The sequence below is a fragment of the Loxodonta africana genome, chromosome 4 (genome assembly GCF_030014295.1).
Source record: "Loxodonta africana isolate mLoxAfr1 chromosome 4, mLoxAfr1.hap2, whole genome shotgun sequence".
Lineage (NCBI taxonomy): Eukaryota > Metazoa > Chordata > Mammalia > Proboscidea > Elephantidae > Loxodonta > Loxodonta africana.
Window position 1 is genome coordinate 93,783,399 of NC_087345.1, and position 72,089 is coordinate 93,855,487.

The 72,089-nt window shown below is 38.1% G+C and overlaps 3 protein-coding genes and 2 pseudogenes across 3 annotated transcripts; all 5 read right to left on the bottom strand.

Annotated features, from left to right (window-relative positions):
- Window positions 1-13,890: 13,890 nt before the first annotated feature.
- Window positions 13,891-16,035, bottom strand: LOC100662917 (olfactory receptor 8S1-like). Its single transcript, XM_003405406.3, has one exon. The coding sequence runs from the start codon at window positions 15,831-15,833 to the stop codon at window positions 14,877-14,879; it is 957 nt and encodes a 318-aa protein (XP_003405454.2). The 5' UTR covers window positions 15,834-16,035; the 3' UTR covers window positions 13,891-14,876.
- Window positions 16,036-23,786: 7,751 nt separating this feature from the next.
- On the bottom strand, window positions 23,787-24,811 carry LOC100662638 (olfactory receptor 8S1-like). Its single transcript, XM_003405405.3, has one exon. The coding sequence runs from the start codon at window positions 24,755-24,757 to the stop codon at window positions 23,801-23,803; it is 957 nt and encodes a 318-aa protein (XP_003405453.2). The 5' UTR covers window positions 24,758-24,811; the 3' UTR covers window positions 23,787-23,800.
- A 7,056-nt stretch (window positions 24,812-31,867) lies between these two features.
- On the bottom strand, window positions 31,868-33,885 carry LOC100662355 (olfactory receptor 8S1-like). The gene has a single exon (XM_003405404.3). It carries the CDS (start codon window positions 33,785-33,787, stop codon window positions 32,831-32,833), a length of 957 nt encoding a protein of 318 aa, XP_003405452.2. The 5' UTR covers window positions 33,788-33,885; the 3' UTR covers window positions 31,868-32,830.
- Window positions 33,886-45,197: 11,312 nt separating this feature from the next.
- Window positions 45,198-46,720, bottom strand: LOC100662075 (olfactory receptor 8S1-like; annotated as a pseudogene).
- A 9,932-nt stretch (window positions 46,721-56,652) lies between these two features.
- On the bottom strand, window positions 56,653-58,509 carry LOC100661508 (olfactory receptor 8S1-like; annotated as a pseudogene).
- Window positions 58,510-72,089: the final 13,580 nt, after the last annotated feature.

Below are 72,089 nucleotides of genomic sequence, written 5' to 3' on the forward strand. Positions count from 1 at the left end.
CTGAAAAGACCTAAATCGTTATCAGAAGAGACTTTGAAACTTGCTAGAGCAAAAGGAAAAAAAATGGAATAAAGACCTAAATTAAAAATAAAAACTGTAAAGATCATAGAAGAAAAAATAGGGTTAATACTAGAGGCTCCAATATAACTGTTGGTGTTGTTAGGTGTTGCTGAGTCAGTTCCAACTCATATCAACCCTACATATAAAAGAATGAAACTCTGGCCAGTCCTGCGCCATGCTCACCATTCTTGTCGTGCTTGAGCTCATTGTTGCAGCAACTGTGTCAATCCATTTCGTTGAGATGGTCTTCCTTTTTTTCACTGACCTTCTACTTTACCAAACATGATGTCCTTCTCCAGGGACTGATCCCTCTTGATAACATGTCCATAGTACGTGAGACATAGTCTTGCAATCTTTGCTTCTAAGGAACATTCTGGTTGTACTTTTTCCAGGATGGATTTGTTCTTTCTTTTGGCAGTCTATAGTATATTCAATATTCTTCTCAAACACCACAATTTAAAGCGGTCAATTCTTCGGCCTTCCTTATTCCTTGTCCAGCTTTTGCATGCAAGTGAGGTGTTAGAAAACCTTGCTATATACTCCTAATTGCTCTCCGCCTAATGAGACAGCACACTTCTTCCCTTCACTTTCTCTTTTGGTGTCCATTCAGTCAGCTTCTGATCCCCTCTACCCTCTCATCTCCCCTTCAGACGGGGAATACCAAAATAGTCTCATGTGTCTATTTGATCCAAGAAGCTCATTATTCCCCAGTATCATTTTCTATCCCATAGTCCAGTCCAATCCTTGTCTGAAGAGTTGGCTTTGGGAATGGTTCCTGTCTTGGGCTAACAGAAGGTCTGGGAACCATGACCTCTGGGGCCCTTCTAGTCTTAGACTATTAAGTCTGGTCTTTTTACTAGAATTTGGGGTCTGCATCCCACGGCTCTCCTTCTCCCTCAGGGGTTCTCTGTTGTGTTCCCTGCCAGGGTAGTCTTCGGTTGTAGCTGGGCACCATTTAGTTCTTCTGGTCTCAGGCTAATATAGTCTCTACTTTATGTGGCCCTTTCTGCCTCTTGGGCTCATAATTACCTTGCGTCTTTGGTGTTCTTCATTCTCCTTTGCTTCAGGTGGGTTGAGACCAATTGATACATCTTAGATGGCCACTTGCTAGTGTTTAAGACCCCAGACGCTACTCTCCAAAGTGGGATGCAGAATGTTTTCTTAAAAAGATTTTATTATGCCAGTTGACTTAGATGTCCCCTGAAACCATGGTCCCCAAATCCCCACCCGTGCTACGCTGGACTTCGAAGTGTTTGTTTTATTCAGGAAACTTCTTTGCTTTTGTTATAGTCCAGTTTTGCTGACCTCTCCTGTATTGCGTGCTCTTTCCTTTCACCTAAAATAGTTATTATCTACTATCTAATTAGTGAAAATCCTCTCCCTCCCTCCCTCACTCCCCCCTCTTGTAACCATCAAAGAATATTTTCATCTCTGTTTAAACTATTTCTCGAGTTCTTATAATAGTGGTCTTATACAATATTTGTCCTTTTGCAACTGGCTAATTTCACTCAGCGTAATGCCTTCCACATTCTTCCATGTTAGGAAATGTTGCACGGATTCATCATTGTTCTTTATCCATGTGTAGTATTCCATTGTGTGACTATGCCAGAATTTATTTATCCATTCATCCGTTGATGGGCACCTTGGTTGCTTCCATCTTTTTGCTATTGTAAACAGTGCTGCTATGAACATGGGTGTGCATATATCTGTTCGTGTAAAGGCTCTTATGTCTCTAGGGTATATCCCAAGGAGTGAGATTGCTGGATCATGTGGTAGTTCTATTTCTAGCTTTTTAAAGAAGCGCCAAATTGATTTCCAAAGTGGTTGTACCATTTTACATTCCCCCCAGCAGTGTACAAGTGTTCCAGTCTCTCCACAACCTCTCCAACATTTATAGTTTGTGTTTTTTGGATTAATGCCAGCCTTGTTGGAGTGAGATGGAATCTCATTGTAGTTTTGACTTGCATTTCTCTAATGGCTAATGATCGCGAACATTCCTTCATGTATCTGTTAGCTACCTGAATGTCTTCTTTAGTGAAGTGTCTGTTCATATCTTTTGCCCATTTTTAAATTGGGTTATTTGTCTTTTTGCAGTTGAGTTTTTGCAATATAATGTAGATTTTAGAGATCAGGCGCTGATCGGAAGGAAATGTCATAGTTGAAAACTTTTTCCCAATCTGTAGGTAATCTTTTTACTCTTTTGGTGAAGTCTTTGGATGAGTGTAGATGTTTGATTTTTAGGAGCTCCCAGTTATCTGGTTTCTCTTCTGCACTGTTAGTAATGTTTTTTATACTGTTTATGCCATGTATTAGTGCTCCTAACATTGTCATTATTTTTTCTTCCATGAAGTTTATCGTTTTAGATTTTATTTTAGGTCTTTGATCCATTTTGACTTCATTTTTGTTCATGATATGAGGTATGGGTCTTGTTTCATTTTTTTTTGCAGATGGATATCCAGTTATGCCAGCGTGATTTGTTAAAAAGACTGTCTCTTACCCATTTAACTGACATTGGGCCTTTGTCAAATATCAGCTTTATATGTGGATAGATTTATGTTTGGATTCCCAATTCTGTTCCATTGGTCTATGTATTTGTTCTTGTACCAATACCAGGCTGTTTTAACTACTGTGGCAGTATAATGGGTTCTAAAACCAGGTAGAGTGAGGCCTCTCACTTTGTTCTTCTTTTTCAGTAATGCTTTACTTATCCGGGGCCTTTTTCCCTTTCATATGGAGTTGGTGATTTGTTTTTCCATCTCATTAAAAAATGCCAGTGGAATTTGGATCAGAAATGCATTGTATCTATAGATGGCTTTTGGAAAAATAGACATTTTTACAATGTTAAGTCTTCCTATCCATGAGCAAGGTATGTTTTTCCACTTATGTAGGTCTCTTTTGGTTTCTTGTAGTAGTGTCTTGTAGTTTTCCATGTATAGGTTTTTGCATCTCTGGTAAGGTTTATTCCTAAGTAATTTAACTTCTTGGGGGCTACTGTAAATGGTTTTTATTTGGTGATTTCCTCTTCAATGTTCTTTTTGTTGGTATAGAGGAATCCAACTGATTTTTGTGTGTTTATCTTGTATCCCGATACTCTGCGGAACTCTTCTATTACTTCCAGGAGTTTTCTTGAGGATTCTATAGGGTTTTCTGTGTGTAAGATCATATTATCTGCAAATAGAGATACTTTTACTTCTTCCTTGCCAATCTGGGTGCCCTTTATTTCTTTACCTAGGCTAACTGCTCTGGCTAGGACCTCTAGAACAGTGTTGAATAAGAGTGGTGATAAAGTGCATCATTGTCTTGTTCCCCATCTCAGGGGGAATGTTTTTGGGCTCTCCGTTTAGGATGATGTTGGCTTTGTATAAATGCCCTTTATCCTGTCGAGGAATTTCCCTTTTCTCCTATTTCGTTGAGAGTTTTTATCATGAATGCATGTTGAATTTTGTCAAATGCCTTTTCTGCATCAATTGATAAAATCATGTGGTTCTTTTGTTTTATTTATATGATGGATTACATTAATTGTTTTTCTAATGTTGAACCATCCCTGCATACCTGGTATGAATCCCACTTGGTCATGGTGAATTTTTTTTTTTTGATATGTTGTTGAATTCTATTGGCTAGAATTTTGTTGAGGATTTTTACATTTGAGTTCATGAGAGACATAGGTCTGTAATTTTCTTTTTTTGTGGTGTCTTTACCTGGTTTTGGTATCAGGCATATGCTGGCTTCATAGAATGAGTTTGGGAGTATTCCTTCCTTTTCTATGTGCTGAAATACCTTTAGTAGTAGTGGTGTTAATTCTTCTCTGAAAGTCTGGTAGAACACTGCTGTCAAGCCGTCTGGGCCAGGGCTTCTTTTTGTTCGGAATTTTTTGATTACCTTTTCAATCTCTTCTTTTGCAATAGGTCTATTTAGTTGTTCTATCTCTGTTTGTGTTAGTTTAGGTAGGCTGTGTGGTTCTAGAAATTCATCCATTTCTTCTAGGTTTTCAAATTTGATAGAGTACAGTTTTTCTTAGTAATCTGGTATGATTCTTTTAATTTCATTTGGGTCTATTGTAATATCTCCTATCTCATTTCTTATTCAGGTTATTTGCTTCCTCTTCTGTCTTTTTCTTTTGTCAGTTTGGCCAATGGTTTATCAGTTTTGTTACTTTTTCAAAGAACCAGCTTTTGGTCTTGTTAACTCTTTCAATTGTATTTCTGTTTTCTGTTTCGTTTAGTTCTGCTCTAATTTTCACTGTTTCCTTTCTTCTAGTGCTTGAGGGTTTCTTTCTTTTTTTTTTTAAAATAATTTTTATTGTGCTTTAAGTGAAAGTTTACAAATCAAGTCAGTCTCTCACGCAAAAACCCATATACACCTTGCTACATACTCCCAATTACTCTCCCCTAATGAGACAGCCTGCTCTCTCCCTCCACTCTCTCTTTTTGTGTCCTTTTCACCAGCTTCTAACCCCCTCCACCCTCTCATCTCCCCTCCAGGCAGGAGATGCCAACATAGTCTCAAGGGTCCACCTGATCCAAGAAGCTCACTCCTCACCAGCATCCGTCTCCAACTCATTGTCCAGTCCAATCCGTGTCTGAAGAGTTGGCTTCAGGAATGGTTCCTGTCCTGGGCCAACAGAAGGCATGGGGGCCATGACCACCGGGGTCCTTCCAGTCTCAGTCAGACCATTAAGTCTGGTCTTATGAGAATTTGGGGTTTGCATCCCACTGGTATCCTGGTCCCTCATGGGTTCTCTGTTGTGTTCCCTGTCAGGGCAGTCATCGGTTGTAGCCAGGCACCATCTAGTTCTTCTGGTCTCAGGATGATGTAGGCTCTGGTTCATGTGGCCCTTTCTCTCTCTTGGGCTTGTAATCACCTTGTGTCCTTGGTGTTCTTCATTCTTCTTTGATTCAGGTGGGTTGAGACCAATTTATGCATCTTAGATGGCTGCTTCCTAGCGTTTAAGACCCCAGACACCACTCTTCAAAGTGGGATGCAGAATGTTTTCTTAATAGATTTTATTATGCCGATTGACTTAGATGTCCCCTGAAACCATGGTCCCCAGACCCCTGCCCCTGCTATGCTGGCCTTCGAAGCATTCTGTTTATTCAGGAAACTTCTTTGCTTTTGGTTTAGTGCAATTGTGTTGACCCCCCAGTACTGTGTGCTGTCTTTCCCTTCACCTAAAGTAGTTCTTATCTACTATCTAATTAGTGAATACCCCTCTCCCACCCTCCCTCTCTCCCCTCCTCGTAACCACAAAAGAATGTTTTCTTCTCAGTTTAAACTATTTCTCAAGTTCTTATACTACTGGTCTTGTACAATATTTGTCCTTTTGCAACTGACTAATTTCACTCAGCATAATGCCTTCCAGGTTCCTCCATGTTATGAAATGTTTCACAGATTTCTCACTGTCCTTTATCAATGCGTAGTATTCCATTGTGTGAATATACCATAATTTATTTATCCATTCATCTGTTGATGGGCACCTTGGTTGCTTCCATGTTTTTGCTATTGTAAACAGAGCTGCAATAAACATGGGTGTGCATATATCTGTTCGTGTAAAGGCTCTGATTTCTCTAGGATATATTCCAAGGAGTGGGATTGGTGGATCGCATGGTAGCTCTATTTCTAGCTTTTTAAGGAAGTGCCAAATCGATTTCCAAAGTGGTTGTACCATTTGACATTCCCACCAGCAGTGTATAAGTGTTCCAATCTCTCCACAGCCTCTCCAACATTTATTATTTTGTGTTTTTTGGATTAATGCCAGCCTTGTTGGAGTGAGAGGAAATCTCATTGTAGTTTTGATCTGCATTTCTCTAATGGCTAATGATTGTGAACATTTCCTCATATATCTGTTAGCTACCTGAATGTCTTCTTTAGTGAAGTGTCTATTTATATCTTTTGTCCATTTTTTAATTGGGTTATTTGTCTTTTTGCAGTTGAGTTTTTGCACTATTATGTAGATTTTAGAGATCAGCAGCTGATCAGAAATGTCATAGCTGAAAACTTTTTCCCAATCTGTAGGTAATCTTTTTACTCTTTTGGTGAAGTCTTTGGATGAGCATAAGTGTTTGATTTTTAGGAGCTCCCAGTTATCTAGTTTTTCTTCTACATTCTTTATAATGTTTCGTATACTGTTTATGCCATGTATTAGGGCTCCTAACATTGTCCCTATTTTTTCTTCCATGATCTTTATCGTTTTAGATTTTATATTTAGGTCTTTGATCCATTTTGAGTTAGTTTTTGTGCATAGAGTGAGGTATGGGTCTTGTTTCATTTTTCTGCAGATAGATATCCAGTTATGCCAGCACCATTTGTTACAAAGACTGTCTTTTCCCCATTTAACTGTTTTGGGGCCTTTGTCAAATATCAGCTGCTCATATGTGGATGGATTTATGCCTGGATTCTCAATTCCGTTCCATTGGTCCACGCATTTATTGTTGTACCAGTACCAGGCTGTTTTGACTACTGTGGCAGTATAATAGGTTCTAACTTGAGGGTTTCTTTTATCGCTCTCTATTTGTTCAAGTTGTAGGGATAATTCTTTGATTTCGCCCCTTTCTTCTTTTTGTATGTGCGCATTTATGAAATAAATTGACCTCTGAGCACTGGTTTAGCTGTGTCTCAAAGGTTCTGATAGGAAGTTTTTTCATTCTCATTGGATTCTATCAATTTCTTTATTCAATCCTTAATGTCTTCTATAGCCCAGTCTTTTCTGAGCAGGGTATTATTGCTCAGTTTGATTTACTTTCCCTGCTTTTTCTGTTATTGATTTCCACCTTTATGGCCTTATGGTGAGAGAAGATGCTTTGTAATATTTCGATGTTTTGGATTCTGCTAAGGCTTGCTTTATGACCTAAAATGTGATCTATTCTACAGACTATTCCATGTGCACTGGAAAAGAAAGTATACTTGGCTGGCGTTGGGTGGAGTTTTCTGTGTATGTCTATAAGGTCATGTTGGTTGAATGTGCTATTTAGATCTTCCTTGTCTTTATTGAGCTTCTTTCTGTATGTCCTGTCCTTCACTGAAAATGATGTGTTGAAACCTACTATTATTGTGGAGCTGTCTATCTCACTTTTCAATGCTGTTAGAGTTTGTTTCATGTATCTTGCAGCCTTGTCATTGGTGCGTAAATATTTAATATGGCTGTATCTTCCTGGTTTTTTGTCCCTTTAATCGTTACATAGTGTCCTTCCTTATCCTTCTGGTGTATTTAACTTTAAAGTCTATTTTGTCAGATATTAATATTGCCACTCCTGCTTTTTTTTGATTGTTGTTTGCTTGATGTATTTTTTTCAACCTTTGAGTTTTAGTTTGTTTGTGTCTCTGAGTCTAAGGTGTGTCTCTTGCAGGCAGCATATAGATGGATCGTGTTTTTAAATTTATTCTGCCACTCTTTGTCCCTTTATTGGTGCATTTAGTCCATTTACATTCAGCATAATTATGGATAGGTATGAGTGACGTAGTGATTAAGTGCTATGGCTGCTATCCAAAAGGCCGGCAGTTTGAATGCTCCAGGTGCTCTTTGGAAACTCTATGGAGCAGTTCTACTCTGTCTTATAGGGGTGCTATGAGTCTGAATCAACTTGACGGCAGTGGGTTTGGTTTTGGTTTGGTTTGGTTATGAGTTTAGTGCTGTCATTTTGATGTCTTTTTTTGTGTATTGTTAACAGTTTCCTTTTCCCACTTAATTTTTTGTGCTGAGTAGTTTATCCTTTTATATTGTCTTTTCCTCTTATTCGTTGTTGTTTATTACGTTTCTACTCAGTCTCTACTTTTCTCTTGTATTTTATTTTGATGAGTAGGATAGTAAGTCTCCTTTGTGGTTACCTTAGTATTTACCCCTATATTTCTAAGTTTAAATCTAACTTTTGTTTCTTTACATCACCTTGTCCTCTTCATATGAAAGATCTATGACTACATTTCTTAGTCCCTCTTTTTTGTTTTAATGTTGTCTTCTTTTACATAACAGCATCCCTGTTTCCCTGTTTTGAGTGTTTTTTTTATCTTGATTTATTTTTGTGGTTTCCCTGTCTGGGTTAACATCTGATTGCACTGTCCAGTGATCTAGTCTTGCGTTGATACCTGATATTATTGATTTTCTAACCAAAGAACTCCCTTTAGTATTTCTTGTAGTTTTGGTTTGGTTTTTACGAATTCTCTAAACTTCTGTTTATCTGGCAATGTTCTAATTTCACCTTCATATTTGAGAGATGGTTTTGCTGGATATATGATTCTTGGCTAGCAATTTTTTTCCTTCAATGGTTTATATAAGTCATCCCTTTGCCTTCTTGCTTGCATGGTTTCTGCCAAGTAGTCCAAGTTTATTCTTATGGACTCTCACTTCATGTGACTTCTTTTATCCCTAGCTGCTCTTATAATTTTCTCTTTACCTTTGATTTTGGCAAGTTTGATTGTAACATGTCTTGGTGACTTTCTTTTAAAATCTGCCTTACGTGGAGTTCAATGAGCATCTTGGATAGATATCTTCTCATCTTTCACGGTATCAGGGAAGTTTTCTGCCAACAAATCTTCAACAATTCTCTCTGTATTTTCTGTTTTCCCTCCCTGCTCTAGTATTCCAATCACTTGTAGGTTATTTCACTTGATAGAATTCCACATGATTCTTCAGATTTCTTCATTTTTTTAAGTTCTTTTATCTGATTTTTCTTCAAATATATTAATGCCAAGTGCTTTATCTTCAGCATCACTAACTCTGCCTTCCACTTGCTAGCAGCAGCCCACTGCACCTGCTCCCAGGAATGGTGCCTGAGGGATCCCAGTGATTCAGGTTTGGCAACTCCTCTCTGCTTCAGAACCACCTCTGTCTCCCCTTGCCGCTCAGTCTGTTTTCTAACTTTGCCTTTGGTGTTAAGGACTCCTGGCTTGTCATAAATATAATCGTTTCACTTGATTTTTCTGGTCTTTGGTGTAAGAGGGATAGCCAGAAGCATCTGATATTCTGTGATCTTAGCCCCGCATCCTGGATTTACTTCTGGGCTCTCAGTACTGTTCTATTGGTTTACATGCCTGTCTGTCATTGCACCAGTACCAGGCTGTTCTGACTATCATGGCTGTATGCTATGTTCTGAGACAGGGTATTATGAGGCCTCCTACTTTGTTCTGCTTCTTCAGTATTGCTTTACTTATCTGGGGCCTCTTTCCTTTCCATATGAAGTTGGTGATTGGTTTTTCTATCTCAGAAAAGAATGTTACTGGAATTGGATGGGATTGCATTATATCTGCAGGATGGGGGACTGACCCAAGCTGGTGCAGCCTTCCTGTGCTCAGCCAGGCCTGTAGGCAGGAAGGGCAGATCTGGCAGTCTATTTGCATCTGAGCAGCCTACCAGCACTCAGCAGGGTTGGGAGGGTGGGGGGAGATGTGGGACATGGCTGAAGCCATACAAAAGCTACCTGCTGGTTCTCCAGTTCCTCGGCGGGGGGGGGGGGGGGGGGAGGGGTTGGGGAGTGGAGCAGAGCTGATGTTTCTCAGAGCCACGCCAGAGCTGCCTGCTGGTGCTTGGCTTGCTCAGGCAGGGGGCAGGGTGGTGTAGCTGGCCAAGTTTGGTGGGGGGAAGAGAAAGAAAAAAAAGGAGGGGATTTGTACGGTGTAAACCAGCAGACTGGGCTGCAGGTATAGGGGGGCTTGTGCCACTCTTCACCTTGTTTCAATTTTGGTGTGACTTCTCAGTTTCTCTGCGTCCCAATGAAAATTTTATGAAGTTGCCTCCTGTGCTCCTCATCTGGGATCACAGCTGTCTCTCTCAAGATGGCCCATTGTGCCAGGCTAGGCACCTTCAATCTGTTTTTTGCTGTTCTTTTTGTCAGTTTCTTCTTGTATTCAGTATTTGATCTAGTTCTTTATGCTTTCATTTGATGGTCAGAGTTCCAGGACTGACATCTGTATTTGTTTTACTTGATTTTTCAGGTTTTTGCTGGACAGGGACAGTGTATTGTATCTGACTAGTCTGCCATCTTGGCCTAGGATCTAAATACTTTTCTAAATGTGATTTCTGAATAAGGATTATAGTATTCATTAGCATGGGCTTACCTATACAGTTTTCCTTACTACTATGAATAATTCTCTGAAAAGTAATCTTGTACCTAAAATTTGATGGACTATCTGGTTACCATTTTGAATCTAGTAATGTTGGAGTAAAGAATATGAATTTTGTGAAAGCTTTTGAAACGTATTATGACATAATTTCCAGAAATGTTGAAACAGTTACACTTTTGTATAAAGCTTATGAATGTGCTTATCTTGTTAGATTCTCACCAACATTGACTACTACTGGTATACTTACTGTTTAAAATTTATTGACAAAAAATTATATTACATTTTGCATTCCCTAGAGTGAATACTTTTTTGTATATTTACCAGACAATTCTGTTTCTCCTTTTGTGAATTGTGTATTGTATCTCTTGCAAACGTTTGATTGGCATTCTATATTTCAAAGTAAATTATTATAATGACATGTGCAAAGAACTGGAGATAGAAAACCAAGGGGGAAGAACACACAAGCTGAAAGGATTGAAGAAAAAACTCAGGCCTTGAATTGCAATATTGAATGATTCTATGGGAAAAATATTAAATGACGCAGGAAACATCAAAGAAGTTGAAGGAATGTACAGAGTCACAACAGCAAAATCAATTGGTCAACATTCATCCATATCAGGAAATAGCATATAATCAGGTATCAATGGTACTAAAGGAAGAATTCCAAGCTGCACTGAAGGCCTTAGAGAAAAACAAGGTTCCAGGAAATGACGGGATACCAATTGAGATGTTCCAACAAACAGATACAGTGCTGGACGTGCTCACTCATCTATGCCAAGAAATTTGGAAGATTGCTACAAGGCCAGCTGACTGGAAGAGATCCATATTTACGCTTATTTCAAAGAAAGGTGATCCAACTGAATGCAGAAATCATCGAATAATATTGTTAATATCACTCTCCAATAAAATTTTGTTGAAGATCATTCGAAAGCAGCTAGAGAAGTGTATCAACAGAGAACTGCCAGAAATTCAAGCCAGATTTAGAAGAAGACATGGCACCAGGGGTATCGTTGCTGATGTAAGGTAGATCCTGGCTGAAAGCAGAGAATACCAGAAAGATGTTTACCTGTGTTTTACTGACTATGTTAAGGCATTCGACTGTGTGGATCATAACAAATTATGGATAACATTGCGAGGAATAGGAATTCCAGAACACAGAATAATACTCATGTGGAACCTGTACAGAGATTAAGAGGCAGTCATTCAAATAGAACAAAGGAATGCTGTGTAATTTAAAGTCAGGAAAGGTGTACATCATGGTTGTATCTTTTCACCATACTTATTCAATCTGTATGCTGAGCAAATAATCTGTGAAACTGGACTATATGAAGAAGAACACAGCATCAGGATTGGATGAAGACTCATTAACAACCTGCGTTATACAGATGACACAACGTTGCTTGCTGAAAGTGAAGAGGACGTGAAGCACTTACTAATGAAAATCAAAGACCACAGCCTTCAGTATAGATTACACCTCAACATAAAGGAAACAAAAATCCTCACAAATGGACCAATAAACAGCATTATGGTAAACAGAGAAAAGATTGAAGTTGTCAAGGATTTCATTTCACTTAGATCTGCAGTCAACACCCATGGAAGCAGCGGTCAAGAAACCAAAAGACACACAACATTCTTTAAAATGTTGAAAAGCAAAGATTTCACCTTGAAGACTAAGGTATGCCTTATGCAAGCCATGGTGTTTTCCATTGCCTCATATGCATGTGAGAGTTGTACAATGAATAAGGAAGACTGAAGAAGAATTGATGCCTTCGAATTGTGGTGTTGGCGAAGAATAATGAATATACCATGGACTGCTAGAAGTATGAAAAAATCTGTCTTGGAAGAAGTACAACCAGAATGCTCCTTAGAAGCAAGGATGGCGAGACTATGTCTCCCATACTTTGGACTTATCAGGAGGGACCAGTCTCTGGAGAAGGACATTATGCTTCACAGAAGGTCATTGACAATGAGGAAGACCCTCAACGAGATGGATTGACACAGTGGCTGCAACAGTGGGCTCAAGCATAACAATGATTGTGATGGTGGCGCAGGGCCAGGCAGTGTTTCATTCTGTTGTACCTAGGGTCGCTATGAGTGGGAACTGACTCGACAGCACCTAACAACAACAGCAACATGTTTTGAATGGAGTGGGAAGACTGAGAATTCACATACGTTGTTGTCATCACAGTACAGTGATAAAACTCTTTGCAAAATGATCTGTCAGTACTTGTCAAGATGCTCAACTAACATTATATGTCCTAATCCAGTAATTCCAATTCTTACTCTAATTATAAATACCAGAAAAACCTCTTTGCACTGAGATATTTTATGTATTATTTAAAAGAAATTTAAAAATGCTTCCTTGAACTGTATTCTAAAATATTTGAGGAAATAAACTTCAGCAGTAAACTATTAAAATATTTACAATAACAGAAAATTGCTAAGTACACTTTGGAATATATGCTCAATAGGTTATTAAAATAATTAAAACTGGTGTTTACAAAGGGTTTTCACTATCATAAAAAGTACTAACAATATAATTTAAGTAAAAAGCCTGCATATTAAATTGTACATGTTGTATGATTTTATCGGGCATAAAAAAGCAGAATAATATGTCAGTGGGAATCTTCCTGTTGGGCTGGAATTGGTAATAGGTCTCACAGTGAAATACATGCTAATTTCCCCATTTTAAGTAGAGCTGCCAAGAACTCTGGCCAGACACTTACCCCCTTGGCTTACTCCCAGGTGGTATAATAGATCTACTACTGGAATCACTACCCTGACACAAGCTTAACAGTAGCTGTGAGTCAGGATCTACTTGAAGGCAACAGGTTTAGGCCAAGAGAGGGAAAAGGGAGTCTGGATGCCCTCCTTGTGGGGGAGAGATGCGTGACTTCCCTCTCTGAAGTCAAGCGAAGGAGGCACAAAGAAAATTACTCATAAATATAAGATTTTTTGAAAGCAGAGAAGATTGTCATGTCATTTCTGTGTATGCAAACTTTTGAAAATTTAAATTCAATTTCTTTAAAATTGGAAAATACTGGCTACCATTAGTGCATACTACATGACCTAGTTTTGAATATAGTGGAGCATTAACTAAAAGGGAACAAAAAATGCCATATTGTATTGTACTGTATCCATCTCATACTGTCACACTTGCTGAAGACAGAGCAATAACTTATTCAAAATTGAATACTGAGCAGGAACTAAAATGATGCACAGTTTTTATGTGGTAAATGTATACAAATATGAATCAAAGTAGGAAAAGGGAGCAATAATTATTAAACACATATGCTTTGCAAATCTTATATTAAAGATAGTCTAGTGCTAAGCATTTAAAAATTATGATAGCAATGTGAAATGCTTTTGAATCAATTGACTAATAATATTCCAAATTCTCCAAAAAGAAAGAGAAATCTATCTCAAAATATAAAAAGGTAACAAACATTTCTCTCCTGTATGAAATTTGGAAACATTTTCATGACAGTCTAGATAAAGGTAATACTACAGAAATGTATAATTAGGATAAAGGACATTTAGGAAAATTCAGCTTCAGCAAATTGTTATTGGACAACTGAGCCCTAAGAAAGCAGCGCTCGTGGTACAGTGGTTAAGTGCTTCGTTGTTAACTGTAAGTCTGATGGTTTGAAACCACCAGCCGCTCCTCAGGAGGAAGACGTGGCAGTCAGCTTCTACAAAGATTACAGCCTTGGAAACCGTATGGGGCCATTCTGTCCTGTCTTATAGGGTTGCTATGAGTCAGAATTGAATTGATGGCAAAGGGTTTGGCTTTTTCATTTGGGCATATAAGGAAATGGAAGACTCCTACAAGAAAATAGTGTTGCCCTGGGCACTTAGGAGCAGGAGCATCAAAGATTGGGAAGGATTCAAAAAGGGAAGGCAGAGGCCACCAAACATTTCCTATTGGGCAAATCTGCGCAGAATCTAACCTGTATCTACTTACTTCAAAAATATTCCTACACATTCTTTTCAACCCAAGTCCCACCTTTAAGCCTTATCTAAGAGTTCTGAAAAGAAATTCAGCTGTTCAGCTGAAGACCCATAAAGTCACTGGTGGAGTGATTACCTGAGATGCTCTCAGGTCCTGCATTGTCCTGGTACTTCTGTTCTTTTTGGTCCTGTATTCCTAAGAGTGTCCTTCTTCCTGAGGCTGTGGGCCTGCTTAAAACAGGGAAATGAGTACAACCAGGTCAGCTATGCTAAAAAAAAAAAAGCTAGCAATGGTTTTCTCTAGATTAAGCTCCAAGTATCAGCAAACATCTGGGAGGGTTTCATTCCTGTTAGGGCGACTCATTACTTTCTCTTCCTGCAACTATAACCAGAACTCATCACCCTATGCCCCTGTGAACTCATTATGACCTTTCTCCTCAAAAGATTCAGGTACTTTTCTATTTAGAAAAAGTATAGCTTTCAGCGCCTTTCCCAAACTTAACTACAAATAATGCCATAGTTTACACCAAGCCAACCACCATATACGTACACACACATGCATACTCAAACACACACACAGGCGCACAACACACACGTATAAAACAATTATTGGTGAACTTTCTCATAACAAAATTTTGACATGACTATTTAATCCATTCTTTTGCATCTGAGTAGGATTGAACTCAATGATCCACTCTATAATAGGTCTGTGTTTCTTTCTTAGGTATTTCTGATTTAGTTTGCCAAATATGATATGAACAGTCAGGAAGTTGTCTTTAATGTCTTGTTACAAGTATTTCTATCCGAACTCCCCATCACCCTTTCTCTTTATTCTGCCACTGAACACATTGTAAATACTTTCCCAAAGTTCTTCTCACAGCTGCCTTCACCTCCTTGTTCTTCAGGCTGTAGATGAGGGGATTCAGCATGGGAGTGATCAGACCATACTGCACAGAGAAGATCAACTCAAGGGCTGAGCCTGAGGTTGGCATGAAATAGCGGAGAAAACCTGACCCATAGAAGAAGATCACTGCTGTGAGGTGGGAGGAGCACGTGGAGAATGCCTTGTTTCTGCCGGTAGTGGAAGTAATGCTAAGGATGGTGAAGATGATGTGAATGTAGGAGAAAAAGATTGAAAGGAAAGTTGTAAGTGCATGTGGGATGGTGGAACAGAGCATGACAAGGAAGTTGGTGGAGACATCAGAGCAAGACAGAAGGAAGATAGAAGGCAACTCACAGCTGTAGTGTGGGATGATGTAGGTATCACAGAAGTCCATTTTCATTGCCAGAGGGACATTGATGAGCCTGTTCAGAAAGCCCAGGGCCCATGAGCCACACACAAGTTGCACACACCGCTGTTTACTCATCACCTGGCCATAGAGCAGAGGGTGGCAGATGGCAGCATAATGGTCATAGGCCGTCACTGAGAGAAGACAGATTTCAGTCCCTCCAGTGATAAGCACAAAGAATATCTGAGCCGGGCAGCCCTTTACTGAGATGGTTTTCTTCTGAGACAGGAGGTTCTCCAGCATCTTGGGCACTGTGACTGAAGAAAAGCAGAGATCAACGAAAGAAAGGTGATTCAGGAAGAAGTACATGGGTGTGTGGAGATGAGAATCAGTCCTGATGACCAGCAGCATCATCAGGTTCCCCAGCATGGTCAGGAGGTAAACCCCCAGGAAGAGCACAAAGAGTAGAGCCTGCATCTTGGGGTCAGCAGACAGTCCAAGGAGGATGAACTCAGTGATGGTGCTGTGGTTCCTTGAGGCCATTTACAGTGTTTTATCCCTAAAAATGATACAGAAAAACATAGCAGTGAAATTTCTTTTGTCCTCCAAGCAATTTTCTAATATCACAGTCATCCAGAAAACATGGGCCAGGCTTTGTGGCAGTCACTCAGAACATAAAGATGGATAAGATAAAAACACAAAAATAAAAACAAGCAATTAAATCAAAGTGCGATTAACTGTAATGGGAGTTCTAAGTGTGACTTAGAAAAGTAAGTAATGTCACACATTGAAGGTAGCTGAGCAAGTATTTTAAGGATCATCGACTCGAAGGCAAGGTGTTTGGATGATGCCTCAAAGAAGTCAGGGAATGAAAGAATTTCTATTGATCAGTAGTCTAGTCAAGGGATCAGAATTGAGAAATAGCAAGCCACGTTTGATAAAACATGGATTTTTTAAATAACTGGAGCCTAAAACGTGGGTAGACAATGTGGTGTAATGACTAAGGATGTAGGCTCTTGGGTCTTTGTTTACATTCTGCAAATTGGAATAATGTACCACCCTGTTAGGATTTTATGAGAACATACATAATGCATATTTTAAAAACCTCTATAATGTTGCTTAGTGTAAATCATCATTATTATTATCATAATTATTGATAAATCTTCATGTAGGATAATTCCCTATCGAAAGCTAAAGCAGTTCTTGCTTCTGTTGCTCCTTTTTAGGTAAACGGGTAAAATAAAGCACTTGAAATCACTGCTGTATTTTTCCACCCTCCCCATTTGAAAGGTAAGTTGGCATTTGGAATCACAATGGCGCTTTCTTTTTAGAAGGAGTAAATACCTTGAAGTTACGGAGGCTAATTTCACTCAGAAGTAGAGGGCAGCTAGTCTCAAGAGAAGACAAGAGAAAGAGAAGATGGACCCCCCTAACCCCAGCACTGAAATCATTTCCTGGTTTGGATGTGCACCTTGTAAAGGGTCAGACCCCTAGGCAAGTAAGGAGGAGGGGATTGTAGTGCCATGCCAGGTCTATGACCTGGACAACTCACCCAGGCTGAGCAGGAAAGAGGGAAAGGAGGAGCAGACTTTCAGGAAAATTTGCGCCTAGAACTTTGAGAGCTTACCAGGACACCTAAATTATTATGGAATCACCAGCAGCTACTTCTTCCTACCCCAACAGAAAAAGGTTCTTGATAAATTATTTATTTATTAGTTTTATTACAGATTCTAAGACACTTTCTTAAAATAGAGGGATAAAACATTCAGTCCTGTATATCTCAGTTGTGCAGATATTTGCATCCACCCATAGATCCTTATCCTAAGATCCTTTTCTCAGGATTCAAGTACTGGACTCTTGTATGTCTCTTGACTTTGGTTTTGCCCAAACTGTCAGGTTTGGTTTATAAAATGCCCTGCCTTTTTTAACACTAAATGAGAGCCATCAGTTACAGCTGTGATCTGTCATGCAAGAAATAGACGTTTTGGTCACCAGTAGGATTTATTGGGGTAGCCAAGTCCATTTCCTGGTCCTGGCCATTCCTTTGGTGCCCTGTTCTCTATAACCCCAAAACCCAGCCAAGGGGAAATTCGAGTCCCTAATTTTCAACCGTTCAGCCAGCAACACATTCCTATTCCCTTCCTGTAACTCAAATACATACTACCTGCACATCTTCTCCAAAAGACAATCTACTCCCCGATGTGGCTGCTTGGTCTTGTATTTGATTCAATTACTAGAATAAAAATTACAGAGGATGTGTTTTCTACACTTGGCTTTGAGATTGAGGTAATAAAATTTTGTTGATAATGAAATATTTTCTTGGATTCTTCATTATTGCAGTGAAATGGCCACATGGGAGCTCTTTCTATCAAATGGTCTCAAACACCATCACCCTGGTATCTCTTCATTTGTTCCTCTGCTTTTCTTGTCTCTGCCATATATAGGATTCTATGGGCTAGCTAACCCTTAGAGCAGGTGTGCTTAGCAAGCTTGTGGGTTGACTCATAGGTGTCAGTGGTAGCCCAGAGAATGGATGAGGCAATGCTAGTTATTTCCTGTAGTGACAACCTGAAGTCAAACACTGTAGACAAGAATGAAGCAATTTTATAAATACTTTTAAGTGTGGTCTTTGGTACTTCTGGGTTGAGGCAATGACTAGGACAATCAAATGTGAACTCTTGATAAAAAAGTTCATAGGAGACAGAGAAAGCAATGGGTATTTAACTGTTATCCCTGTAAGAAATAAATGTTTTTCAGTTGATGTTGTAAGTGTTTTGTTTTCTCTCTGTGATTATCAGGCAATTTCACCCAGGTTAATTTACTGTATACATGTAAGTTTATGATTAAATGAGAAAATAAAAATTACAAATTTAATGGAAAGAAATCCAATAACCAGTCATTTCCCTAAACCAAGCAATCAAATCTTTCTAGTGTAATGAATCCATAAGTATTCCAAATTACACAATAGCTCTAAACAATTTTGCATGTTTAGTGATTAAGATTTATTTAGAGAAGCATTTACTTAAGTGTGTCATGTATTGAGTCACAATAAAAAACCCAGTGTCATTGAGTCCATTCTGACTCATACTGACCCTACAGGATAGATTAGAACTGCCTCATAGGGTTTCCAAGGCTGTAAACCTTTAAGTGCAATGAATAAGAAAGACCAAAGAAGAACTGATGCCTTTGAATTATGGTGTTGGCCAAGAATATTGAGTATACCATGGACTGCCAGAGAGTGAATAAATTTGTGTTGGAAGAAGTAGAGCCAGAATGCTCCTTAGAAGCAAGGATGGTGAGAATCCATCTCACATACTTTGAACATGTTATCAGGAGGGACCAGTTCGTGGAGGAGGACATTATGCTTGGTAAAGTAGAGGGTCAGGGAAATAGAGGGAGACCCTCAGCCAGATGGATTGACACAGGAGCTGCAACAATGGACTCAAGCATAACAAAGATTGTCAGGACAGTGCAGGACCCGGCAGTGTTTCGTTCTGTTGTACATACAGTAGCTGTGAATCTATGGCACATAACAACAACAACAAATCTTCCTGGAAGTGGACTGCCACATCTTTCAACAGCCACAAATGATTAGCAGCTACCACATTGAACAGCTTGGATCTAAAACATTGTTTCTCTGTGGGAAACCTATGCAAAATCAAAATTATTTTTATTTCAATTATTTATCTCAGGAACAGCTTTGTTGGAGCCCTGGTTGCACAGTGGTTAAAGAGCTCGATTGCTAAACAAAAGGTCGGCAGTTTGAATCTGTCCCCCGCTCCTTGGAAGCCCTCCCTGGCAGATCTACTCTGTCCCATATGGTCACTATGAGTCGGAATCGACTCGAAGGTAATGAGTTTATATATACAAAATCTGAGAGTGTTGTATACGAATCCTGTACATACACGTGCATATATTTTTATATATGTCTGTCTGTGTATACCTGTACAAGAAAAAAATGTACAAAGTATAAATATTAGTTAACTTCAGGTAGACATTATTGTGTATTATTTCTATTATTTAGTCTTTTTCAAGAGAAGTCTCTTTGTTTCTATACTGAGTATCTACTAAATCAAGAAAAGAAGGTGTTAGAACAAAACTAGCACAGGCTCAAGTAAAAGAAACCTATGAATAACAAAATAAAAAGCCTTCTTATTTATCACATTTAGAGAATACCCTGGTATTTAGGTATTTTTCCTTTAAACTTCTCAACCTGTCTACCTGTCTTTCTATCTATCTGTCTACTATGTTCTACTTAATTTTGTTCTCAAAATCGATTACGCCTTTGATACTCAAATGCAGTCTACAGACCAGCCTTATTAACACACCTGGGACTTTGTTAGAAATGCAGGCTCTTAGGACCCAGGCCAGATTTCCTGAATATGGATTTACATTCAGTCACATTCTAGGTATTTCATATGCACATTAAATATTGATAAACAGTGGATTAACTCTGAATTTAGTTTTGTATCTTTTTAAATGAGCATTTTAATACATAGATTTTCCTCACATTAAATGTTTTTCTAAATGTTATTTCTAAATATGGAGTATAGTACTCAATGGCATGTGTTTACCTTAACCCAACTACTTAAACTGGTAAACACTTAAAGAGTACAGTATATAGATTTCTTTGCTGTCATGAATAACTCTCTGATAAAACTCGTTGAACCTAAAATTTGATGGAATGTCTGAATATGTTTTTTAGCCTAGTAATTCTAGGGTAAAGAATATGAACTGTGAAAGCTCCTGATACACAGTATCACATCACGTCCAGAAATGTTGAAGTGGTTTACACTTTTGCCTAAAACTTATGAATATGCTTATACCTTCAGATTCTCACCAACACTGAGCACTACTGGTATACTTATTCTTTAAAATTTATTGATCAAACATTATATTACATTTTACATTCACTAGAGTGAATACTTTTTGTATATTTAGTGGACAATTCTGTTCCTCCTTTGGCGAATTGTGCATTTGTATCTGTTGCAAACATTTGACTGGCATGTCTGTGTTTTGAATGCAGTGTATCTAATACAGGTACAGTGGGGAGGCTGAGGATTTATATACACTGCTGGCATCACAGTAAAGTGACAAACAAAATTCTTTGCAAAATAATGTGCGAATATTTGTCAAGATGCCTAACAAACATTTTATGCAGTGATTCAATAATTCCAATTCTTGGACTAATTATAAATACCAAAAAAAAACTCTGAACTGAGATGTTTTATGTATTGTTACTTTAAAAGCTGAAAATGGTACCTTGAACTGTATTCTAAAATATTTGAGGAAATAAATTTTAATAGTGAAGTATTAAAATATACACCAAGATGGAAAATTGCTAAGTATACTTTGGAACATATGCTTAATAGATTATTAAAATCATTAAAGCTGGCATTTACAAAGAATTCATTAACATAAAAAGTACTGACAATATAAGTAAAAAATCATCATATAAAATTGTACATGTTGTATGACATTTATTCTGCTTAAAAAAGGAAAATAATATGCCAATGTAAATTTTCCTGTTGGGCTGGAATTGAAAATGTGGGCTCACAGTGAAAAAGAAGTTAAATTTCCTCATCTAAAATATAATTGGGAACAACTGTGGCCAGACATTTCTCCCCTTGGCTTACTTCCTGGTGGTACAATAGCTCTACTGCTGGAGTCACTACCCTGACACATATTTAAAAGTACATAAAAGAAATTCTAGGGGAAAGACGGAGTCTTGTTGTCCTTGCTTTTGTGGGGTATTGCAGCACATTTGAAATTTCCTCCCCTCCTTGTGATGGATGACTTCCCTCCCTGAAGTTAAATAAAGGAGGCACCAAGAAAATTACTCATAAATACAAGATTTTGAGAAAGCAGGGAAGATTGACATACCATTTCTGTGTATGTAAACTTTTGATAATTTAAATTCAATTTCTTTAAAATTGGAAGACATTGGCTAACATTTGTGACTACAGCATGACCTAGTTAACCCTTTGCTTCTACTATAGTGAAAAGATAACTGAAAGGGAAGAACAAATGTCATACTGCATTGTATTGTATCCACGCCATACTGTCACACTTACTGTTGACAGAGCAATAACTTATTATTCAAAATTGAACATTGAGCAGGTGCAAAATGATCCATAATTTGCAATGGGGTAAAAAGTAGGCAAATATGAATAAAAGTAGCAAAAAAGAGAGCAACAATTTTTAAAAATATACACTTGGTGAATATTATATTAAAGATAGCATACTGGTAAGCATTTAAAAGTTATGACTTTGACCTCGTGGGAGGAAGTTCCTAGGCTTAAAGGCAAAGGAGCATAGACTCGGGACATCTACGTCAATTGGTACAACATATTTCATAAAGACAAAGTTCTGCATCCTACTTTGGTGAGCTGCATCTGGGATCTTAAAAGCTTACGAGCGGCCATATAAGACACAACTGTTGGTGTCTTACCATCTGGAGCAAAGGAGAATGAAGACAGCCAAAGATTCAAAGGAGTAGTTATTCCAAAGGACTAATGGACCACATGAACCACAACCTACATGAACCTGGAGACCAGAAGAAGTAGATGGTCCCTGGTTATCACTCCTGACTGCCTGACTGGAAACACAACAGAAGGTCCCAGACAGAGTGGGAGAAAAGTTATAGAGCAAAAAGTCAAATTCACAAAAAAAATCAGACTTACTGGTCTGACAGAGACTAAAGAAACCCCTGAGACTGTGGCCCGGAACTGAAACTATTCCTGAAGACTACCTTTCTGCCAAACCATGGACAGACCCATAAAATAAACAATAACACTGGAAAGGAACATGCTCTTGGGATATTCAATTATATAAGATCCAAAGGGCAACATTTGCCCAAAAACAAAGACAAGAAGGGAGGAAGGGGTAGAAAATCAGGACAAGGGAAACTGGGAATCTAGGATCAAAATTTGGAAAAAGCTGACACATTGTCATGAATGAAACTGATGTCACAAAACATGATTTATACACACTAAAGAGTGTGAAATTAATATGCTATATAAACTTTCACCTAATGCACAGTAAAAAAACTAAAATGAAAGAATAAAAATTATGACTTCAAAATGAAATACTTTTGAATCAATTGACTAATAACTTTTTAAATTCTCCAAAAGGGAAGAGAAAAATATCTCAAAAGGTTAAAGGGGCTCAAATGTTTTTCTCCTGTATGAAATTTGGAAACACTTTGGTAATAGAGTCTAGGTAAATATATCGATATATGTATAATTAGGATAAAGGACATTTAGGAAAACTCAGCTTCAGCAAGCTGTTATTCAGCAATCACGCAACTTAGAAAGGAGTCATGGTGCTGCAGTGGTTATGCACTCAGCTGCTAACTGAAACGACAGAGATATGAACCCACCAAGCCACTCCTCGGGAAAAGATGTGTCAGTCAGCTTCCACAAAGACCCCATAGGACAGTTCTACTCTGTCCTATGGGGTCACTGAGAGTCAGAATCGACTCGATGGCAAAGGGCTTGGTTTTTTTGGTTTGGGCGCCTAAGGAAACGTAAGACTCACACAAGGAAATAGTGTATCCCTGGGCACTCAGATAAGAGCAGGAGCATCAAAGATTGGGAAGGATTCAAAAAGGGAAGGCAGAGGCCACCAAATGTGTCCTATTTTGTAAACCTGACCAGAATCTAATCTCTATCTGCTCTTTTGGAAACATTCTTACACATTACTTTCATCTGAAATTTCAACTTTGAGCCCTATGGAAGAGTTCTGAAAATAACTTCAGTCCTTCAGCTGAAGACCCTTAAAGTCATTGGTGGATTGATTACTTGAGATGCACTCAGGTTCTGCATTTTCTGTTCTTTTTCATCCTGTTTTCCTCAGAGTGTCCTTCTTCCTGAGGTTGTGGGCCTGCTTAAAACTGGGAAATGAGTACAACCAGGTCAGCTATGCTAGGAGAGGTCTTCTCCAAAGGCCTTAGTTCCCATGTAACAGCAAACACCTGGAAAGTTTCATTCTTCTAATATGAATGATCTAATAGGTGACTCATTCTTTCCTCTTCCTGTAACTCTCACCAGAACTCATTACCTTGTGCCCCTACGAACTCATTATACCTTTTCTCCTCAAAATATACAGGCACTTTTCTATTTAGAAAAACTATAGCTTTCAGTGCCTTTCCCAAATATAACTATAAATAATGGACAGAAAATTTACGCCAAACCAAACTTCATATACATGCATACACACACGCACACACAAGCATAATCAAACACACACACACACGCATACTCAAACACAAACACACAATGCACATGTATAAAACAATTGTTGGTAAACATGCTTACAATGAAATTTTATGATTTGACATGAATATTTAATCTATTCTTTTACCTCCAAAGGGAATTGAACTCAATAATCCACTCTATATAGGTCTGTGTTTCTTAAGTATTTCTGATTTTTTTTGCCAGATTTGATTATGAACATTCAGGAAGTTATCTTTAATGTCTCGCCAGAAGTATTTCTATGTGAACTCCACATCATCCTTTCTCTTTATTCTGCCACTGAAAACATGATAAATACTTTCCCAGTGTTCTTTTCACAGCTGCCTTGACCTCCTTGTTCTTCAGGCTGTAGATGAGGGGATTCAGCATGGGAGTGATCACACCATACTGCACAGAGAAGATCAACTCAAGGGGCGAGCCTGAGGCTGGAATGAAATAGCGGAGAAAAGCTGACCCATAGAAGAAGATCACTGCAGTGAGGTGGGAGGAGCACGTGGAGAATGCCTTGTTTCTGCCAGAAGTGGAGGTGATACTAAGGATGGTGAAGATAATGTGAATGTAGGAGAAAAAGATTGAAAGGAAAGTTATCAGTCCATGTGGGATGGTGGAACAGAGCATGACAAGGAAGTTGGTGGAGACATCAGAGCAAGACAGAAGGAAGATAGAGGGCAACTCACAGCTGTAGTGTGGGATGATGTAGGTATCACAGAAGTCCATTTTCATTGCCAGAGGGACATTGATGAGCGTGTCCAGAAAGCCTAAGCCCCATGAGCCCCACACAAGTTGCACACACCACCGTTTACTCATCACCTGGCCGTAGAGCAGAGGGTGGCAGATGGCAGCATAGCGATCATAGGCCATTGCTGAAAGAAGACAGGCTTCAGTCCCTCCAATGATAAACATGAAGAAGACCTGAGCCAGGCAGCCCCTTACCGAGATGGTTTTCTTCTGAGACAGGAGGTTCTCCAGCATTTTGGGCACTGTGACTGAAGAAAAGCACAGATCAATAAAAGAGAGGTGACTCAGGAAGAAGTACATGGGTGTGTGGAGGTGAGAATCAGTCCTGATGACCAGCAGCATCATCAGGTTCCCCAGCATTGTCAGGAAGTAAATCCCCAGGAAGAGCACAAAGAGTAGAGCCTGGATTTTGGAGTCAACAGACAGCCCGAGGAGGATGAACTTGGTAATGGTACTGTGGTTCCTCAAGGCCATTTACAATGTTTTATTCCTAAATATGAGACAGAAAAAATGGCAGTGAGATTTCTATTTTCCTCCAACCAATTTTGTCGTTACATTGATTCTTGTTTAATATCACAATCATCCAGAAATCATGGGCTATGCTTTGTGGCAGACACTCGGAACACAAAGATGGATAAGATTCAATGCCTATAGTTAAAAAAGAACATAATTCAAAGAACAATACAAAAATGAAAACAAGCAATTAAATCAAAGTGTGATTAAGTGTAATGGGAGCTCTAAGTGTGATTTAGAACAAGTCAGTAATGTCAGCATATTGAAGCTGAGTAAACTTTTTAAGGGTCATCGACTCGACAGCAACATATTTGGATGATGTCTCAAAGGAGTCAGGGAATGGAAGCATTTTTATACTGAGGTGGTAGTCTAGTCAAAGGATCAGAATTGAGAAAATACAAGCATGTTTGATAAAACATTGGTATTTCTTAGTAGCTGAAGCTGAAAACGTGGGTAGACAATGTGGTGCAACGACTAATGATGTAGACTGTTGGGTTTTTGTTTATATTCTAAAAACTGGAAAAATACCCCACCCTGTTAGTGTTTTATGAGAATTAAATATGATAACATATATAATGTGTATTTAAAAAATTCTACAATATTGCAGAGTATAAATTGTTATCACCATCTTTATTGATAAAATCTTACCCAGATTAATCCCCTTTTGGAGTTAAGGCTGTTCTTGCTACTGTTACTACTTTTAAGCAAAAGGGGTAAAATAAATCATTTGAAATTACTGCTCTCCTTTTCCATCCTACCCAGCTGAAAGGCAGTTTGGCATCTGGAGTTGCAATGGTGACTTCCCTTTAGAAGGACTAGATGGCTTTAAGTTGCTAAGGGTAATGTCACTCAGAAGTAAAGGGCAGCAATTCTCAAGAAAGGACAAGGGAAAGAGAAGATGGACCCCCTAAGCCCAGCACTGAAATCACTTTCTGGAATGGATATGCACCTTGTAAAGGGCCAAGCTCCTAGGCAAATAAAGAGAAGGGAATTGTAGTACCATGCCAGTGTCCATGACATGGACAACTCATCCAGGCAGAGCAGGAAAGATGAAAAGGAGGAGTAAAATTTTAGGAACCCGTGTTCTTACAACATTAATAGCTTGCCAGGACACATAAATTGTTATGGAATCAACAGTAGCTGATTCTTCTGCCCCTACAGAAAGAGGTTTGTAATAAATAATTTTTCTTTACAGATTCTAAGATGCCTTCTTAAAATAGAGGAATAGAACATCCAGTCCTGTATGTACCAGCTGTGCAGATATTTGCATTCAACTTTTGACCTTCATTCCAGGACTCTTTCCTCAGTATTAAAGTACTGGATCCTTCCATGTCTCTTGACTTTGGTTTTGTCCCAACTTTCAGGTCCGGTTTATAAAATGCTCTGCCTTTTTTAACACTGAATGTTAGCCGTCAGTTCTAGCTGTGATCTGTTGTACAAGAATTGGACCTGCTGGTCACCTGTAGAATTTGTTGTGGTAACCAAGTCCATTTCCTCCTCCTGGCCATTCCTTTGCCGCCCTGTTCCCAATAATCCCAAAACCCAGCCAAGGAGAACATACAGTCCTAATTTTCAACTGTTCAGGCAGCAACACATCCTATTCCCTTCCCATAACTCAAATACATACTACCTGCACATCTTCTCCAAAAGGCAATCTACCCCCTAATGTGGCTTCATGGTCTTTTATTTGATTCAATTATTTTAATAAAAACTACAGAGGATGTGTTTTCTAGACCTGGCTTTAAGATTGAGATTATAAAATTCTGTTGATAATAAAATGTTTTCTTGGATTCTTCACTATCGAAGTGAAATGGCCACATGGGAGCTCTTTCTTTCAAATGGTCTCAAACACCAACACCCTGGTATCTCTTCATTTGCTCCTCTGCTTTTCTTGTCCCTCCAATATATAGGATTCTATGGTCTAAGTAACCTTCAGAGCAGGTGTGCTTAGGAAGCTTGTGGGTTGACTCATAGGTGTCAGTGGTAGCCCAGAGGATGGCTGAGGCAATGCTAGTTATTCCCTGTAGTGACAACCTGAAGTCAGACAGTGTAGTCAAGAATGAAGCAATTTTATGAATACCAGTAAGGTTCTTTTAAGTGTGGTCTTTGGTACTTCTGGTTTCAAGCAATGACTAGGACAATCAAATTAAAAAAGTTCAAACAAATAAGTTCATAGGAGTCAGAGAAAGGAAAGGGTATTTAACAGTTATCCTTGTAAGAAATAAATATTTTTCAGTTTACACTGTGTTTTGCTTTCTCACTGTGATTATCAGGCAATTTCACCCAATTAATTTGTTGTGTACATTTAAGCTTATGATTAAATGAGTAAATAAAAATAACAAATTTAATGGAAAGAAATCCAATAACCAGTCATTTCCCTAAACCAAGCAATCAAATCTTTCTAGTGTAATGAATCCATAAGTATTCCAAATTACACAATAGCTCTAAACAATTTTGCATGTTTAGTGATTAAGATTTATTTAGAGAAGCATTTACTTAAGTGTGTCATGTATTGAGTCACAATAAAAAACCAAGTGTCATCGAGTCCATTCTGACCCTTACTGATCCTACAGGACAGATTGGAACTGCCCCATAGGGTTTCCAAGGCTGTAAACCTTTAAGTACAATGAATAAGAAAGACCAAAGAAGAACTGATGCCTTTGAATTATGGTGTTGGCCAAGAATATTGAGTATACCATGGACTGCCAGAAGAATGAACAAATCTGTGTTGCAGGAAGTAGAGCCAGAATGCTCCTTAGAAGGAAGGATGGTGAGAATCCATCTCACATACTTTGAACATGTTATCAGGAGCATCAGTCCCTGGAGAAGGACATTATGCTTGGTAAAGTAGAGGGTCAGGGAACTAGAGGGAGACCCTCAGATGGATTGACACAGAAGCTGCAACAATGGGCTCAAGCATAACAAAGATTATCAGGGTGGTGCCGGACTGGGCAGTGTTTCGTTCTGTTGCACATACGGTAGCTGTGAATCTATGGCACGTAACAACAACAAATCTTCCTGGAAGTGGACTGCCACATCTTTCAACAGCCACAAATGATTAGCAGCTACCACATTGAACAGCTTGGATCTAAAACATTGTTTCTCTATGGGAAACCTATGCAAAATCAAAATTATTTTTATTTCAATTATTTATCTCAGGAACAGCTTTGTTGGAGCCCTGGTTGCACAGTGGTTAAAGAGCTCGATTGCTAAGCAAAAGGTCAGCAGTTTGAATCTGTCATCTGCTCCTTGGAAGCCCTCCCTGGCAGATCTACTCTGTCCCATAGGGTCACTATGAGTCGGAATCGACTCAAAGGTAATAAGTTTATATATATAAAATCTGAGAGTGTTGTATATGAATCCTGTACATACACGTTCATATATTTTTATATATGTCTGTCTGTGTATACCTGTATAAGAAAAATATGTACAAAGTATAAATAGTAGTTAACTTCAGATAGACATTATTGTGTATTATTTCTATTATTTAGTCTTTTCAAGAGAAATCTCTGTGTTTCTATACTATCTACTAAAGTAAGAAAAGAAGGTGTTGGAACCAAAGTAGCACAGGCTCAAGTAAAAGAAACCCATAAATAAGAAAATAAAAAGCCTTCTTATTTATCACATTTAAAGAATACCCTGGTATTTAGGTATTTTTCCTTTAAACTTCTCAACCTGTCTATCTATCTATCTGTCTACTATCTTCTACTTAATTTTGTTCTCAAAATCGATTACGCCTTTGATACTCAAATGCAGTCTACAGACCAGCCTTATTAACACATCTGGGACCTTGTTAGAAATGCATACTCTTAGGACCCAGGCCAGATTTCCTGAATATGGATTTACATTCAGTCACATTCCAGGTATTTCATATGTACATTAAATATTGATAAACAGTGGATTAACTCTGAATTTAGTTTTGTATCTTTTTAAATGAGCATTTTAATACATAGATTTTCCTCACATTACATGTTTTTCTAAATGTTATTTCTAAATATGGAGTATAGTACTCAATGGCATGGGTTTACCTTAACCCAACTACTTAAACTGGTAAACACTTAAAGAGTACAGTATGTAGACTTCTTTGCTGTCATGAATAACTCTCTGATAAAACTCATTGTACCTAAAATTTGATGGAATGTCTGAATATGTTTTTTAGCCTAGTAATTCTAGGGTAAAGAATACGAGCTGTGAAAGCTCCTGATACACAGTATCACATCACGTCCAGAAATGTTGAAGCGGTTTACACTTTTGCCTAAAACTTATGAATATGCTTATACCTTCAGATTCTCACCAACACTGAGCACTACTGGTATACTTATTCTTTAAAATTTATTGATCAAACATTATATTACATTTTAACTTACCTTTACATTCACTAGAGTGAATACTTTTTGTATATTTAGTGGACAATTCTGTTCCTCCTTTGGCGAATTGTGCATTTGTATCTGTTGCAAACATTTGATTGGCATGTCTGTGTTTTGAATGCAGTGTATCTAATACAGGTACAGTGGGGAGGCTGGCATCACAGTAAAGTGATAAACAAAACTCTTTGCAAAATAATGTGCCAATATTTGTCAAGATGCCTAACAAACATTTTATGCAGTGATTCAATAATTCCAATTCTTGGACTAATTATAAATACCAAAAAAAACCCTCTGAACTGAGATGTTTTATGTATTGTTACTTTAAAAACTGAAAATGGTACCTTGAACTGTATTCTAAAATATTTGAGGAAATAAATTTTAATAGTGAAGTGTTAAAATATATACAAAGATAGAAAATTGCTAAGTACACTTTGGAATATTAGCTTAATAGATGATTAAAATCATTAAAGCTGGTATTTACAGAGTCCATTAACATAAAAAGTACTGACAATATAATTTAAGTAAAAAATTGGTGTATAAAATTGTACATGTTGTATAACATTTATTTGGATTAAAAAAGGAGAATAATATGCCAATGTAAATTTTCCTGTTGGGCTGAAATTGATAATATGGGCTCACAGTGAAATAGAAGTTAAATTTTCTAATTTAAAATATAACTGGGAACAACTGTGGTCAGACATTTCTCCCCTTGGCTTACTTCCAGGTGGTACAATAACTCTACTGCTGGAATCACTACCCTGACACGTATTTAAAAGTACATAAAAGAAATTCCAGGGGAAAGAGGGAGTCTCCATGTCCTAGCTCTTGTGGGGTATTGCAGTGCATTTGCAATTTCCTCCCCTTCTTGTGGGGGAGAGATGGATGACTTCCCTCCCCGAAGTCAAGTAAAGGAGCCACCAAAAAAATGACTCATAAATATAGATTTCATGAAAGCAGGGAAGATTGACAAAGCATTTCTTTGTAAACTTTTGATAGTTAAATTCAATTCCTTTAAAACTGGAAAACATTGGCTAACATTTATGACTACAGCATGACTCAGTTAACCTTTTGCTTCTACTATAGTGAAAACATAACTGAAAGGGAAGAACAAATGCCATACTGTATTGTATTGTATCCATGCCATACTGTCATACTTGCTGTGGACAGAGCAATACCTTATTATTCAAAATTGAATATTGAGCAGATGCTAAAAAGATCCATAATTTGTAATGTGGTAAAAAGTACACAAATAGGAATAAAAGTAGCAAAAAAAAAAAAAAAGGAAGCAACAATTTTTAAAAAATATGTGCTTGGTGAATATATTAAAGATAGCATAGCGATAAGCATTTAAAATTTGTATCTTCAGCCTAGTGGGAGGAAGTTCCTAGGCTTAAAGTCAAAGGATCTTAGACTCAGGGAACATCTATGTCAACTGGCACAACGTATTTCATAAAGACAAGGTCCTGCATCCTACTTTGGTGAGTTGCATCTGAGGTCTTAAAAGCTTACGAGCGGCCATGTAAGACACAACTGTTGGTGTCTTACCACCTGGAACAAAGGAGAATGAAGAAAGCCAAAGACTCAAAGGAGTAATTAGTCCAAAGGAATAATGGACCACATGCACTACACCCTACATGAACCTTGAGACCAGAAGAAGTAGATGGTCCCTGGTTATCACTACTGATCGCCTGATTGGGAGCATAACAGAAGGTCCCAGACAGAGTGGGAGAAAAGTTGTAGAACCAAAAATCAAATTCACAAAAAAGATCAGACTTACTGGTCTGACAGAGACTGGAGAAACCCCTTAAGAACCCTTCTGACCTGGAACTGAAACTATTCCTGAAGACTATCTTTCCGCCAAACCATGGGTACCCAAACCATGGATTAAAAACCATGGATAGACCCATAAAATAAACAATAACACTGGAGAGGAAAATGTTCCTTTGAATATTCAATTATATAAGATCGAAATGGCAACATTTGCCCAAAATAAAGACGAGAAGGGAGGAAGGGGTAGAAAATCAGGGCAAAAGGAAACTGGGAATCTAGGACTGAAGAGCTGACACATTATCAAGAATGAAACCGATGTCACAGAACACGTTTGTACACACTGTTGAATGGGAAACTAATACACTGTGTAAACTTTCACCTAATGCACTATGAAAAAATTAAAATAAAAGAATAAAAATTATGATTTCAAGATGAAATACTTTTGAATCAATTGACTAATAACTTTTCAAATTCTGCAAAAGGGAAGAGAAAAATATCTCAAAATATTAAAGGGGCTCAAATGTTTTTCTCCTCTACGAAATTTGGAAACACTTTGGTAATAGAGTCTAGATATATTGCTATGTATAATTAGGATAAAGGACATTTAGGAAAACTCAGCTTCAGCAAGCTCTTATTTGGCAATCAGGCAACTTAGAAAGGAGTCATGGTGGTGCAGTGGGTATGCACTCAGCTGCTAACTGAAAGGACAGAGGTATGAACCCACCAAGCCACTCCTCTGGGAAAGATGTGTCAGTCGGCTTCCGTAAAGGTTACAGCCTTGGAAACCCTATGGGGCGGTTCTACTCTGTCCTATGGGGTCACTGAGAGTCAGAATCGACTTGATGGCAAAGGGCTTGGTTTTTTTTTTTGGTTTGGGCATCTGAGGAAATGTAAGACTCCTACAAGGAAATAGTGTATCCCTGGGCACTCAGATAAGAGCAGGAGCATCAAAGATTGGGAAGGATTCAAAAAGGGAAGGCAGAGGCCACCAAATGTGTCCTATTTTGTAAATCTGACCAGAATCTAATCTCTATCTGCTCTTTTGGAAACATTCTTACACATTACTTTCATCCGAAATTTCAACTTTGAGCCCTATGGAAGAGTTCTGAAAATAACTTCAGTCCTTCAGCTGAAGACCCTTAAAGTCATTGGTGGAGTGATTACCTGAGATGCACTCAGGTTCTGCATTTTCTGGTATTTCTGTTCTTTTTGGTCCTGTTTTCCTCAGAGTGTCCTTCTTCCTGAGGTTGTGGGCCTGCTTAAAACTGGGAAATGAGTACAACCAGGTCAGCTATGTTAGGAGTGGTCTTCTCCAAAGGCCTTAGTTCCCATGTAAAAGCAAACACCTGGAAAGTTTCATTCTTCTAATATGAATAATCTAATTTTTTTTTAATAGGTGACTCATTCTTTCCTCTTCCTGTAACTCTAACCAGAACTCATTACCTTGTACCCCTATGAACTCATTATGACTTTTCTCCTCAAAATATACAGGCACTTTTCAATTTAGAAAAACTATAGCTTTCGGTGCCTTACCCAAATTTAACTACAAATAATGGAAAGATAATTTACGCCAAGCCAAACTGCATATACATGCATACACACATGCACACACAAGCATAATCACACACACACACACACACAAGCATACTCAAACACAAACACACAATGCACATATATAAAACAATTATTGGTGAACATGCTCATAATGAAATTTTATGATTTGACATGAATATTTAATCTATTCTTTTGCCTCCAAGTAGAATTGAACTCAATAATCCACGCTATAATAGGTCTGTGTTTCTTAGGTACTTCTGATTTATTTTGCCAAATTTGATTATGAGCTTTCAGGAAGTTATCTTTAACGTCTTGCCATAAGTGTTTCTATGTGAACTCCACATCATCCTTTCTCTTTATTCTGCCACTGAAAACATGATAAATACTTTCCCAGTGTTCTTTTCACAGCTGCCTTGACCTCCTTGTTCTTCAGGCTGTAGATGAGGGGATTCAGCATGGGAGTGATCACACCATACTGCACAGAGAAGATCAACTCAAGGGGCGAGCCTGAGGCTGGAATGAAATAGCGGAGAAAAGCTGACCCATAGAAGAAGATCACTGCAGTGAGGTGGGAGGAGCACGTGGAGAATGCCTTGTTTCTGCCAGAAGTGGAGGTGATACTAAGGATGGTGAAGATGATGTGAATGTAGGAGAAAAAGATTGAAAGGAAAGTTACCAGTCCATGTGGGATGGTGGAACAGAGCATGACAAGGAAGTTGGTGGAGACATCAGAGCAAGACAGAAGGAAGATAGAGGGCAACTCACAGCTGTAGTGTGGGATGATGTAGGTATCACAAAAGTCCATTTTCATTGCCAGAAGGACATTGATGAATGTGTCCAGAAAGCCCAGGCTCCATGAGCCACGCACAAGCTGCACACACCGCTGTTTACTCATTACCTGGCCATAGAGCAGAGGGTGGCAGATGGCAGCATAGCGGTCATAGGCCATCACTGAAAGAATACAGTCTTCAGTCCCTCCAATGGTAAGCACAAAGAATATCTGAGCCAGGCAGCCCTTTACTGAAATGGTTTTCTTCTGAGACAGGAGGTTCTTCAGCATCTTGGGCACTATGACTGAAGAAAAGCAGAGATCAATAAAAGAGAGGTGACTCAGGAAGAAGTACATGGGTGTGTGGAGGTGAGAATCAGTCCTGATAACCAGCAGCATAATCAGGTTCCCCATCATGGTCAGGAGGTAAATCCCCAGGAAGAGCACGAAGAGTAGAGCCTGGATCTTGGGGTCAGCAGGCAGCCCAAGGAGGATGAACTCAGTGATGGTACTGTGGTTCCTCAAGGCCATTTACAATGTTTTATTCCCAAATATGAGACAGGGAAACATAGCAATGGGATTTCTATTTTCCTTCAACCAATTTTGTCATTACATTGATTCTTGTTTAATATCACAATCATCCAGAAATCACAGGCTAGGTTTTTTGGCAGTCACTCATAGCATAAAGATGGATAAGATTCAATGCCTATAGTTAAAAAAAAAAATTCAAAGAATAATACAAAAATGAAAACAAGCAATTAAATCAAAGTGTGATTAAGTGTAATGGGAGCTCTAAGTGTGATTTGGAACAAGTCAGTAATGTCAGCATATTGAAGGTAACTGAGCAAACTTTTTAAGGGTCATTAACTTGACAACAATGTGTTTGGATGATGTCTCAAAGGAGTCAGGGAATGGAACCATATTTATACTGAGGTAATTTTTTTTTTTTAATAGTGTAGTCAAAGGATCAGAATTGAGAAAATGCAAGCATGTTTGATAAAACATCGGTATTTCTCAGTAGCTGAAGCCCAAAATGTGGGTAGACAATGTGGTGCAATGACTAAGGGTGTAGATGCTTAGATCTTTGTTTACATTCTGAAAATTGGAATAATATGCCACCCTGTTAGTGTTTTATGAGAATTAAATATGATAACATATATAAGGTACATTAAAAAAAAACTCTACGCTATTGTACACTGTAAGTTATTATCACCATTATTATTAATAAAATCTTATGCAGGATAATCCCCTATTGGAGTTAAGGTTGTTTTTGCCACTGTTACTACTTTTAAGCAAACGCGGTAAAATAAAGCGTTTGAAATCACTGCTCTCTTTCCTCATTCCCCGCTGAAAGGCAGTTTGGTATTTGGAGTTGCACTGGAGCCTTCTCTTTAGAAGAACTAAATACCTTGAATTTACTGAGGGTAAAGTCACTCATTAGTAAGGTGCAGCCAGTCTCAAGAGAAAGAGAAAGTGGACCCCTTAACTCGAGCACTGAAATCACTTCCTGGGTTGAATGTGCACCTTGTAAAATGCCAAGTTTCTAGACAAATAAAGGAAGAGATTGTAGTGCCATGCCAGTGTCCACGACCTGGACAACTCACCCAGGCAGAGTAGGAAAGATGAAAAGGAGGAGTAGAATCTCAGGAACCCGTGTTCTTACAACATTAATAGCTTGTCAGAACACGTAAATTGTTATGGAGTCACCAGCAGCTGATTCTTCTGCCCCTGTAGAAAGAAGTTCTTAATAAATAATTTTTCTTCACAGAAACTAAGATGCCTTCTTAAAATAGAAGAATAAAACATTCAGTCCTGTATTTATCAGCTGTGCAGATATTTGCATTCATCTTTTGACTTTCATTCCAAAACTCTTTTCTCAGTATTCAAGTACTGGATCCTTCCATGTCCCTTGACTTTGGTTTTGCCCCAACTTTCAGGTCTGGTTTATAAAATGCTCTGCCTTTTTTTTTTTTTTAAACACTGAATGCTAGTCATCAGTTCTAGCTGTGATCTGTTGTACAAGAATTGGACCATTCAGTCACCTGTAGAATTTATTGTGGTAACCAAGTCCATTTCCTGGTCCTGACCATTCCTTTGCTGCCCTGTTCCCAATAATCCCAAAACCCAGCCAAAAGGAACTCTGTGTCCCTACTTTTCAACTGTCAGGCAGCAACACATCCCTATTCTCTTCCCATAACTCAAATACATACTATCTGCACATCTTCTCCAAAAGACAATCTTCTCCTTGATGTGGCTGCAAGGTCTTGTATTTCATTCAATTACTAGAATAAAATTTGTTGAGAATGCATTTTCTATACCTGGCTTTATGATTGAGATTATAAAATTCTGGTCATAATGAAATGTTTTCTTGGATTCTTCACTATTGAAGTGAAATGGTCACATGAGTGTTCTTTCTTTCAAATGGTCTCAAACATCATCACCCTGGCATCTCTTCATTTGTTCCTCTGCTTTTCTTGTCGCTGCCATATATAGGATTCTATGGTCTAACTAGCCCTCAGAGCAGATGTGGTTAGGAAGCTTGTTGTTTGACTCATACTCATTGGTGGTAGCCCAGAGGATGGCTGAGGCAATGCTGGTTATTTCCTGTAGTGACAACCTGAAGTCGGACACTGTAGTCAAGAATGAAGCAATTTTATAAATACCAGTAGGGTTCTTTTAAGTGTGGTCTTTGGAACTTCTGGATTGAAGCAATGACTAGGACAATCAAACGTGAACTCTTCATAAAAAAGTTCGTATGAAACAGAGAAAGGAGTGGGTATTTAACTGTTATCCTTGTAAGAAATAGATGTTTTTCAGTTGACGCTCTAAGTGTTTTGTTTTCTATCTGTGATTATCAGGCAATTTCACCCAGGTTAATTTGCTGTGCACATATAAGTTTATAATCAAATGTGTAAATAAAAGTAACAAATTTATTTGTTTATTTTTATTGATGTTTAGATGAAGTTTTACAGAACAAACTAGTTTCTCATCAAATAGTACATACATTGTTGTATGACATTGGTTCACAACCCCACAACGTGTCAGCACTTTCCCTTCTCAACCCTGGGCTCCCTATTACCAGCTTTCCTGTTCCCTCCTACCTTCCAGTCCCTGACCCAGGGCTGGTGTGCCCCTTTAGTATTGTTTTGTTCCGTGAGTCTGTTTAATCTTTGCCTGAAGGGTGAGCCTCAGGAGTGGCCTCATTACTGAACTGAAAGGGTGTCTAGGGGCCATACTCTCAGTGTTTCTCCAGTCTCTGTCAGGCCAGCAATTCTGGTGTTTCTTTTTGAGTTAGAATTTTGTTCTATATTTTTCTCCAGCTCTGTCTGGGACCCACTATTGTGATCCGTGTCAGAGCAGTCAGTAGTGGTAGCTGGGCATCATTTAGTTGTACTGGACTCAGTCTGGTCGAGGCCGTGGTAGATGTGGTCCATTAGTCCTTTGGACTAATCATTCCCTTGTGTCTTTAGTTTTTCATTCTTCCTTGTGCCCAAAGGAGTGAGACCAGTGGAGTATCTTAGATGGCCGCTCCCAGGATTTTAAGTCCCCAGATGCTACTCACCAAAGAAGAATAGAACATTTTCTTTATAAAATCTGTTATGCCAATTCAGCTAGAGGTTCCCTGAGACCATTGTCCCCACAGCCCTCAGCCCTACAATTCAGCCCCTCAGGAAGTTTGGATGTGTCTATGGAGCTACCATGGCCTTTCCTTGTAGAGGTTGTACTGGCTTCCCCAGTATTGTGTACTGTCTTACTCGTCACCAAAGTTACTGCTTAACTGTAGTCTATTTAGTCTTTTCCCATCCTCACCCTTCCACTCCCTCTTCACCACCAAATATTGTTTCATTTTGTACACAACCTTTTCATAAGTTTTTACACCAGTGGCCACATACAATATTTGTCCTTTTGTGATTGACTTATTTCACTCAGCATAATGTCTTCCAGATGCATCCATGTTATGCGATGCTTCACAGATTCATCGTTGTTCTTTAGCGTTGCATAATACTCCATTGTGTATATGTGCCACAGTTTGTTTATCCATTCATCTGTTGATGGGCATCTAGTTTGTTTCCATTTTTTTGCTATTGTGAACACTGGGGCAATGAACATGGGTGTACATATTTCTGTTGAAGTGATGACTCTTATTTCTCTAGGATGTATTCCTAGGAATGGGATTGCAGAATCAAACAGTATTTCTATTTCTATCTTTCTAAGGAAGAGCCATATCATTTTCCAAAATGGTTGTATCATTTTGCATTCCCACCAGCAGTGCGTAAGAGTTCCAATTTCCCCGCAGCCTCTCCAACACTTGTTATTTTCTATTTTATTGATTTGTACCAGTAATGCCGAGGTGAGATGGCATCTCATTGTGGTTTTGATTTGCATTTCTCTGATGGCTAGAGATTGTGAGCATTTCCTCGTGTGTCTTTTGGCCACTTGAATGTCTTCTTCAGTGAAGTGTCTGTTCATTTCCTTCACCCATTTTTCAGCTGGATTATCTGTCTTTCTGTTTTAGAGATGTTGGATTTTCTTCTGGATTTTGGAGGTTAGACCTTTGTCTGATTTGTAATAGCCAATTTTTTTTTCCCAGTCTGTAGGTCTCTTTTTACTCTTTTGGTGAAGTCTTTAATGAGCGTGTTTAATTTTTAGAAAATCCCAGTGTTCTAGCTTATCCTCTGGAGCTTGTGCATTGTTGGTTGTGGTTTTTATCCTGTAAATGTCATATATTAAGGCCTCTAGCATTGATCCTATTTTTTCTCTATGAACTTCATAGTTTTGGGCATCATATTTAGGTCTTTGATCCATTTTGAGTTAGGTTTTGTACATGGTGTGAGGTATGGATCCTGTTTCATTTTTTTTGCAGAGGGACATCCAGTTTTGCCAGCACCTTTTGTTCAAAAGATTGTTTTTTCCCCATTTGATGGACTTTGGGCCCTTGTCGAAGATCAGGTGACCATAGGTGGGTATATTTACATCTGGGTTCTCAATTCTGTTCCATTGGTCAGTGTATCTGTTGTTGTACCAATACCAGGACATTTTGACTACAGTAGCTGTGTAGTAGGTTCTGAGGGTTCTGAGGTCAGGTAGTGCGAGTCCTCCTATTTTATTCTTTTTAAATAGTGCTTTACTTATCCAGGCCTTCTTCCCTTTCCATATAAAGTTAATGATAAGTTTTTTCATCTCCTTAAGGAAAGTTATTTGTATTTGGATAGGTATTGCATTGTATTTGTAAATAGCTTTGAGTAGAATTGTCATTTTCACAATGCTGATCCTACCTATCCATGAGCATGGTATGTTTTTTCATTTATGTAGATCTCTTTTGGTTTCTTGCAGTAGTGTTTTGTAGTTTTCTTTGTATAGGTCTTTTACATCCCTGGTTAGATTTATTCCCAAGTATTTTATTTTTTTCGGGGCTATTACAAATGGTATTGTTTTCCTGATTTCCTTTCATCATTCTCTTTATTGGTGTATAGAAATCCAACTGATTTTTTTATATTTATCCTGTATCCTCCTAGTCTGCTGAATCTTTCTATTAGTTACAGTAGTGTTCTTGTGGAGTCTTTCAGATTTTCTGAGTATGGTATCATATCATCTGTAAATAGAGTTTAACTTTTTCATTACCTATTACCTATTTGGATGCCCTTTATTTCTATTTCTTGCCTTATTGCTCTAGCTAAGACTTCCAACACAGTGTTCAAAAGAAGTGGTGGAAAAGGGCATCCTTGTCTTGTTCCGGTTCTCAAGGGAAATGTTTTCAGCCTCTCTCTATTGAGAACGATGTTGGCCATTGGTTTTGTATAGATGCCCTTCATTATGCAGAGAAACTTCCCTTCTATACTTATTTTATTGAGAGTTTTTATCAGGAATGGGTTTTGGACTTTGTTGAATGCCTTTTCTGCATCTCTAGAGATGATCACGTGATTCTTTTCTTTCATTTATGTGGATTATGTTGATTGATTTTCTGATGTTGAACCATCCTTGAATACCTGATATGAATCCGACTTGGTCATGGTGTATTATTTCTTTGATATGATGCTGAATTCAATTGGATAGAATTTTGTCGAGCATTTTTGCTACGATATTCATGAGAGATATTGGTCCGTATTTTTCTTTTTTTGTGGCATCTTTGCCTGGTTTTGGCATCAGGGTTGTTCTGGCTTTATAGAATGAATTCAGAAGTATTGCTTCCTTTTCTATGTTCTGAAATATTTTGAGTAGTACTGGTATAAGCTCTTCTCTGAATGTTTGATAGAATTCTCCAGTGAAGCTATCCAGGCCAGAGCTTTTTTTTTTTGGGAGTTTTTTTAAAATTACCTTTTCAATCTCTTGTTACAAGTCTGTTCAGATTTTCAACATCATTTTGTGTTAGTTTCAGTAGGTAGTGTGTTTCTAGAAATTTTCCCATTTCCTCCAGGTTTTCAAATTTGTTGGAGTATAGTTTTTCATAATACTCTGTTATGATCCTTTTTATTTCAGTTGAGTATGTTGTAATGTCCCCTATTTCATTTCTTATTTGGGTTATTTGCATCCTTTCCTGTTTTTCTTTTGTCAATTTGGCCAGTGGTTTATTGATTTTGTTGATCCTTTCAAAGAACCAACTTTTGGTTTTGTTGATTCTTTCTATTGTTTTCCTATTCCTTATTTAATTTATTTCTGCTCTGATCTTTATAATTTCCTTTCTTCTGGTGACTGTGTTCTTCTTTAGCTGTTCTTTTTCTATTTGTTCAAGTTGCGTAGCTAATGTTTTGGTTTTGTCCCTTTCTTCTTTTTTGATGTGTGCATCTATTGCTATAAATTGACCTCTGAGGACTGCCTTTGCCGTGCCCCACAGGTTTTGGTGTGATGTGTTTTCATTCTCATTTGATTCTAGGAATTTTTTGATTCCATCTCAGATTTCTTCTATTACCCAGTTGTTTTTAAGCAGAGTGTTATTCAGTTTCCACGTAACTGATTTTTTTTTTCCTTGCTCTTCCTGTAGTTAATTTCTGCCTTGATGGCATTGTGGTCAGAGAAAATACTTTGTATTATCTCGATGTTTTGGGTTTTGTTGAGGGTTGCTCTGTGGCCTAAGATGTGGTCTGTTCTGGAGAACATTCTATGTGTGGTGGAAAAGAATGTGTATTTTGCTGCTGTTGGGTGGAGTGTTCTATATACGTTTATGAGGTCAAGTTGGCTGATTATGCTCTTTTGCTCATTTGTATCTTTGTTGAGTTTCTTTCTAGATGTCCTGTCTTTTACTGAGAGTAGTGCATTGAAGTCTCCTACTATTTTTGTGGGACTGTTGGTTTCTCTTTCCGGTGCTGTTAGAGTTGTTTTATATATTTTGGAGCCCTGTCATTGGGTGCATAGATGTTTATTATGGTTAAATCTTCATAATGGATCATCCCTTTAATCATTATATAGTGCCCTTCTTTGTCTTTTATGGTGGATTTTTTTTTTGAAGTCTATTTTATCTGAGTTTAGTATTGCCAGTTCTGCTCTTTTTTGGAAGGTATTTGCTTGATATATTTTTTTGATTCTTTGATCTTTAATAAATTTACATCTTTGTTTCTAAGATGTGTCTCTTGTGGACAGCATACTGATGGATCCTGTTTTCTTCTTAATTCATTCTGTCACTCTCTGTCTCTTTATGGGTGTATTTAGGCCATTTACATTCAGTGTAATTACTGATAGGTATGGGTTTATTTCTGTCATTTTGTAGTGCTTTTTTTTGTGGTGCTGATGTTTTCTTTCTTAGTCTCCTGATCATGCAATTTAAATATTGATAAACAGTTGATTAAATCTGAATTTAGTTTTGTATCTTTTTAAATTAACATTTTAATATGAAGACTTTCCTCACATTACTTTTCTAAATGTTATTTCTAGGTATGAATTATACTACTCAATAGCATGCGTTTACCTTAATCATACTACTTAATCAAACTTGTAAACAGTTAAGAAATACAGTATATAGATTTATTTTCTGCCATGAATAACTCTCTGATAAAACGTGTTGTACCTAAAATTTGATGGAATACCTCAACACCTTTTTTAACCTAGTAATTCTAGGGTAAAGAATATGAACTTTGTGAAAGCTCCTGATACATAGTATCACATCATTTCCAGAAATGTTGAACCAGTTTACACTTTTGCCTAAAACTTATGAATATGCTTATATCTTCAGATTCTCACCAACACTGAGCACTACTGGTAAACCTATTCTTTAAAATTTATTGATCAAAAATTATATTGCATTTTAACTTACATTTTACATTCACTAGAGTGAATCCTTTTTGCGTATTTTCTGGACAATTCTGTTTCTCCTTTTACAAATCTGTATTTGTATCTTGCAAACATTTGATTTGCATTCTGTGTTTTGAATGCAGTTTACCTAATACTGCATACAGTGGAGAGACTGAGGATTTATGTACATTGCAGGGATCACCTTAAAGTGATAAACAAAACTCTTTGCAAAATAATCTGCCAGACTTTGTCAAGACCCTTAACAAACATTTTATGTACTGATCCAGTAATTCCAATTCTCATACAAATTATAAATACAAAAAAAAAATCTTCGTACTGGTATATTTTATATATCATTATTTTAGAAATAGAAAATGCTGCCTTGAACTGTATTCTGAAATATTTGAGGAAAATAAATTGTAATAGTGAACTATTAAAATATTTACAATGATGGAAAATTGCTAAGTACACTTTGGAATATATGCTTAAAAGATTCTTAAAATAATTAAAACAAGTATTTACAAAGGGTTTTCATTTTTTTAATTTTTTCATTAACATAAAAAGTACTGACTATATAATTTAAGTAAAAATTTTGCACATAAAATTTTACATGTTGTATGACTTATTAAGTATGAAAAAGCAAAATAATATGTCAATGGGAATTTTCCTGTTAGACTGGAATTTGTAATAGGGCTCACAGTGGAAGAAATGTTACATTTTCCCATTTTAAATGGAGCGGTGAACAACCACACCAGACTTTCTCCCCTTGGCTTACTCCCGGCTGGTAAAATAGATCTACTACTGGAATCACTACCCAACACATACTTAACAGTGTATAAAAGGAATTCTATAAGACTAGAGGAGACAGAGGGAGTCTAGATGTCCAAGCCCTTGTGGGGTAAAAAAAAAAAAAAAAAAAGTATTGCAGTACATTTGCAACTTCCTCCTCTCCTTGAGGGGGAGAGATGGATAACTTCCCTTCCTGAAGTGAAGTAAAGGAGGCACCAAGAAAATTACTCATAAATATAAGATTTTGCAAAAGCAGGGAACATTAACTTATCATTTCTGTGTATGTAAACTTTTGATAATTTAAATTCAATTTCTTTAAAATTAGAAAATATTGGGTAATGTCAATGAATACAACATGACCTAGTTAACCTTTTGTTTTTAATATAGTGAAAAGGTAACTGAAAGGGAAGAGCAAATGCCATACTGTATTGTATTGTATCCATGCCACACTTTCACACTTACTGTTGAAAGAGCAATGCCTTATTATTCAAAATTGAATATTGAGCAGGTGCCAAAATGATCTGTAATCTTTAAGTGGTAAAATGTGTACAAATGTGAATAAAAGTAGCAAAAAAAAAAAAAAAGCAGCCATTTTTAAAAATATATGCTTGGTGAATATTGTATTAAAGGTAGCATACTGAAAAGCATTTAAAAATTATGACTTTGACCTCATGGGACAGAGTTCCTAGGCTGAAAAGCAAAGGATCGTAGATTCAGGGGACATCTGTGTCAACTGGCACAACATATTTCATAAAGACAAAGTTGTGCATCCTACTCTGGTGAGTTCCATCTGGCATTTTAAAGGCTTAAGAGCAGCCATGTAAGAGACAGCTATTGGTGTCTTACCGTATGGAGCAAGGGAGAATGAACAAAGCCAAAGAGTCAAAGGAGTAACTAGTCCAAACGACTAATGGACCACATGAATCACACCCTGCACAACCTGGAGACCAGAAGAACTAGATGGTGCCTAGTTATCACTAGCGACCACTCTGACTGGGAACACATCATAGGATCCCGGACAGAGAGGGAGAAAAATTGTAGAACAAAAAATCAAATTCACAAAAAAGTTCAGACTTACTGGTTTGAAAGAGACTGGAGAAACCCTGAGACTATAGCCTTAAGACACCCATCTGACCTGGAACTAAACTTATTCGTGGAGACCACCTTTCTGCCAAACCATGGACAGGCCCACAAAGTAAACAATAACACTGAAGAGGAATGTGCTCCTTTGAATATTCAGTTATATAAGATTCAAAGGGCAACATTTGCCCCAAAGCAGCTGTAGCTCTTAATCACTATGATACCAGGGTTTCCAGAAGGGAGGAAGGAGTAGAAAATCAGGACAAAAGGAAACTGGAAATCTAGGACTGAAATTGGGTAAGAGCTGATACATTGTGGGGAATGAAACCAATGTCATGGAACATGTTTTGTACACACTATAGAAGGGGAAACTGAATTGCTATGTAAACTTCCACCTAATGCACAATAAAAATTTTAAAATAAAAGAATAAAATTTATGATTTCAAGGTGAAATACTTTTGAATCAATTGACTAATAATTTTTCAAATTCTCCAAGAGGGAAGACAAAATATCTCAAAATATTAAAAGAGTACAAATATTCTCCTATATGAAGTTTCAAAACACTTTGATGATAGAGTCTAGATAAATGTATTAAATGCATAATTATGATTAAGGACATTTAGGAAAATTCAGTCTCAGCAAATTGTTATTGGACAATTGGGCAACTTAGAAAGGCGTCATGGTGGTGCAGTGGTTAGGTGCTGAGCTGCTAACTGAAAGGACAACGGTTTGAACCCACCAGCCACTCCTCAGAAGAAAGATGTGGCAGCCTGCTTGCATGAAGATTACAACACTGGAAATCCTATGTGGCCGTTCTACTCTGTCCTATAGGTCCACTATGAGTCAGAATCGATTCTTGCCAAAGGGTTTGGTTTTATTTGTTTGGGCATCTAAGGAAATGTAAGACTTCCACAAGGAAATAGTATGGCCCTAGGCACTTAGATAGGAACAGGAGCATCAAAGATTGGGAAGGATTCACAAAGGGAAGGCAGAGGCCACCAAATATGTCCTATTTTGCAATTCTGCCCAGAATCTAACCTTTATCTGCTTATTTGGAAATATTCCCACACATTCCTTTCATTCCAAGTTCCAGCTTTTAGCCCTATGTAAGAGTTCTGAAAACAACTTCAGTCCTTCAGCTCAAGACCCATAAAGTCACTGGTGGAGTGATTACCTGAGATGGACTCAGGTTCTGCATTGTCCTGGTATTTCTTTTCTTTTCTATCTTGCTTTCCTAAGAGTGTCCTTCTTCCAGAGGCTGTGGGCTTGCTTAAAACTGGGAAATGAGTACAACCAGGTCAGCTACGGTAGGAGTGGTCTTCTCCAAAGGCCTTAGTTCCCACATTAATCTCCATGTAACAGTAAACACCTGGGAAGATTTCATTCCTCTAATAGGTGACTCATTCATTTCTCTTCCTGTAACTCTAACCATAACTCATTACCCTGTGACCCTATGAACTCATTATGACTTTTCTCCTCAAAACATACTGGCACTTTTTTGTTTAGAAAAAGCATAGCTTTTAGCTCCTTTTCCAAATTTAACTACAAATAAGGGACAAGATAATTTACACCAAGCCAACCTTAATGCACACACACACACACACACATGTTCATGCTTAAATACACACACAATCACACATGTACCAACACAAAACACATATAAAAGAATTATTGGTGAACATGCTCATAACGGAAACCCTGGTGGTGTAATGGTTAAGTGCTACAGCTGCTAACCAAAGGGTTGGCAGTTCGAATCCAAGAGGCACTTCTTGGAAACTCTATGGGGCAGTTCTACTCTGTCTTATAGGGTCACTATGAGTTCAAATTGACTCGATGGCACTGGGCTTGGTTTTGGTGTGCTCATAACAAAATGTTATGGTTTGACATGAATATTTAATCTATGCTTTTGCCTGAGTGGGATTGAACTTGATTATCCACTCTATAACAGGTCTGTGATTCTTAGGTGTTTCTGATTTATTTTGCCAAATTTGATATGAGCATTCAGGAAGTTATGTTTAATGTCTCACCAGAAGTATTTCTGTCTGAACTCCCCATCATCCTTTCTCTTTATTCTGCTACTGAAAACATGGTAAATACTTTCCCAGTGTTCTTCTCACACCCGCCTTCACCTCCTTGTTCTTCAGGCTGTAGATGAGGGGGTTTAGCATGGGAGTGATCACACTGTACTGCACAGAGAAGACCAACTCAAGGGGTGAGCCTGAGGCTTGCATGAAATAGCGGAGAAATCCTGACCCATAGAAGAAGATCACTGCAGTGAGGTGGGAGGAGCACGTGGAGAACACCTTGTTTCTGGCAGAAGTGGAGGTGATACTAAGGATGGTGAAGATGATGTGAATGTAGGAGAAAAAGATTGAAAGGAAAGTTATCAGTCCATGTGGGATGGTGGAACAGAGCATGACAAGGAAGTTGGTGGAGACATCAGAGCAAGACAGAAGAAAGATAGAGGACAACTCACAGCTGTAGTGTGGGATGATGTAGGTATCACAGAAGTCCATTTTCATTGCCAGAGGGACATTGATTAGAAAGTCCAGGGCCCATGAGCCCCACAGAAGCTGCACACACCACTGTTTACTCATCATCTGGCCATAGAGCAGAGGGTGGCAGATGGCAGCATAATGGTCATAGGCCATCACTGAGAGAAGACAGATTTCAGTCCCTCCAGTGATAAGCACAAGGAATATTTGAACCAGGCAGGCCCTTACTGAGATAGTTTTCTTCTGAGACAGAAGGTTCTCCAGCATCTTGGGCAATGTGACTGAAGAGAAGCAGAGATCAATAAAAGAGAGGTGACTCAGGAAGAAGTACATGGGTGTGTGGAGGCGAGATCAGTTCTGATGACCAGCAGCATCATCAGGTTCCCCAGCATTGTCAGGAGGTAAATTCCCAGGAAAAGCACAAAGAGTAGAGCTTGTATCTTGGGGCCAGCAGACAGCCCAAGGAGGATGAACTTGGTGATGGTGCTGTGGTTCCGTGAGGCCATTTACAGAGTTTTATCCCTAAAAATGAGACAGAAAAACATGGCAGTGAGATTTCTATCATCTTCCAACCAATTTTCACACTACATTGATTTTTGTTTAATATCACAATCATTTAGAAAATATGGGCTAAATTTTGTGGCAGTCCCTCGGAACATAAAGATGGATAAGATATAATGCGTGTACTTAAAAAAAAAAAATGTAGTTCAAAACACAAGCAATTAAAATCAAAGTGTGATTAACTGTTATGGGAGCTCCAAGTGTGATTAAGAACGAGTCAGTAATGTCAGCACATTGAAGGTAGCTAAGATAATTTTTAAAGGGTCATTGACTCAACACCAAGGTGTTTGGATGATGTCCCAAAGGAGTCAGGGAATGGAAGCCCATTTATATGAGGTAGCAGTCTAGTTAAAGTAACAGAATAGAGAATAGCAAGGTATTTTTGATAAAAGATGGGTATTTTTCTTTCTTTCTTTCTTTCTTTTGCTCAGAGTTCCTAACATAGTTCGCAGTGACTATTTTATTGTTTCAATTACATAGGCAATTTATTTGTTATTGTGCTTTAGGTGAAAGTTTACAGCTCAAGTTAATTTCTCACACAAAAATTTCTACACCACTTGTTTTGTGACATTAGTTGCAACCCCCACAATATGACAGCACACTCACCCTTTCCACCCCAGGTTTCCTGTGTCCTTTAACCAGTTCTTGTCCTTTTCTGCCTTATCCTGCCTCCCAAGAGGAGCTGCTCATTTGGTCTCATGCATCTGGTAAAACAAGGGTATTTCTTAATAATGAAGCCCAAAATGTGGGTAGACAATGTGGTGCAATGACTAAGGATATAGGCTCTTGCGTCTTTGTTTACATTCTTAAAATTGGAATAATATACCACACTGTCAGGGTTTTATGAGAATTAAACATGGTAACATAATAAAGCACATTTTAAAAACCTATACAATATTGCTCAATTTAAATTATCATTATTATTATCATCATTATTAATAAATCCTCATGCAAGATTTATTAATCTGTCTTGGAAGAAGTACAACCAGAATAATCCTTAGAAGCAAGCATAGCAAGACTCTGTCTCACATACTTTGAACTTGTTAACAGAAGGGATCAGTAGCTGGAGAAGCACATCTTGTTGGTAAAATAGAGGGTCATCAAAAACGAGAAGAACTGATGGATTGACATAGTGGCTACAACAATGGGCTCAAGCATAGCAACAATTGTGAGGATGACCAGGGACCTGTTAGTGTTTTGTTCCATTGTGCACAGGTTTGCTATGAGTCAGAATTGGCTGGACAGCACCTAAGAAGAACAATAACAACTTGTAGGATAATCCCTTATCAAGCTAAAGCTGTTCTTGTCACAGTTGTCACTTTTTAGGGAAAGTAGTATAATAGCCATTTGAAATTACTAAAGGTGTCTGCTCTCCTTTTTCATCCTCCCAAGTTTAAGGGCAGTTTGGCATTATGAAGCTCAGTGGAGCTTTCCCCTTAGAAGCACTAAATACTTGAAGTTACTGAGGGTAATTTCACTCAGAAGTAAAGGGCAGCCAGTCTCAAGAAAGGACAAGGGAAAGGGAAGATGGACGCCCTAAGTCCAGCACTGAAATCACTTTCTGGAATGGATGTGCACCTTATAAAGGGCCAAGCCCCTAGGCAAATAAGGAGGAGGGGATTGTAGTACCATGCCAGCATCTGCAACATGGACAACTCAGCCAGGCAGAGCAGGAAAGATGAAAAGGAGGAATAGAACTTTAGGAACCCATGCTCCTGGAACTTTGATAGCTTGCCAGGACACCTTAATTATTATGGAACCATCAGAAGCTGCTGCTCCCTGCCCCTACAGAAAGAGGTTCTTAATAAAGAATTTTTCTTTACAGAATCTCAGACACCTTCTTAAAATAGAGGGATGTAGAACATTCAGTTCTGTATATCTCAGTTGTGCAGATATTTGCGTTCATCCCAAGACTCTTCTTAGCATTCAAGGGCTGGACTCTTCTATGTCCCTTGACTTTGGTTTGCCCCAACTTTCAGGTCTGGTTTATAAAAAGCTCTGACATTATGAACACCAAATGTTAGCCATCAGCTTCAGCTGTGATCCCTTGTGCAAGGGTGGCACCTTTTGGCCACCTGTAGGATTTATCATGGTAGACAAGTCCATTTCCTGGTCCTGGCCATCCCTTTGCTGCCCTGTTCCCAATAATCCCAAAACCCAGCCAAGGGGAACTTTGAGTCCCTAGTTTTCAACTGTTCAGCCAGCAACACATCTCCATCCCCTTTCCATAATTCAAATACATACTACCCGCACATCTTTTCCAAAAGACAATCCACTCCTTGTTGTGACCTCAAGGTCTTGTATCTGATTCTACTACTAGAATAAAATTTTTTGAGACTGTATTTTCTATGTATGCCTGGCTTCATGATTGAGGTTATAAAATTCTTATGATCATGAAATGTTTTCTTGGATTCTTCACTATTGACATAAAATGGCCACCTGAGAGTTCTTTCTTTCAAATGGTCTCAAACACCATCACCCTGGCATCTCTTCATTTGTTACTCTGCTGTCCCTGCCATATATAGTATAAAAAAGTATACTACGGTCTAATTAACCCTCAGAGCAGGTGTGCTTAGGAAGCTTATGGGTTGACTCATAGGCATTGGTGGTAGCCCAGAGGACAGCTGAGGCAGTGTTAGTTATTCCCTGTAGTCACAACCTGAAGTCAGGCACTGCAGTCAAGAATGAAGTAATTTTATAAATACCAGTAGGATTCTTTTAAGTGTGGTCTTTGGAATTTCTGAGTTGAAGCCACGACTAGGACAATCAAATGTGAACTCCTGAAAAAGAATTCACAGGAGACAGAGAAAGCAATGGGTGTTATCTTTATAAGAAAATAAATATTTTTCAGCTGATACTCTGTTTTGTTTTCTGTCTATGATTATCAGACAATTTCACCCAGGTTCATTTGCTGTGTACATGTGAGTTTATGAGTAAATAAAAATAACAAATTAAAAATAAAAACAAATTCAAAGGAAAGAAATCCAATAACTAGTCATTTGCCTAAACCTAGCTACCAAATATTTCTTGTATGATGAACCCATATATATTTCAAATTGCACAATAGCTCTATAGAAATTTGCATGTTTAGTGATTAAGATTTATTAGAGAAGCCTTTCTGGGTTTAACACGTCTTGAGTCACAATAAAAATCCCACTGCCTTCTAGTGGATTCGGACTCATACTGATCCTATAGGACATAATAGAGCTGCCCCATAGAATTTCCAAGGCTCTAAATCTTTATGCGCAATGATGAATAAGGAAGAACAAAGAAGAACTGATGTGTTAGAATTATGGTGTTGGCCAAGAATATTGACCATACAGTGGACTGCCAGAAGAATGAACAAATCTGAGTATAGAAGTACAGCCTGAATGTGGCTTAGAAGCAAGAATGGCAAGAATTTGTCCCATGTACTTTTGACATGTTATCAGGAGGTACCAGTCACTAGGGAAGGATATCATGCTGGGTAAAGTGGGGGGTCAGTGAACAAGAGGACGACCCTCAAAGAGATGGATTGACAAAGTAGCTGCAACAATGGGCTCAAGCTTAACAACGATTTTGAGGATGGCACAGGACCAGGCACTATTCTACTCTGTTGCACCTAGGCTCGCTATGAGTCAACTGCATCTAATAACAACAACAAAACTTCATGGAAGAAGACTACCACATATTTAAATGGCCACAAATGGTTATCAGGTACCCCCTGAACAGCTCAGATCTAAAACGTTGTTTCTCTATAGGAAACCTATGCAAAATTTGAATTAGTTTTATTTCACTTATTTCATAAAAGTTATATATATAAAAATCTAAGAGAATTGTATATGAATCATGTACGCATATGTTTATATATTTTTATATATATCTTTATATGAAAAATATGCGCTAAGTATAAATAGTAGTTACTTTGAATGGACAGTATTATGTACTATTTCTGTTATTTACTCTTTTCAAGAGAATTTGCTATGTTTCTATATTGAATACCTACTAAATTAAGGAAAAAAGGTGTTAGAATAAAAGTAGCCCAGGCTTAAGTAAACACATAAATAAAATAAAATGCCCTCTTATCACATTTAGAGAATACACTGGTATTTAGGTATTTTTCCTTTAAAACTATCTGTCTATCGTTTTGTCTTGTCTATATATCTATTTATCTATCTGTCAGTCTGTCTATCTAATTAATTTCATTCTTAAAATTGATTACTCCCTTGATATTCAAATATAGTCTACAGACCAGCATTATTAACACATCGGGGTACTTGTTAGAAATGCAGAGCCTTAAGCCGCAGGCCAGATTTACTAAACATGGATTTACATTCAGTCACAGTCCCAGGTATTTCATACGCACATTAAATATTGGTAAACAGTGGATTAACTCTAAATTTAGTTTTGTGTCTTTAAATTAGCATTTTAATATGTAGACTTCACTCACATTAAAAACATTTCTAACTGTTATTTCTAAATGTGGATTATAGTACTCAATAGCATTTATTTACCTTAATCAAATGACTTAATCAAACTGGTAAACAGTTAAAAAAGAAACAGTTAAAGAGTACAGTACATAGGTTTCTTTATTATCGTGAGTAACTAACTCTCTGATAAATAGTGCTGGACCTAAAATTGGATGCAATGTCTGAATACTTTTTTTAACCTACAATTTTGTGCTGAGGTGTTTTTCTTAGTAAATTGTGAGATCCTCATTTTCATAGTGTTTGACTTTATGTTAGTTGAGTCGTTACATTTTTCTTGGTTTTTATCTTGAGTTATAGAGTTGTTATACCTTTTTGTGGTTACCTTATTATTTACCCCTATTTTTCTAAGTAAAAACCTAACTTGTATTGTTCTATATCGCCTTGTATCACTCTCCATATGGCAGTTCAATGCCTCCTGTATTTAGTCCCTCTTTTTGATTATTGTGATCTTTTACATATTGACTTCCATGATTCCCTGTTAAGTGTATTTTTTTTTTTTAATTAATCTTAATTTGTTTGTTTTTGTGATTTCCCTGTTTGAGTTGATATCAGGACGTTCCGTTTTGTGACCTTGTGTTGTGCTGATATCTGATATTGTTGATTCTCTGACCAAACAATATCCTTTAGTATTTCTTGTAGCTTTGGTTTGGTTTTTGCAAATTCTCTAAACTTGTGTTTGTCTGTAAATATCTTAATTTCGCCTTCATATTTCAGAGAGAGTTTTGCTGGATATATGATCCTTGGCTGGCAGTTTTTCTCCTTCAGTGTTCTGTATATGTCGTCCCATTCCCTTCTTGCCTGCATGGTTTCTGCTGAGTAGTCAGAACATATTCTTATTGATTCTCCCTTGAAGGAAACCTTTCTTTTCTCCCTGGCTGCTTTTAAAATTTTCTGTTTATCTTTGGTTTTGGTGAGTTTGATGATAATGTGTCTTGGTGTTTTTCTTTTTGTATCAATCTTAAATGGGGTTCGATGAACATCTTGGATAGCTATCCTTTCGTCTTTCATGATGTCAGGGAAGTTTTCTGTCAGGAGTTCTTCAACTATTTTCTCTGTGTTTTCTGTCCCCGCTCCCTGTTCTGGGACTCCAATCACCCGCAGGTTATCCTTCTTGATAGAGTCCCACATAATTCTTAGGGTTTCTTCATTTTTTTAAATTCTTTTATCTGATTTTTTTTCAGCTATGTTGGTGTTGATTCCCTGGTCCTCCAGATGTCCCAGTCTGCATTCTAATTGCTCGAGTCTGCTCCTCTGACTTCCTAGTGCGTTGTCTAATTCTGTTATTTGATTGTTAATCTTTTGGATTTCTACATGTTGTCTCTCTATGGATTCTTGCAACTTATTAATTTTTCCAGTATGTTCTTGAATAATCTTTTTGAGTTCTTCAACAGTTTTATCAGTGTGTTCCTTGGCTTTTTCTGCAGTTATCCTAATTTCATTTGTGATTTCATTAAGCATTCTGTAAATTAGTTTTTTATATTCTGTATCTGATAATTCCAAGATTGTATCTTCATTCGGGAAAGGTTTTGATTCTTTTGTTTGGGGGGTTGGAGAAGCTGTCCCGGTCTGCTTCTTTAAGTGGTTTGATATGGATTGTTGTCTCCGAGCCATCACTGGGAAACTAGTTTTTCCAGAAAATCCGCTAAAAAAAAAATGCAGTCAGATCCCTATCAGAGTTCTCCCTCCGGCTCAGGCTATTCAGATGTTAATGAAGCCGCCTGGGGAGGGTGGGGGAGGGAATAGAGAGATAGGAGAGTAGCACCTCAGAATATAGCCAGAGTTGCTTGTCTTGCTTGGAATGACTATTATATCTGAGATTCCCGTGGGCGCGTCGCCTATGTGTGCTGGCTGTGTGGAGGTTGCCCCCGGGGGGTCTGGCCCGCTGGAGTCACGGTCAGATCCTCCGCTTCCAGCCCCACGCCCAGCGTCAAGGCTCCCCTACTGGGACAGTGCACTCTCGACTCCAAAATCAGTCGCTGCCTCCCGGGGACTTCTTGTCCCTCCAGCTGCGTGGCCGTGCAGCCTCCGAGAACCAGGTGGGCCTCCTCCCGGGGTTAGTTCAGATGGGTGGAGCAGTTCCCCGTGCTTGTGCCGTGACTGAGTGTCCCGGCTGGGACGCTGTTCTCCCCGCTCCAATACCAGTCGCTGCCTCCCGGGGACTTCTCCTACCGGCTGCGTCCCACGCCGCCGGCGCGACCCGGCTGGTCCCCTTCCCGGGGTTAGTTCAGGGGGGTGGAGCAACTCTCCGTGTTTATGGCGTACCTGCGTCCAGTCCAAATCCCTGTGGGACGGTTCCCCGGCTCAGATGATGCTCTTTCTGCTCCAAGACCAGTCACTGCCTCCCGGGGACTTCTCCTACCAGCTGCGTCCCATGCCGCCCGTGGAACTGGCTGGTCCCCCTCCCGGGGTTAGTTCAGGGGCGTGGAGCAGGTCTCTGTGCTTGTGCCGTACCTGACTGGTACGCTGGCTCCAGGCTCTGGAAACAGTCGCTGCTCCCCGTATTAGTTCGTTATCCGTCTCTAAATCTGTGTTTGTTGTTCAGGGTTCGTAGATTGTTATGTATGTGATCAATTCACTTGTTTTTCCGTGTCTTTGTTGTAAGAGGGATCCGAGGTAGCGTCTGCCTAGTCCGCCATCTTGGCTCCGCCTAACCTACAATTTTGAGGTAAATAATTTTTTTGAAAGCTCCTGATACATTGTATCACATCATATCCAGGAATGTTGAATCAGTTTACACTTTTGCCTATAACTTACGAATGTGCTTACCTCTTCAGAGTCTCACTAACATTGACTACTACTAGAATATTCATTCCTTAAAATTACTGATCAAAAACTAAATTACATTTTAACTTAATTTTACATTCACTAGAGTGAATATTTTTTATATATTTACTGGACAATTCCATCTCTTCTTTTGGGAATTGTGTATTTGTATCTCTTGCAAGCATTTGATTGGCATGTCTGTTCTTTGAATGCAGTGTATCTAATACAGGTACATTGGGGAGGCTGAGAATTTACATACATTGCTGGCATCACAGTAAGGTGATAAACAAAACTCTGCAAAATTATCTGCCAATATTTGTCAAGATGCTTAACAAACATTTTAGGTACTAAGCCAATAATCCCAATTCATAGTCTAATTACAAATACCAAAAAAAGGAGAGATATATTGCATATTATCTTAAAAGGTGAAAATGCTACCTTGAACTGTACTCCAAAATATTTGAGGAAATAAATTGCAATAGTGAACTATTAAAATATTTACAACAATGGAAAATTGCTAAGTACGGTTTGGAATATATGCTTAATAGATTCTTAAAATAATTAAAACTGGTATTTACAAAGGGTTTTCATTAACATAAAAAGTTCTGACAATATAATTTATGTAAAAAATCAGCATTTAAAATTCTACATCTTGTCATGACTTTTATTAGGCATAAAAAAGCATAGTAATGCGTCAATGGGAATTTTCCCGTTGGGTGGAATTGGTAATAGGACTCACAGTGGAAAAGATGTTAAGTTTCCCTGTTTTAAATAGATCTGCCGACAACTGTGACCAGACACTCATCCCCTTGGCTTACTCCAGGTGGTACAATAGACCTACTATTGGAATCAATACCCAAGACATACTTAACAGTACATAAAAGGAATTCTAGGGACTAGAGGAGAGAGAGGGAGTCTTGATGCCCTAGCCCTTGTGGGGTATTGCGGTACATTTGTAATTCCTCCTCTTCTTGTGGGGGAGACATGGATGACTTCCCTCCCTGAAGTCAAGTAAAGGAGGTACCAAGAAAATGACTCATAAATACAAGATTTCATGAAAGCAGGGAAGATTGACATATCATTTCTGTGTATGAAAACTTTTGATAATTTAAACTCAAATTCTTTAAAATTGGAAAATATTGGCTAACATCAATGAGTACAATAGGAACTAGTTAACCTTTTGTTTTTAATGTAGTGAAAAGGTAACTGAAAGGGATCAACAAATGCCATATTGTATTTGTTGTATCTATGCCATACTGTCACACTTGCTGTTGACAGAGCAATACCTTATTTTTCAAAATTGAATATTGAGCAGGTGCCAAAATGATCCATAATTTCTTATGTGGTAATATGTATAAAATATGAGTAAAAGAAACAAAAAAGGAAGCAACAGTTTTTTTAAATATATGCTTGGTGAATATCATATTAAAGATAGCCTACTGATAAGCATTTAGAAGTTGTGACTTCATGCCTCATTGGAGGAAGTTCCTAGGCTCAAAGGTAAAGGACCATAGACTCAGGAGACATCTATGTCAATTGGCTAAACATATTTCCTAAAGAAAGAGTTCTGCATCCTACTTCGGTGAGTTGCATCTGAGGTCTTAAAAGCTTAAAAACAGCCATGTACGATACAAGTATTGGTCTCTTACCATCTGGAGCAAAGGAGAGTGAAGACAGCCAAAGACTCAAAGGAGTAGTTAGTACAACAGACTAAAGGACCATAGGAATCACACACTATAGAACCCAGAGACCAGAAGAACTTGGTGGTGCCTGGCTACCAACCCCTCTGAGTGTTATCACAAATAGGGCCCTAGACAGAGCAAGAGAAAAATTGTAGAATAAAAAATCAAATTCACAAAAAAGATCAGACTTACTAATCTGACAGAGATTGGAGGAACCTCCCAGACTATAGCCCTAAGATGCCCTTCTGACCCAGAACTGAAGCTATTTGCAGAGACCACCTTTTCTGCCAAACCATAGACAGACCCGTAAAATATACAATAACACCTGAGAAGAACATTCTTCTTAGAATAATCAATTATGCAAGATCTAAAGGGCAACATTTGCCCAAAAGCAAAGATGAGAAGGGAAGAAGGGGTAAAAATCAAGAGGAAAGGAAACTGGGAATCTAGGACCCAAATAGGGAAAGAGCTGACACATTGTGGGGAATGAAACCAACGTCAGGAAACACTTTTTGTACACTCTGTTGAATCGGAAACTAATATGCTCTTTAAGTTTTCACCTAATGCAATAAAAAATTTAATATAAAATAATAAAAATTATCATTTCAAGGTGAAATGCCTTTGAATCAATTGACTAATAATCTCTGAAATCCTCCAAAAGGGGAAAGAAAACTCTTCTAAAATACTAAATGGGCTCAAATGTTTCTCTCCTACATGAAATTTGGAAAAACTTTTGATTATAGAGTCTAGATAAATGTACTACTATAAAAAAGTATAATTAGGATAAAGCACATTAAGGATAATTCAGTTTAAGCAAATTGTTATTGGACAATTGGGCAACTTAGAAAGGAGACCTGGTGGTGCAGTGGTTAAGCGCTCAACTGTTAACTGAAAGAGGTATGAACCCATCAGCCATTCCTTGGGAGAAAGATGTGGCAGTAGGGTATCATAAAGATTACAGCCTTGGAAACCCTATGGGGCAGTTCTACTCTATCCTATAGGGTCACTAGAGTCAGAATTGACTTGATAGCAAAGGGTTTTTTTTTTTTTTTTATTTGGACACCTAAGTAAATGTAAGACTACTACAAGGAAATAGTGTGATGCTGGGCACTTAGATAGAAGCAGGAGCACCAAAAATTGGGAAGAATTCACAAAGGGAAGGCAGAGGCCACCAAATGTGTACTATTTTGCAAATCTGCCCAGAATCTACCTTATCTGCTTATTTGGAAACACTCCCACACATTCCTTTCATCATAAGTCCCCCCTTTGAGCCCTATGTAAGAGTTCTGAAAAGAACTTCAGTCCTTCAGCTGAAGACTCAGAGAGTCATTGGCCGAGTGATTATATGAGATCCACTCAGATTCTGCATTATCCTGGTATTTTGGTTCTTAATGTCCTGTTTTCTTTCCTGTTTTCCTAAGAGTGTCCTTTTTCCTGAGTCTGTGGGCCTAATTAAAATGGGGAAATGAGTACAACCAGGTCGATTATGCTAGAAGTGGTTTTCTCCAAAGGTATTCGTTCCCAGATTAAGCTCTATGTAACAGCAAACATCTGGGAGGGTTTCATTCCTATCAGGGTGACTCATTAATTTCTCTTCCTGCCACTCTAACCAGGCCTCATTACCCTGTGCCCCTATGAACTTATTAAGACTTTTCATCACAAAAGATTCAGGTACTTTTCTATTTAGAAAAACTATAGCTTTCAGTGCCTTTCTCAAACTTAACTACAAATAACTACAAATAATGACAGATAATTTACACCAAAACAAACTTCATACACACACACACATGAAAACACACATGCACACAAATATGCACATTTTTTTTTTTGCCTCTGACTGGAATTGAGCTTAATGTTATGCTCTATATTGGGTCTGTGTTGCTTTCTTAGGTATTTCTGATTTATTTTGCCAAATTTGATAAATGAACAGTCAGGACATTCTCCTCAGTGTCTTGCTACAAGAATTTCTCTCTGAATTCCCCATCATGACCTTTCTTTATTCTACCATTGAAAACGATGTAAACACTTCCCCAGGGTTCTTCTCACAGCTGCCTTCACCTCCTTGTTCTTCAGGCTGTAGATGAGGGGGTTTAGCATGGGAGTCATGACACCATACTGGACAGAGAAGATCGACTCAAGGGAAGAGCCTGAGGTTGGCATGAAATAGCGGAGGAAAGTTGACCCATAGAAGAAGATCACTGCAGTGAGGTGGGCGGAGCATGTGGAGAATGCCTTTTTTCTACCGGAAGTGGAGGTAATGCTAAGGATGGTGAAGATGATGCAGACATATGAGAAAAATATTAAAAACAAAGTTATGAGTCCATGTGGTATAATAGAGCAGAGCAGAGCATGTTGGTGGAGACATTAGAGCAAGACAGAAGGAAGATAGAGGGCAACTCACAGCTGTAGTGTGGGATGATGTAGGTATCACAGAAATCCATTTTCATTGCCAGAGAAACATTGATGACTGTGTCCAGAAAGCCCAGGCCCCATGAGCCCCACACAAGCTGCACACACCGCTGTTCACTCATCATCTGATCATAGAGCAGAGGGTGGCAGATGGCAGCATAGCGGTCATAGGCCATCACTGAGAGGAGACAGATTTCAGTCCCTCCAGTGGCAAGCAGAAAGAATATCTGAGCCAGGCAACCCTTTACTGAGATGGCTTTCTTCTGACATAGAAGGTCCTCCAGCATTTTGGGCACGGTGACCGTAGAGAAGCAGAGATCAATAAAAGAGAGGTGACTCAGGAAGAAGTACATGGGTGTGTGGAGGTGAGAATCAGTCCTGATGACCAGCAGCATTATCAGATTCCCCAGCATTGTCAGGAGGTAAATGCCCAGGAAGAGCACAAAGAGTAGAGCCTGGATCTTGGGGTCAGGAGACAGCCCAAGGAGGATGAACTCGGTGATGGTGCTGTGGTTCCTTGAGGCCATTTACAAAGTTTTATCCCTAAAAATGAGACAGAAAAATATGGCAGTGAGATATCTATTGTCCTCCAATCAATTCTCACACTACATTGATTTTCACTTAATATCACAATCATCCAGAAAATATGGGCCAGGCTTTGTGCCAGTCACTTGGAACATAAAGATAGGTAAGATACAATGCTTATACTTTAGAAAATCATAGTTCAAAGAAGAACACAAAAGTAAAAAACGAGCAATTAAATCAAAGTTGATTAACCGTAATGGGAGCTCCAAGTGTGATTTAGAACAAGTCAGTAATGTCAGCACATTGAAGGTAGCTAAGGAAAATTTTAAAGGTGAGTATGATCTCTCAAAGGAGCCAGGGAATGGATGTACATTTATATCATTATGGTGGCAGTCTATTGAAAGGATCAGGATTGAGAAATAGCAAGGTATTGTGTGATAAAAGAATAGGTACTTCTCAATAACTGGAGCCCAAAATGTGGGTAGACAATGTGGTACAACGACTAAGGATGTACGCTCTTGGGTCTTTGTTTACGTTCTTAAAATTGGAATAACATACCACCCTGTTTGGGTTTTATGAGAATTAGATATGATAATATATAAAGTACATTTTAAAAACCGCTACAATATTGCTGAGCAAAAATTATTATCATTATTATTTGAAATCATAATTGTAGCCTGAGAAAAATAATAAATCCCCATGAAGGACAATCCTCTATCAGAGTGAAAGCTGTTCTTGTTATTCCTACTTTTTAGGAAAAGGGAAAGCAGTTGAAATCACTGGTCTCCTTCTTCTCCAGCTGAAAGCCACTTTGGTATTTGGAATCACAGTGGAGCCTTCCCTTTAGAAGGACTAAGTACCTTGAAGTTACTGAGGCTAATGTCACTTAGAAGTGAAGGGCAGCAAGTCTCAAGAGAGGACAAGGGAAAGAGAAGATGGACTCCCAAAGTCCAGCACTGAAATCACTTTCTGGAATGCATGTGCACCTTGTAAAGGGCCCAGTCCCTAGGCTTATATGGAGCAGGGGATTTAAGGTACTATCATGACATGGACCACTCACCCAGCAGAGTAGGAAAGGGGGAAAGAAGCAGTAGAATTTCAGGAACCCGTGCTCCAAGAACTTTGATAGCTTGCCAAGACACCTAAATTATTATAGAACTACCAGCAGTTGCTGTTCCCTGCCCTCACAGAAAGAGGTTGTTAATTAATAATTTTTCTTTACAGAATCTAAGAAGCCTTCTTAAAATAGAGGGACATAGAACATTCAGTCTTGTATATCTCAGTTGTTTAGATATTTGCATTCAGCATTTGACCTTCATCTCAAAACTCTTCTCAGTACTCAAGGGCTGGACTCGTCCATGTCCCTTGACTTTGGTTTTGCCCCAACTTTCAGATCTGGTTTATAAAATGCTCTGTCTTTTTGGACACTGAATGTTAGCCAACAGTTCCATCTATGATCTGTTATGCAAGAATCACACCTTTTAGTCCCCTATAGGATTTATCATGGTAGCCAAGTCTGTTTCCTGGTCCTGGCCAGTCCTTTGCTGCCCTGTTCCCAATAATCCCAAAGCCAAACCAAAGGGCAACTTTGATTCCCTACTTTTCAACTGTTCAGCCAGCCACACATCCCCATTCCCTTTCCATAACTCAAATATATATTACCTGCACATCTTCTACAAAAGACAATCTAGTCCTTGATGTGGCTGCATGGTCTGTATTTGATTCAATTAGTAGAATAAATATTATAGAGAATGTATTTTCCATACCCAGCTTTAAGATTAAGCTTATAAAATTCTGGTAATAATGAAATGTTTTCTTGGATTCTTCACTATTTAAGTGAAATGGCCACATGAGAGTTCTTTTTTTTTTTTTCAAATGGTCTCAAATACCATCACCCTGGCATCTCTTCATTTGTTCCTCTGATTTTCTTGTCCCTGCCATATATAGGGTACTATGGTCTAACTAGCCCTCTGAGCAGGTGTGCTTAGGAAGTATGTGGTTTGACTCATGGGCATCAGTGGTGGCCCAGAGGACGGCTGAGGCAATGCTAGTTATTCCCCGAAGTCAGAACTTGAAGTCAGACACTGTAGTCAAGAATGAAGCAATTTTATAAATACCAGTAGGGTTCTTTTAAGTGTGGTCTTTGGAACTTTTGGGTTGAAGCAATGACTAAGACAATCAAATGTGAACTCTTCATTAAAAAGTTCCTAGGAGACAGAGAAAACAATGGGTATTTAACTGTTTCTTTATAAGAAATATTTTTCAGTTGATACCCTGGGTGTTTCATTTCTCTCTGTAATTCTTGGGCAATTTCACCCAGGTTAATTTGCTGTTTACATGTGAGTTGGTGAGTAAATAAAAATAACACATTTAAAGGAAGAAATCCAATAACAAGTCATTTGTCTAAACCTAACAATCAAATCTTTCTTGTATAATGAATTCAGATATATTTCAAATTACACAATAGCTCTATACAAATTTGCATGCTTAGTGATTAAGACTTATTTAGAGAAGCATTTACTGAAGCGTATCAGGTATTGAGTCACAATAAAAAACCGAGTTATTCCGACTCATACCGATTCTTTGGGACAGAGTAGAACTTCTCTATAGAGTTTCCAACGCTTAAATCTTTATGGACAATGAATGAGGAAGGCCAAAAGAGAATTGATGCCTGAGAATTACGGTATTGGCCAATAATATTGACTATTCCATGGACTGCCAAAAGAATGAACAAGTCTGAGTTTGAAGAAGTACAGCCAGAATGCTCCTTAGAAGCAAGAATGGCAAGAATTTGTCTCACGTAGACTTTCAACATGCTTCCAGGAGGTATAAGCCCCTGGGGAAGGACATCATACTTGAAAAGGCAGAGGGTCAGTGAAAAAGAGGATGATCCTCAAGGCGATGGATTGAAAAAGTGAGTGCAACCACTGGCTCAAACTCAACAACAATTTTGAGGATGAGGCAGGGCCAGGCACTGTTTCCTTCTGTTGTACGTAGGGTCACTACAAATCAACTCTATCTAAGAAGAACACAACAACAAGAAAACTTTATAGAAGCAGAGTGTCACATCTTTAATTAGCCTCAAATGGTTAGTAGCCACCCCATCAAACAGCTCAGGTCTAAAACATTTTTTCTCTATAGGAAATCTATGCAAAACTTCAATTATTTTTATTTTGCTTATTTATCTCATTATACAAGATATATATATAGATATATAACATCTGAGAGTGTCATATATGAATTGCGTACAAACATGTTTATATAGTTTTTATATGTGTGTCTGCATATACCCGTATATGAAAAACATGTACTAAGTATAAATAGTAGTTATCTTTAAATTGAGAGTGTTTTGTATTATTTCTATTATTTACTCTTTTAAAGAGAATTCTCTATGTTTCTATATTGAGTATCTACGAAATAAAGAAAAAACATGTTAGAATTAAGTATCACAGGCTCAAGTAAAAGAAATCCATAAATAAGAAGATAAAATGCTCTCTTATCACATTTAGAGAATACTCTGGTATTTAGCCTTTAAACTTGTCTATTTTTCTATATATCTGTTTTTCTATCTGTCTGTCTTTCTACTAAATTTTGCTCTCAAAATTGATTATACCCTTCATACTCAAATATAGTCTATAGATCAGCATTATTAACACATCTGGGAACTTGTTAGAAATGCGGAGTCTGAGGCCCCAGGCCAGATTTACTGAATATGGATTTACATTCAGTCACATTCCCAGGTATTTCATATGTGCATTAAATATTGGCAAACAGTGGATTAAATCTGAATTCAGTTTAGTGTCCATTTAAATTAGCATTTTAAATATAGATTTTCATTACATTAGAGACTTCTCTAAATGTTATTTCTAAATATGGATTACAGTACTCAATAGCACGTGTTTACCTTAAACTACTTAATCAAACTGACAAATAGTTAAAGAGTATATTATAGAGGTTTCTTTGCTATCATAAATAACTGTCTAATAAACAGTGCTGTACCTAAAATTTGATGGAATGTCTGAATACTTTTTTTAACCTAGTAACACTGGGGTAAAAAATATGAACTTTGTGAAAGTTCCTGATACATAGTATCGCATCATTTCCAGAAATGTTGAACCAGTTTACACTTTCGCCTAAAACTTGTGCATATGCTTATCTCTTTTGAATCTCACCAACATTTACTACTACTAGTATACTTATTGTTTAAAATGTATTGACCAAAAGTTATATTACATTTTAACTTATATTTTGCATTCACTAGAATGAGTACTTTTGGTATATTACTGGACAGTTCTGTTCCTCCTTTTATGAATTGTGTATTTGTATCTCTTGTAAACATTTGATTGGCGTGTCTGTGTTCTGAATGCAGTATGTCTAATACAGGCTACAGTAGGGAGACTGAGGGTTTATACACATTGCTGGCATCACAATAAGGTGATACACAGAATTTTTGCAAAATAATCTGCCAGTGTTTGTCAAGATGCTTAACAAACATTTTATGTACTGATCCAATAATTCCAATTCTCAGACTAATTACAAACATAGAGAAAAATCTTTGTAGTGAGATATTTTATATGTTGTTATTTTAAAAACTGAAAATGCTACCTTGAACTATATCCTAAAATAGTGAACTATTAAAATATTTACAATGATAGAAAATTGCTATGTACACTTTGGAATATATGCTTAATAACCAAGAAAACCAAGCCAAACCCAGTGCCGATGAGTCGACTCCGACCCAAAGTGACGCTATAGGATGAATAGAACTACCCCATAGAGTTTCCAAGGAGTGCCTGGAGGATTCGAACTGCCGACCCTTTGGTTAGCAGCTATAGCACTTAACCACTATGCCACTGGGACTTCCATATGCTTAACAGATTCTTAAAATAATAAAAGCTGGTATCTACAAAGGATTTTTATTAACATAAAGTACTGACAACATAATTTAAGTAAAAAATCTGCATATAAAATTGTATATGCTGTATGACTTTTATTAGGTATAAAAAAGAAAAATAATATGTCAATGTGAATTTTCATGTAGGGCCGGAATTGCTAATAGGGTTCACAAGCTAAATTTTCCCATTTTAAATAAAATTGCCAACAACTATGACCAGACAGTTATCCCCTTGGCTTCCTCCTGGGTGGTACAATAGATCTACTATTGGAATCACCATCCTAACACATACTTAACATAAAAGGAATTGACGGCACTGGGCTGGGTAGAGGAGAAAGAGGGAGTCTTGATGCCCGAGCCCTTGTTGGGTATTGCAGCACGTTTGCAATTTCCTCCCTTCCTTGTGGGGGAAAGATGGGTGACTTCCCTCCCTGAAGTGAAGTAAAGGAGGCACCAAGAAAATCACTCAGAAATACAAGATTTCCTGAAAGCAGGGAATATTAACGTATCATTTCTATGTATGTAAACATATGATAATTTAAATTCAATTTCTTTAAAATTGGAAAATATTGGCTAATATCAATGAGTACATGACCTAGTAAATGTAAATGGCCTCGAGGAACCACAGCACCATTACCATTCCCTGTGACCATTCAACCAGTTCCTGTCCTTTCCTGCCTTGTCATGCTGTCTACCGACAGGAGTGCCCATCTGGTCTTGTGTATCTGATAAAACATGGGTATTTCTTAATAATAAAGCCCAGAATGTGGGTAGACAATGTGGTGCAACGATTAAAGATGTAGACTCTTGGGCCTTTGTTTACATTCTTAAAATCGGAATAATATACCACCCTGTTAGGCTTTTATGAGAATTAAATATGATAATATATATAGTGCACATTTTGTGAACTTACACAGTATTGCCCAGAGTAAATTATCATCATTATTAATAAATCCTCATGCAGGATAATCCCCTATCAGGTTTAAACTGCTCTTGCCAGAGTTGCCACTTTTTAGGGAAAGTGATGTAACAGTCATTTGAAATTACAAAAGGTAGCTGCTCTCCATTTCCATCCTCCCCAGTCGAAGGGCAGTTTGTCATTTGTAATCTCAGTGGAGCCTTCCCATTAGAAGCACTAAATACTTCGAAGTTACTGAGGATAATGTCACTCAGAGGTAAAGGGCGGTCAGTCTCAAAAGGGGAGAAAGGAAAGAGAAGATGGCCCCCCTAAGTCCAGCACTGAAATCACTTTCTGGAATGGATGTGCACCTTGTAAAGGGCCAAGCCCCTAGGCAAATAAGGAGGAGGGGATTGTAGTACCATGCCAGTGTCCACGACATGGACAACTCAGCCAGGCGAGTAGGAAACATGAAAAGGAGGAATAGAATTTCAAGAATCCATGCTCCTGGAACTTTGACAGCTTGCCAGGACACTTAAATTACTATGGAATCTCCAGCAGCTGCTTCTCCCTGCCCCTACAGAAAGAGGTTCTTAATAAAGAATTTTTCTTTGCATATTCTAAGACGCCTTCTTAAAATAGAGGGATATAGAACATTCAGTTCTCCTGTATCTCAGTTGTGCAGATATTTGCATTCATCCCAAGACCTTTTTCTCAGCATTCAAGGGCTGGACTCTCCCATGTCTCTTGAATTTGGTTTTGACCTGACTTTCAGGTATGGTTTATAAAAAGCTCTGACATTTGAATTCCACATGTTAGTCAGCTTCAGCTGTGATCTGTTGTGCAAGAATCTACCTTTTGGTCACCAGTAGGATTTATCATGGTAGCCAAGTCCATTTCCTGATCCTGGCCATTGCTTTGCTGTCCTGTTCCCAAAAATCCCAAAACTGAGCCAAGGGGAACTTTGAGTCCCTGCTTTTCAACTGTTCGGCCAGCAACACATCCCCATTCCTTTCCCATAACTCGAATACATATTACCTGCACACCTTCTCCAAAACACAATCTACTCCTTGATGTGGCTGCATGGTCTTGATTTGATTCAGTTACTAGAATAAAATTTGTTGAGAAAGTATTTTCTATGCCTGGCTTTATGATTGAGTTTGTAAAATTCTGGTGATCATGAAATGATCTCTTGGATTCTTCACTGTTGAAGTGAAATGGCCACATGGAGCTCTTTCTTTGAAATGGTCTCTAACACCATCACCCTGGCATCTCTTCATTTGTCCCTCTGCTTTTCTTGTTCCTGCCATATATAGGATACTATTAGGTTTTATTGTCTAAATAACCCACAGAGCAGGTGTGCTTAGGAAGCTTCTGGGTTGACTCATAGGCATCAGTTGTAGCCCAGAGGATGTCTGCGGCAGTGTTAGTTTTTCCCTGTGGTCGCAACCTGAAGTTAGACACTGCAATCAAGAATGAAGCAATTTTATAAATACCAATAGGGTTCTTTTAAGTGTGGTCTTTGGAACCTCTGGGTTGAAGCAATGACTAGGACAATCAAATGTGAACTCCTGATAAAGAATTCATAGGAGACAAAGAAAACAATGAGTGTTCTCCTTATAAGAAATAAATATTTTTCAGCTGATACTCTGTTTTGTTCTCTCTCTGTGATTATCAGGCAATTTCACCCAGGTTCATTTGCTGTGTACATGTGAGTTTATGAGTAAATAAAAATAACAAATTAAAACAAAAACAAATTCAAGGAAAAAAAATCCAATAACTAGTCATTTGCCTAAACCTAGCTGTCAAATATTTCTTGTATAATGAATACATATGTATTTCAAGTTGCTCAATAGCTCTATAGAAATTTGCATGCTTAGTGATTAAGATTTAAAGAAGCATTTACTTAAGTGTATCATATCTTGAGTCACAATAAAAATCCCAGTGCCTTCTAGTGGATTCGACTCATACGGATCCTATAGGACAGAATAGAGATGCCCCATAGAATTTCCAAGGCTCTAAATCTTTATGGGCAATGATGAATAAGGAAGAACAAAGAAGAACTGATGCCTTAGAATTATGGTGTTGGCCAAGAATATTGACCATACAATGGACTGCCAGAAGAATGAACAAATCTGAGTATAGAAGTACAGACAGAATGTGCCTTAGAAGCAAGAAAGAATGGTGAGAATTTGTCCCATATACTTTCGACATGTTATCAGGAGGTACCAGTCCCTAGGGAAGGATATCATGCTGGGTAAAGTGGGGGGTCAGTGAAAAAGAGGACGACCCTCAAGGAGATGGATTGACAAAGTGGCTGCAACAATGGGCTCAAGCTTAACAACAATTTTGAGGATGGCGCAGGACCAGGTACCATTCCATTCTGTTGTACTTAGGGTTGCTATGAGTCGACTGCATCTAATAACAAGAAATCTTCATGGAAGAAGACTGCCACATCTTTAAATTGCCACAAATGATTATCAGGTACCCACTGAATAGCTCAGATGTAAAACATCGTTTCTCTATGGGAAACCGATGCAAAATTTGAATTAGTTTTATTTCACTTATTTATTTCATAAAAGTTATATACATAAAAATCTAAGAGCATCGTATATGAATCACGTAAGCACATGTTTATATTTTTTTTCTTTTTTTTTTAATAACTTTTATTAAGCTTCAAGTGAACGTTTACAAATCCAATCAGTCTGTCACATATAAGTTTACATACATCTCACTCCCTACTCCCACTTACTCTCCCCCTCTTGAGTCAGCCCTTTCAGTCTCTCCTTTCTTGACAATTTTGCCTGCTTCCCTCTCTCTCTATCCTCCCAGCCCCCCTCCAGACAAGAGTTGCCAACACAATCTCAAGTGTCCACCTGATATAATTAGCTCACTCTTCATCAGCATCTCTCTCCCACCCGCTGACCAGTCCCTTTCATTTTTGATGAGTTGTCTTCGGGGATGGTTCCTGTTCTGTGTCAACAGAAGGTCTGGGGAGCATGGCCGCCGGGATTCCTCCAGTCTCAGTCAGACCATTAAGTTTGGTCTTTTTATGAGAATTTGGGGTCTGCATCCCACTGATCTCCTGCTCCCTCAGGGGTCCTCTGCTGTGCTCCCTGTCAGGGCAGTCATCGATTGTGGCTGTGCACCAACTAGTTCTTCTGGTCTCAGGATGATGTAGGTCTCTGGTTCATGTGGCCCTTTCTGTCTCTTGGGCTCTTAGTTGTCGTGTGGCCTTGGTGTTCTTCATTTTCCTTTGCTCCAGGTGGGTTGAGACCGATTGCTGCATCTTAGATGGCCGCTTGTTAGCATTTAAGACCTCAGACGCCACATTTCAAAGTGGGATGCAGAATGATTTCATAATAGAATTATTTTGCCAATTGACTTAGAAGTCCCCTCAAACCATGTTCCCCAGACCCCCGTGCTTGCTCCGCTGAGCTTTGAAGCATTCATTTTATCCCGGAAACTTCTTTGCTTTTGGTCCAGTCCAATTGAGCTGACCTTCCATGTATTGAGTGTTGTCTTTCCCTTCACCTAAAGCAGTTCTTATCTACTGATTAATCAATAAAAAACCCTCTCCCACCCTCCCTCCCTCCCCCCCTCGTAACCACAAAAGTATGTGTTCTTCTCAGGTTTACTATTTCTCAAGATCTTATAATAGTGGTCTTATACAATATTTGTCCTTTTGCCTCTGACTCATTTCGCTCAGCATAATGCCTTCCAGGTTCCTCCATGTTATGAAATGTTTCAGAGATTCCTCACTGTTCTTTATCGATGCGTAGTATTCCATTGTGTGAATATACCACAATTTATTTACCCATTCATCCGTTGATGGACACCTTGGTTGCTTCCAACTTTTTGCTATTGTAAACAGAGCTGCAATAAACATGGGTGTGCATATATCTGTTTGTATGAAGGCTCTTGTATCTCTAGGGTATATTCCTAGGAGTGGGATTTCTGGGTTGTATGGTAGTTCTATTTCTAACTGTTTAAGATAACGCCAGATAGATTTCCAAAGTGGTTGTACCATTTTACATTCCCACCAGCAGTGTATGAGAGTTCCAATCTCTCCGCAGCCTCTCCAACATTTATTATTTTGTGTTTTTTGGATTAATGCCAGCCATGCTGGTGTGAGATGGAATCTCATCATAGTTTTAATTTGCATTTCTCTAATGGCTAATGATCGAGAGCGTTTTCTCATGTATCTGTTGGCTGCCTGAATATCTTCTTTAGTGAAATGTGTGTTCATCTCCTTTGCCCACTTCTTGATTGGGTTGTTTGTCTTTTTGTGGTTGAGTTTTGACAGAATCATGTAGATTTTAGAGATCAGGCACTGGTCGGAGATGTCATAGCTGAAAATTCTTTCCCAGTCTGTAGGTGGTCTTTTTACTCTTTTGGTGAAGTCTTTAGATGAGCATAGGTGTTTGATTTTTAGGAGCTCCCAGTTATCGGGTTTCTCTTCATCATTTTTGGTAATGTTTTGTATTCTGTTTATACCTTGTATTAGGGCTCCTAGGGTTGTCCCAATTTTTTCTTCCATGATCTTTATCGTTTTAGTCTTTATGTTTAGGTCTTTGATCCACTTGGAGTTAGTTTTTGTGCATGGTGTGAGGTATGGGTCCTGTTTCATTTTTTTGCAAATGGATATCCAGTTATGCCAGCACCATTTGTTAAAAAGGCTATCTTTTCCCCAGTTAATTGACACTGGTCCTTTGTCAAATATCAGCTGCTCATACGTGGATGGATCTATGTCTGGGTTCTCAATTCTGTTCCATTGGTCTATGTGTCTGTTGTTGTACCAATACCAGGCTGTTTTGACTACTGTGGCTGTATAATAGGTTCTGAAGTCAGGTAAGGTGAGGCCTCCCACTTTCTTCTTCTTTTTCAGTAGTGCTTTGCTTATCCGGGGCTTCTTTCCCTTCCATATGAAATTGGTGATTTGTTTCTCTATCCCCTTAAAATATGACATTGGAATTTGGATCGGAAGTGCGTTAAATGTATAGATGGCTTTTGGTAGAATACACATTTTTACTATGTTAAGTCTTCCTATCCATGAGCAAGGTATGTTTTTCCACTTAAGTATGTCCTTTTGAATTTCTTGTAGTAGAGCTTTGTAGTTTTCTTTGTATAGGTCTTTTACATCCTTGGTAAGATTTATTCCTAAGTATCTTATCTTCTTGGGGGCTACTGTGAATGGTATTGATTTGGTTATTTCTTCTTCGGTGTTCTTTTTGTTGATGTAGAGGAATCCAAGTGATTTTTGTATGTTTATTTTATAACCTGAGACTCTGCCAAACTCTTCTATTAGTTTCAGTAGTTTTCTGGAGGATTCCTTAGGGTTTTCTGTGTATATAATCATGTCATCTGCAAATAGTGATAACTTTACTTCTTCCTTGCCAATCCGGATACCTTTTATTTCTTTGTCTAGCCTAATTGCCCTGGCTAAGACTTCCAACACGATGTTGAATAAGAGCGGTGATAAAGGGCATCCTTGTCTGGTTCCCGTTCTCAAGGGAAATGCTTTCAGGTTCTCTCCATTTAGAGTGATATTGGCTGTTGGCTTTGTATAGATGCCCTTTATTATGTTGAGGAATTTTCCTTCAATTCCTGTTTTGGTAAGAGTTTTTATCATGAATGGGTGTTGGACTTTGTCAAATGCCTTTTCTGCATCAATTGATAAGATCATGTGGTTTTTGTCTTTTGTTTTATTTATGTGATGGATTACATTAATGGTTTTTCTGATATTAAACCAGCCTTGCATACCTGGTATAAATCCCACTTGAACAGGGTGAATTATTTTTTTGATGTGTTGTTGGATTCTATTGGCTAGAATTTTGTTGAGGATTTTTGCATCTACATTCATGAGGAATATAGGTCTGTAATTTTCTTTTTTTGTAATGTCTTTACCTGGTTTTGGTATCAGGGAGATGGTGGCTTCATAGAATGAGTTGGGTAGTATTCCGTCATTTTCTATGCTTTGGAATACCTTTAGTAGTAGTTGTGTTAACTCTTCTCTGAAAGTTTGGTAGAACTCTGCAGTGAAGCCGTCCGGGCCAGGGCTTTTTTTTGTTGGGAGTTTTTTGATTACCGTTTCAATCTCTTTTTTTGTTATGGGTCTATTTAGTTGTTCTACTTCTGAATGTGTTAGTTTAGGTAGGTAGTGTTTTTCCAGGAATTCATCCATTTCGTCTAGGTTTTCATATTTGTTAGAGTACAATTTTTCATAATAATCTGAAATGATTCTTTTAATTTCATTTGGTTCTGTTGTGATGTGGTCCTTCTCATTTCTTATTCGGATTATTTGTTTCCTTTCCTGTATTTCTTTAGTCAGTCTAGCCAATGGTTTATCAATTTTGTTAATTTTTTCAAAGAACCAGCTTTTGGCTTTGTTAATTCTTTCAATTGTTTTTCTGTTCTCTAATTCATTTAGTTCAGCTCGAATTTTTATTATTTGTTTTCTTCTGGTGCCTGATGGGTTCTTTTGTTGCTCACTTTCTATTTGTTCAAGTTGTAGGGACAGTTCTCTGATTTTGGCTCTTTCTTCTTTTTGTATGTGTGCATTTATTGATATAAATTGGCCTCTGAGCACTGCTTTTGCTGTGTCCCAGAGGTTTTGATAGGAAGTATTTTCATTCTCGTTGCTTTCTATGAATTTCCTTATTCCCTCCTTGATGTCTTCCATAACCCAGTCTTTTTTCAGGAGGGTATTGTTCATTTTCCAAGTATTTGATTTCTTTTCCCTAGTTTTTCTGTTATTGATCTCTAGTTTTATTGCCTTGTGGTCTGAGAAGATGCTTTGTAATATTTCGATGTTTTGGACTCTGCAAAGGTTTGTTTTATGACCTAATATGTGGTCTATTCTAGAGAATGTTCCATGTGCACTAGAAAAAAAAGTGTATTTTGCAGCAGTTGGGTGGAGAGTTCTGTATAAGTCAATGAGGTCAAGTTGGTTGATTGTTGTAATTAGATCTTCCGTGTCTCTGTTGAGCTTCTTACTGGATGTCCTGTCCTTCTCCGAAAGTGGTGTGTTGAAGTCTCCTACTATAATTATGGAGGTATCTATCTCGCTTTTCAATTCTATTAAAATTTGATTTATGTATCTTGCAGCCCTGTCATTGGGTGCGTAAATATTTAATATGGTTATGTCTTCCTGATCAATTGTCCCTTTTATCATTATATAGTGTCCTTCTTTATCCTTTGTGGTGGATTTAAGTCTAAAGTCTGTTTTGTCAGAAATTAATATTGCTACTCCTCTTCTTTTTTGCTTATTGTTTGCTTGATATATTTTTTTCCATCCTTTGAGTTTTAGTTTGTTTGTGTCTCTAAGTCTAAGGTGTGTCTCTTGTAGGCAGCATATAGATGGATCGTGTTTCTTTATCCAGTCTGTGACTCTCTGTCTCTTTATTGGTGCATTTAGTCCATTTACCTTCAGGGTAATTATAGATAAGTAAGTTTTTAGTGCTGTCATTTTGATGCCTTTTTATGTGTGTTGTTGACAATTTCATTTTTCCACATACTTTTTTGTGCTGAGGCGTTTTTCTTAGTAAATTGTGAGATCCTCATTTTCATAGTGTTTGACTTTATGTTAGTTGAGTCGTTACGTTTTTCTTGGTTTTTATCTTGAGTTATAGAGTTGTTATACCTTTTTGTGGTTACCTTATTATTTACCCCTATTTTTCTAAGTAAAAACCTAACTTGTATTGTTCTATATCGCCTTGTATCACTCTCCATATGGCAGTTCAATGCCTCCTGTATTTAGTCCCTCTTTTTGATTATTGTGATCTTTTACATATTGACTTCCATGATTCCCTGTTAAGTGTATTTTTTTTTTTAATTAATCTTAATTTGTTTGTTTTTGTGATTTCCCTATTTGAGTTGATATCAGGACGTTCTGTTTTGTGACCTTGTATTGTGCTGATATCTGATATTATTGGTTCTCTGACCAAACAATATCCTTTAGTATTTCTTGTAGCTTTGGTTTGGTTTTTGCAAATTCTCTAAACTTGTGTTTGTCTGTAAATATCTTAATTTCGCCTTCATATTTC

Coding starts and splice junctions, on each gene's coding strand:
- LOC100662638 (XM_003405405.3), bottom strand. CDS start 24,757: ATGGCCTTGAGGAACCACAGTACCATTACCAAGTTCATCCTCCTCGGG.
- LOC100662917 (XM_003405406.3), bottom strand. CDS start 15,833: ATGGCCTCAAGGAACCACAGCACCATCACTGAGTTCATCCTCCTTGGA.
- LOC100662355 (XM_003405404.3), bottom strand. CDS start 33,787: ATGGCCTTGAGGAACCACAGTACCATCACTGAGTTCATCCTCCTTGGG.